At 34.1% G+C, this 72,089-nt stretch overlaps 1 protein-coding gene and 1 pseudogene across 3 annotated transcripts in view; one reads left to right on the top strand and one right to left on the bottom strand.

Moving 5' to 3' along the window:
• Window positions 1-11,943, top strand: part of Klrk1 (killer cell lectin like receptor K1) — a 20,289-nt gene extending 8,346 nt beyond the window's left edge. For all 3 annotated transcript variants that reach the window (XM_046446472.2, XM_046446471.2, XM_046446474.2), the window contains exon 8: window positions 6,181-11,943. In XM_046446472.2, the coding sequence (XP_046302428.1) occupies window positions 6,181-6,298 (118 nt within the window). In that variant the 3' untranslated portion in view covers window positions 6,299-11,943. The remainder of the gene's footprint in view (window positions 1-6,180) is intronic.
• Window positions 11,944-32,314: 20,371 nt separating this feature from the next.
• LOC124093950 (homeobox protein TGIF2-like) lies at window positions 32,315-45,462 on the bottom strand (annotated as a pseudogene).
• Window positions 45,463-72,089: the final 26,627 nt, after the last annotated feature.

The following is a 72,089-nucleotide window of genomic DNA, read 5'->3' as shown; positions in this document are numbered from 1 at the left end:
CAACAACTAGAATCTTATATAAATGCAGTCATACAATATGTACTAGTTTTATGTTGGACTTTTTTCACTTAGCATAATTATTTGAGATTTGGCATTTCATAACATTAATACTTTCTTTTTATTCCCAAGAGGTATTTCTTTTTGAATGTAGTGCAACTTGTTTACCCTATTGTCTCTCGATATATATGTAAGTAGTTCTCAGTTTTTAATTACAAATAAAGTCACTTGTGAAAATTTGTGTACAACTGTTTCCATGAAAATAAGCTTACCATACTGGGGTTGTAGCTTAGTGGTTGAGCACTTATCTACCATGTGTGAGGCACTGGGTTCAATCCTCAGCACCAGATGAAAGAAAGAAAGAAAGAAAGAAAGGAAGGAAGGAAGGAAGGAAGGAAGGAAATAAATAAATAAATAAATAAAACTAGCTTTCATTTCTCTTATACAAATATTTAAGAGTAAAACAGATGGATCATATAATAGTTTTATGCTTAAGTTTTTAAGAAAATACCAAACTATAATCAAAGTTGCTATGAAATTTTACTAATTTCACATTTCTTTTAGCAGCATGTGAGAGTTCCAGTTGCTCTACATTACAGCCAACATTTGTTATGATCAGTCTTTTACATTTTAGATATACTAATAAATATGAATTGGCATCTCAATGTGGTTTTAATTTGCATTTTCCTAGTCACTAACAATGCTAAGGATCAGTTTTTGTGTTTGTCATTCATTTCAAGTTTTTATTTCAATGATTTCTGGTCTGATATTTGTTATTTACTATATTCTTATTTTATGTTAAATTTGCTTTGCCTTTTCTGGTTTTTTCAGGGTTAAAGCCAAGGCACTGATTTTTCTTTTCTAATAAAAATATTTTTTTTTGCCATTAATATGTGAGATCATTTGGTAACCTCCTTGAACATTTTGATACATTGGTTTTGGTTCTATTCAATTCAAAAATCATTTCTAAATCTCCTTCCATGCTTGTCTTCAATTCATAGATTATTTTTTAATATTTGGAAAATTTCTAGAACTCTTTCTATTACTAATTTCTAATTAAGTACCATCTTGATCAATTTAATATGGATTGAAACCTCTTGAATTTGTTGAGATCAGTTTTATGGACTAGATTATAATCTCTTTTGAAATGCTCCATGTGTATTCGCACAGGTATATTGTGCCATTCTTGAGTTCTGTAAGTGACAATTAACTCAAGATAATTAAGAGTGTTGCTCAAGACTTCTATATCCTTTCTGATTTACTATCTACTTAGTTTTGACTGTTTATGATAGAGGTCGCAATTATTAAAAGGGAAGTATTAAAACATTGTACTGTAAATTTAGTTACCTATATTTCCTTGCAATTCAAATGCTTCTTTGCCTGACATATTTTGAAGCTCTGTTGTTAGATGCATAAAAGTTTAGCTTTTGTGTACTCTTCCCTGAATTTATGATTTTATCATGATATAATAAACTCTTGAGCTAATAATATTTTGTGCTTTGAAATTCTACTTAGTACCATATAAATTTAGTCATTACAGATTTTTGATTAGAATTAGTGTAGCATATATCTTTAATCTGTATGGGTCTTTACATTAAAAGGAAGTCTCCTTAGGACAGACTACAGTTGAATTTTACTTTTTAATCCAGTTTGACAAGTCATGCCTTTTTATTTGGGATGTTTTCTCCATTTACATTCAATAGTTAAGTAATCTTGCTATTTGCTGTTTATTGGTTTTGTTAGTTATTTATTCCTGTTTTCTTTTTCTGAGTTTTATTAAACATTTTAATTTTATTTAGTTTTATTAAACATATTTTTTTTGCTTTGGCTTATTGGGTATATCTTTGTTGTTATTTTAGTTTGCTCTAGAGTTTATTGCATATATATCTAATATATCAATAAATCTGATAATCTATCACTTCATGCATAGTATAAAATTCTTGCAATATTATCCTTCCATTTCTTTCTTCCAAACCATGAGCTATTTTAGTCATAAATTTCCCTGTATAAATGTCATAAGTCTCACACTGTTATTTTTATTAAAAACATCAAATATATTTTAAGTGCTTTAAGTAACAAGATAAAATTATACAAATTATGTTTATGCCTGTCACCATTTCTTTACTCATTTTTATAGAACATAACTTCCATCTACTGTAATATTCCTCCTATACTGAGGATTTTTGTAGCATTGCTTGAAGCTGTTTGTTTCCTAGTGATAAATTATTTCAGCTTCTATTCTGAATATGTCTTTATTTTATCTTAATTTTTGAGAGATATTTTGGATGATGATTTTTTCCCCCCTGGATTGAACCCAGGGCCTTCTGCATGCAAGGCAAGCACTCTTCCAACTGAGCTATATCCCCAGCCTGAGATGCTTTTATTCTTTACACATTTCTGGATTTAAATCCTTTGTTGTTGCTTGTTTTGGGTACTTTCAATAAGTTTCTCCTCACTTCTGTTGTCTAAGAAATCTGCTCTCATACTTGTTTTTGTTCAACAGTACATATGTCTTTTTTCTCCCTGTGGCTACCTAATCACTTTTCTTTGTCATTGGGTTTGAAAATGTGCCATAAGCCTTGTTTTTAGTTTTCTTCATATTTCTTGTGCATGTGGTTTCTTGAGACTCTTAGAAGGGTTTATAATTTTCACTAAAATTAGAAAATGAAGTGTAATTATTTCTTCAAATGTTTTCTCTCCCCCATTTCTTTGGTGTCTTCTTTAGGCCAATCAAATGTGGTCCATTAAGCCTGTTAAAATTGTAGTAAAGTTCACTGATGCTCTATTCATATTTTTACTCTTCTTTATGTTTTTGGATAGATTCCATGATCATGAAAGTTTACTAATCCTTTCTTCTGTAAAGTATAATGTTTCATTAATCCTATAAATGTATGTTTCATCTCAGACATTGAAGTTTTCTTTTCTAGAAGTGTGATTTGGTAGGTGTTTTTAATATTCTCCATGTATGGATTTGAATTTTGATTGATTGATTTGTCTTCTCATTAAGGTTAATTGTTCTTTTTCTTTACTTGCCAGGTACTTTTTTTTTGTGGAATTTTATACATTGGTCTTTTATTAAAAACATTAAATATGTTTTTAATTTTATGTTACATATTTTTATTGCTAAAAATATTCTAGGGGCAAAGATACTTCCTTTATCAAGTACCCTTACTTATAAACCACTTTATCTATTTTGATCTTTTAAAAAATATTACTAATCAGGACATCCAGTCTAGTTAATTATCCCCACTCTAAAGCAGTATTCTTCTAATACCTTGTATTTCAACTCTGTTTGAAATATAAGGTTTTACAAATCGCTAGATAGTTCTTTCTCCATCTTTGAATATTTTTCTTGCACACATGCATTGATTAATACTCTGCTGAATACTCAAGAAAGGACTTCTGTATGTCTTTGGGTTTCTTTATTTGCTCAGCTCTTTGATCTTCAGTCTGTGTCTATGAATTACAGTTGCTTTGATGTTTACAGACTAGAGTATTCTGATACTCTTTTTTTTTTTTTATAGCCTGCTCTTTTAACCACCTGATAGCATAGACGAACTCTTCACACTTGGGCTAAATGACAATACTTCAACATTTATTGAGCTTATAGAATATAGCTTTTATCCTTTGAATGAATGTTAAGATAATTCTCAGAAAAAGGCCATTTCTATCATTTGGAAGATCTGTCCTATCATATTTACTATTAATTAATTTACTTATAATGGCACAAAGATCAGGAATAAAACCCCAATATTTTGATACTACTAATTTCTCTCTCCTTTGGTATCATAAAATCAGCAGAAGTTTTCTAGACTGTAAATATTTAAAATTCTTTATTTATATTTTAGTTATTTGAATATTCAACTCTTCCATAAATAATAAAAATAATCACAATATCAATGTTAATGTTAGATTAATTAGGTGTTTATGTCTTTCAGACACAATTTTAAGCATTTTATATGTGTCTCCTCATTAAGAACTCTTAAAATTCCTAAATAGGGCTAGGGATATAGCTCAGTTAGTAAAATGCATGCACAGGGCCCTGGGTTCAATCCTCAGCAAAACACACACACATACATACACACACACACACGCCTATATAACAAGTATTATTTTACTCTAATTTTACAAGTAAAGAACAGAATCTTAGAGTGTGTAATAACTTACTTAAGCAGGGATTCAGATATATATGCATTTCTGACTCTATCACAAGAGTAATCATTGAATGGTTTTGAATTTGCTTTGCTACTTTAATGGGTAATTGGCAGTGGTCAGTCAACAACCATTTACTGTCATGTGTTCAAGTTTTCTGTTGTATACATTGTAACAGAAACTATCTACCTTCCTATCACATTTTATATTTCTGACATGAAGACCCCCAGTATTGATGTAGGATGGGCTAATTTCTACATGACCTGAGATTTTATTTATTTTTTTAATAAATTTTTTTTTGAGAGAAAGAGAGAGGTTTTTTTTAAAAAATATTTATCTTTTAGTTTTCGGCGGATACAACATCTTTTTGTATGTGGTGCTGAGGATCGAACCCGGGCCACACGCATGCCAAGCGAGCGCGCTACGGCTTGAGCCACATCCCCAGCCCTGAGATTTTATTTTTAACAAAATTTTCTTCTCCCAAAATACTAATAAGATTGTATATCATATTATTTCCAATCTACAAGTGTAATTTTTGTTCATGCACATGGTAAATATTTTTGAGTACCTGTAAATGTCCAGCAGAGATAACTGCAGGGATGATTAGGACATAACTCCTTCAAGAGCTTTATACTGCAGTCAAAAATGTAGTTAAAGGGACTGGAGGTGTAGCTGTGGTAGAGTACTTGTCCAGCACGTGAGAGGTCCTGGGCTCCATCCCCAGACTGGAAAACAAACAAGCAAACAAAAAAAGAAATGTAGTTATCAAAAAATAAGCATAATGTGATGTGAAGAGTGATAAGAATGATGTGGGAAAAGACACATAGAAATCAAAATAACATGTGAAGAAAGTGAAATTAGAGAGAACAAGGCACTATTTATTTCTCTGTGGTGAGAACATTCAAAAGTCACTCTTCTAGCTAATTCTTAAACATAAAATAGCTAATTGGTAACTGAGTCACCCTGTTGTGCTGTGGAATGCCAGAAATGACAAGTACATGAAGTGATAACTATGCTAACTACACTTATTGATTATATTAATCAATATACATTAGAACATTAAATTCTTCTCCAGAAATAAGCACAATTATAAAGTGTAAATCAAAATTTTAAAAATTAAGAATGAAAAAAAATTAGGCTTAGATTGAGACCCACTAAGGGTAGTCACTAAAAATTCCAATCTTGTTTCCGATGTAGCGTCTAGTTTTTCCATATGTACAGGGTTCATTTCCTTGTCCTTTAAATACATGTAACATCAGAGCACAGTCTGTCCCTTTGATTTGTCAGTTTCACATTGAAGTCACATGATCACTCTTTCTTGAATATTCTATTTCTGACCTATTCTTGGAAGAAAAAAATTCACTAATTATATAAATCATATGACTCCCAAACACTAAATATACCAGAATAAAATGCACATACAGATTTAGCCATCTCCACATAGAATGACAAACACACATGCATGCATGCTCATACACACATGCTTGCATATTTGTGGATATGTTTCAGGATTTTATGATCTATTTTAATTTCTTTACCAACTAAAATTGTATCTATAGTCGTCCTTCGGTACCCCTAGGGGAATATATCTGTGGTTTACTGTATCTGCAGATATAGAACCTGAAGATGTTACAGAGTATCAACTATATGAAGAAGATGTTTTTTTTTCTTGTACAAAAAATTGCAGCTATTGAATTCTAGGTTCAATTCTGAATTTATTTCTTATCTAAATATTAATTTTTAAGTAAACATTTTGAAGCTTTTATTTTACTCAGATACATATATGAAGAGATTTTAGACTTCTGAACTATCTAATTTCCAAAGTATAAAAAAAAACAGTGGCTCATATTTAAAATATGAAACTTTCATTTTCTGAGATGCCTACATTTTGTATATCTGTGAATTAGGAGGGTCAAGCATGGTACTAAATTCTCCTGCAATACCTTTTAAATTCTTATAAGTATTATTGCTTTTTTATTTCCTGCATTAACAAAGTTATGAATATGTCATGTGTAATTCTCTCCAATCCAGACTAACACTGGTGGAAATGCAGAATGGAACCTGCATTGTATATGGCTCAAGCTTTAAAGGCTACACAGAAAACTGTTCAGCCCTGAACACATACATCTGCATGCAAAGGATTGGGTAGACTCAATAAACCATCCCAACACAAAACAGGAACAGAGAAGGGATTGCACCGGCAGGAACAATGCTATGTGGCTGAAGGAAACAAACAATGGGACAAACACAGGAAGAACATACACCTCCTGGGCTCTCCAGAATAGGACCACAGAACTATTCTGCATCTAGTATTCTGTAAGACAAAGGAAGGCAATTCAGAAATCATCAAGTCCTCCTCTACCATGGCCCAGACTGCACAGGATGGAGTTGGGTTCAGCCTCGATTAAAAAGAATGGAACCAATCCAGGAAAGTGGTGAGGAAAAAGTAGCCCTATAAATCACTGGTGGTACATCTAGCAGAGAAAACTGCTCCATGGGTGGGCAGTGCTGTGCCCAGCTATGGGGGTAATGTTGCCATCCAAATCAGTTAAGAAGGCAGGACTGCTGCCCCAGTGGGCCTGGAGGCAGAGCAGAAAGCCAGAGAGGTTTATTCTTGGAACTTAAGATCTCGTGGAGTTTGCCTACCTAGGTTTTGGACTTGCTTGGAGCCCATCATCCTTTCTTTTTCTTCGACATTTCCTCCTTTTGGGGTGGCAGCTTATCCAGTGCCAATCCCAACCTTGCACTTTGAAAGCACATAATTTATTGTATTTCATGAGTTCACAGCTGGGGAAGAATGTTGCCTGTCCCACCCAACAATATTTTGGGTGGGACAGGCAACATTTGGATAAATATTAACTATTTAGGTAATACTTAGATGAGACTTCAGGCTTTAGATTTTAGAGTTGGTGCTAGAAGGAGTAAAGCCTTTTGGGGTTGTTGGGATGGAATGAGTGTATTCTGCATGTGAGGACATAAACCTTTCAGAGGCCAGGGGTAGACTAAATGTTTGTGTACCTCCAAACTTCATATTTGAAACTATAACGCCCTCCAAATTATAATAGAAGGCAGGCCTTTGGAAGGAAATTTGGGTCATAAGTGTTAAGCCCTGGTGAGTAGGATTAATGCTTTTAATAAAAGACCCCAGAAACCTCTCTAATCTTTCTTATCACAAGGGGATACAAGGAGAATTTGAGTCTACACCTGCAGGAGGATCTTCAGCAGAGCCCAACCATGACGGCATAAACTTTGTTTATAACTCACCTAGTCGATAAAACTAAGAACAGAGGGGAAGATAGCTGGGCATTCGTTATCACTGAAAATAACAGAAAATGATTCATAATGTTGTTGCATAATATATTGTTACTTGGGGAAAGTATTACTAAACCAGCAGACAGGTAAAATGTATTAAATATCAGAACTAAATAAAAATGGAAATCACAACCGAAAAGCAACCACAGAAACTGGCTTTTATTCTGAGAGCTTATAATAAACTTTGGGACTGTTAGTTTCTGTTTTGATGGTTGTCATGGAGCTTGGAAATACAAGACAAAGTTTAGTGGTCATTTAACCTGAGTGTGAAATGCAAGTTCTCTTTCTAAAACTGAGATCCCCCAAATGTTTCAAACTCCTACAAGAAATAAGAAATAAAACCTATACTTCAGAAAATAGAAAGAGAGATTCTTGCTAGTCTTGACCTTTGAAAAGATGGTGGAGAAAAATGAAAACCTCCCATGAAACATTTATTCCCACAGATAAGCCCTCATTTACATTTACAGCCCAAGTCTGGCTAACAGTGAAGTCAAATAATAAAAGTATGGCAGTCAAATAATTTATTTGAAGTAGTTCAAGGTTATTAATTGCATTACTACTAACAATGTCAATATTGTCTGAAGGGAAATAACCTCAACCAGTTCTCAAGAACTTTGGTAATCTTCCAAATTTCTCAGACACAAAGATAAAATTACAAAAGGTAGAAACTAAAGGATGGGAGGGTGGAAAGGGGAGTAATCTTGGTGAAGGGTCTTGAAAATCTGAAATCATGTCAAAATAAAGAGCTAAAATAACCAAACAAATTGAAGTCATCTTTGAAACCTGTCTTTCTCTTACACAATACACCAATATGTCAGCAAATCCAAGTCTCTCTTTCTCTTTCTCTCTCTCTCTGTCTCTGTCACACACATACACACACACACATTTACATATGCACACAACTACATATTCATATGTGCACATAGTATAGCAATATATGTTGGCCAATCACTTCCCAGTACTTCCCCTGACAATTGTTATTTTCAAAGAGAAATACTATTGAATTCTGACTTCTAGTGTTTGTACTGAGGAGTTATCTTCTTAGTCTATTATTGTTTGTCTCTTCATATGGCTACTGTTAAGATTATCTCTTCATCTTTGCTTTCAGTGTTTTGGCTGTTACAGCTTGGTAGGGTTTTGTTTCTGTTTATTCTGGTCCAAGTTTATGTATTTGTTTTTCTGTCCCATTCTGTATCTATGCTCACCCTAAAACTTCAATTCCACATACATTTTCCTATTGAGTATCACATTTCATTTATCCATTTACCTATTTGCATTTTTCCATTTTGTCTATTTCAGTTCATATATTTTTATGCTGATTTTTCTTTGAGCTCACCAGTATTATTTTTGCTTTCAATCTTCTATTTCATTTTCATTGAATTCTTAATTTTGGAAATTTCAGCTTTTAAGTTTTAGAATGCCCATTTGTTTGGATTTGGAGATTGAAATCTTCCAGTGACATTTTAAACTTTTACATCTTTTTTTGTCCTGTGTTTAAATAATTGTTAAATACATATAGATAGTTGTTTTAAAGTCCCACTCTGGTAACCCAGATAAGGGACATTGTATATCGGAATCTCTTATTGGTGCCACCATGCTTGACTTTTTTTTTTTCCCATGACCTTCTGCTAGCTAGTTTCTGATTCCTAAAAACTGGAGGACTTTGGGAGGTTTCAATTCCCGCCCCCCCCCCCACCCCAGAATCTATGGCCTGTCTCTGTTCTGTCTTCAATTTAGCAAATGACTAAAAAAAATGAGTGATATTACCATTCTAGTACACATAAACAGTAAGATTTTTCCAGTTTCTTTTTCCCTAAGGTCAGGATCGGGTCTATGAAAAACAGTAAGGAAACAACAGTTGCAGGTTGCTGAACTATTCATCCTACTTTGACATTAATGCAATTTAGTTATTATTCCTTATATTTGTATGAGTTAAAAACTGCATTTTTTTCTTTTTTGATTTATCATTACCATGCTTTATCTGGGATGCATAAATGTTATCCATTACTTTGTGTTACAAACATTTACTTTCATGAGGATTTTTTAGAATGTTTATTTAAAATTTTTGATGTATTATTGATTATATCATATGAAATTATTGATTACACCATGTAATTACCACATATTGATTTCATCTGACACTTTTTGCCTGTGGCCCCACATTATCTGGTAGTTTCAATGACCCCATTTGGGATTTGGGTAGTGAAGGGAATAATAGTAAGATGCCTTCATCCATCTTTTTCTCCTTTGTGGAAAAACTTCTTCTTTTTGTAATTGTGCATTTTTACTATTGTCATCACTTTATTAATGTTTTCATTCCCCTTAGTGTGTAAGATCATGAGAGTAGACATGACTCTATGATTTGTACAATTGTGAATCTCCAGCATTTAAGATTTCCTATTCAATGTTAAGGAAAACAAAACTTCTTGAATGAGTAAAATTGCAATTGAGAGTATCCTTTTCCATATTCTGCACATTAAGTGCCTAGTAAAGTTTAATATCTCCTGGATCTCTGTAATTTCTAAAACATTACTTTCTTATTTAAAATGCAATTTTTCTTTGAGGTTCATTTGATCAGTCAACTTTATCTTCTTATACTCTTTTTTTTTTTTTTTTAAATCAGGAATTGAACCCACTGAGCCATGTTCCCAGCCTTTTTAATTTTTTATTTAGACACAGGGTCTTGCTAATTTTGCTGAGGATCTTGTTAAATTGCTGAGGCTGGCTTTGAACTTGTGATCCTTCAGCCTTGGGCTCCTGAAATGCTGGGATTACAGGTGTGAGCCACTACACCTGGCAGGACCACTCATTCTTGTCATAGGTGATCATAATGAGTCAAAGAAAGACTAGTGTTTTATATAAACCTAGATATGAGAGTGAAACCAGAATGACAGGATTTATTTTGAAAGTACTGCAAGATCAGAAAGTCTTAAAACTGGATGCACAAAGGTTGGATATAGCATTTCTGCCCCAGTAATGTTACCATATTTTTTTTTGTTTTCTTTGTATTTTTTCTGGTACTACTGTTTATTGCATTTATATTTTTATAAATTAAGAATTAAAGAATAATATATGGACTTCAATGTTGAATAATATCTATTTCTAGCTAAGTAAATAATTCACATAGTTGATATCATTACACAGGAAAAATTCAAATGTTCACATTTTTATTACTTTCTGACATATTTTCTGTAATATGGATGTGTTGTTTTCTTACAGATAAAATAGTCATACTTTAGCAATCTTTGGTAATTACCTGGCCATATTTTATAAATATGCATTTATTATTAGCATTCTATGCTCAATTGAAGCTCAGAAGAAACAAGACATTCCATTAAATACCAAATTTACATTTTAAAAATTTATATATGACAGAAGAATGCATTACAATTCTTATTACATATAAAGCACAATTTTTCATATCTCTGGTTGTAAACATAGTATATTCACACCAATTCGTGTCTTCATACATGTACCTTGGATAGTAATGATCATCATATTCCACCATCATTAATAACCCCCATGCCCCCTCCCTTTCCCTCCAACTCCTCTGCCATATCTCGAGTTTGTCTATTCCTCCCATGTTTCACCTCCCTATCCACTATGAATCATCCTCCTTATATCAAAGAAAACATTTGGCATTTGGTTTTGGGGGATTGGCTAGTTTCACTTAGCATTATCTTCTCTAACTCATTCCATTTACCTGCAAATGCCATGATTTTATTCTCTTTTATTGCTGAGTAAGATGATGACAGAATTAAAAAATGTAAATCATAAATTTAGTGATTAGAAAAGTAAAAACCTAATATACAAAGTATAATTCTATTCTAACAGTTGTGGGAGTTTCTAAATGAATGATTTCTGAGAAAAAAAGCCGTGCAACATTATTCACAATTTGATCAAGTAAATAAATGTAAAAACACACTAAAAAATAAAAACTCTGGAAGTGTTATAGAATTGTATGTTTCAATTTTCTGACGATGGACAACAAATTCTAAAACTATATTAATTACTCTAAAACCATTGTCCAATAGAAACATGCCAATTATATCTCCAGTCTAATATACTTGTGTATCAGAATATGAAAAAGCACATACAATAAAAACTGGACTAATATAATTTGTGAATCAAAACATGTAAATTCTAATAGAATTAAGAAGTGTATTATTAGCTATTTTTATCAATTTAATCAGGTGTTTATCAAATGGTGTTTAGTAATAGATATTATTATTTTTATATATGTATATGTTTATGTGCATATTTAAAAGCAATATGTATCTATTATATAGTAACCTAGACATGAACGTTTATTAGAATGAAAAGCAAGTCATTCCAAATTCTTATCTTCTAATGCCTCTTGTGAATGAGATATGAAAGTAGCTACTGTCTAATATCTTCAACTTGTGTATGTTTTGCATATATTTTTAAAAAATTAAATAATGGCTTTAAATAAATATTTAATATAAATAAATACCAAATTTACTTGATATAAATTTTATTTTTTGAATACATTATATTTGGATATAATTATAAAAATCAGAAATGCCACTTCCTCAGTTCTCTAAGAAATATAAATAATAAATAATATATTAAGCTCCTTCAAAATTTAAATCTGGAATTAGAAATGTAAAAATGTATTTAATTATATCATCTCTGACCTAAGGCAATTTCAGAATATTTTCATTTTCCCTGCGATTTACTGCATTTCCTTTCATAGTACACTTTTGATAATCAGATTCTACAATATGTAAAGTACAATACAATTATTAATCATCTATCACAATTAACTTTTTTGTGGAAAAGTGTAATTTGACTCAGAACACACTATATACTGGTAAGCATAGATGATAATTTCAAAAGATCAAATATTCAAGTTTGACAATGAGAACCACAAACTTCAAGAAATGTTTCACAAAATATGTGCTATAATTCCTGACAGAGTGCATACATTTACTATATTAAGTACAGTAATTAAAAATAAATATTCAATTGCTTAGAATTCTAGGTGAATGTAAAGTCTGAGGTGAAGCTAAAGTGAGTCTAGGTCTAGTCATTTACAGCTGAGGAGTCACAAGAAATTGGTAGGAATAAGATTACAAATGGCCTTAGACACATTGGTGTGCTTTTATCTGAAGTGCTGAGGAAAGCCGCTTAAATGTTACTAAACTACACATTCAAAATTACAGATTGTAAAGATTTACATGACTGCAGTGTAGAAAATATTTTAGAATAACATTAAATTTGAGTGATGGTTACACTTCTTGAAATATTCTAGTATTTACAACCCACTGAAATTTATCATACAATTTCATCTTTGCATCTTTCTTCAATATTCAATCTCAGAAATCTTAGTTCTAAACAAATATAATATTGATGACCCTTTTTCCAAGAAAACATGTTTCTTGAAAAATAGAGGCCACATGGTCTATGCTGATGCCAATTTTATGAACAAACAGTACATTTCCCTACAGTGTAAAGAAAAGTAAAAAAAAAAAAAAAAGAGAGAGAGAGAGAGACTATAATTGAACGCTTCCCATCAGTGAAAGTTGGTATACAGTAGGTATATACAGCAAATCTATCTTGTATTAATAAATACAACATATGAGTTTTACGTTTACATTATGGACTGCATAATCTTATATTTTTATTATACATCTTTAAACCAATAATCCACTTCTATGAAAACAATTTGGTCTTCAAGATTCATAAGATGCTTATAGGAAAACAATTTTTTTTAAACAATTTCAGGCCTGAGAATATAGTATAGTGGTAGAGAGCTTGCCTTAAATATAGTAGGCTCTGGGTTCAATTCTTAGCACAAAAAACAATAACAGTAAAAAATCACAGAATTAAGCCAGGAGAGACGAGGCACACCTGTAGCCTCACTTACTTGAGAGGCTGAGATAGAAGCAATTGCTTGAGTTTAGGAGTTTGAGGCCAACCTGGGCAATATAGTAAGATGCTTCCTCAAACAAACAGTCAAACAAAAAACAACCCCAAAACAATACCTCCCCAACACACACAAACCATTGTCAATTGTCAATGCAATATCATGATTGAAATTTTAAAAGTATATGTGTATTTATGGTCAGGCATGGTGGCACATGCCTGTAATCCTTGCGGCTCAGGAGGATGAGGCAGGAGGATCGCAAGTTCAAAGCCAGCCTCAGCAAAAGTGAGTTGCTAAGCAACTCAGTGAAACCCTGTCTCTAAATAAAATACAAAATAGGGCTGGGGATGTGACTGAATACCCCTGAGTTCAATCCCTGGAACCTCCCACCAAAAGTATATGTGTATATTTAAGGAGAAACAAATCTATAAGGTTAAAAAATATCAGATAAAAATATATAAAATCATAAATGTATGCATTCATATAAACTAATATCCTAAGAAACTTTTATTCATCCTCAGGTTAACATTTGATAGATGGCATCATTTTGAGTATGTAAATAATGTATGTTTAAAACTACATGAGAAACAGTCTTTTTTATTAATTAATATAATTTAACCAGGTATATATGACAGCAGAATGCATTTTGATCCATTGCACACAATTGCAGCACAACTTTTCATTTCTCTGGCTATACACAATGTAGCTTTGCACCATATGTGCAGTCATACATGTACCTAGGATAATGATGTCCATCTCATTCCACCATCTTTCCTGCCCCCATACACCCTTTCTTATCCTGTCTCCCCTTTTTCCAATCAAAGTTCCTCTATTTTTCCTACACCCCCCCCCCTGCCCCTTATGGATCAGCATCCACTTATCAGAGAGAACATTCAACCTTTGGTTTTTTGGGGGATTTGCTTACTTTACTTAGCATGATATTCTCCAACTCTATCCTTTTACCTCCAAATGCCATAATTTTATTCTTTTTTAATGATGATTAATATTCCATTGTGTACATATACCACAGTTTCTTTATCCATTCATCTATTGAAGGGCATCTAGGTTGCTTCCACAGTTTAACTATTGTGAATTGAGCTGCTATGAAGATTGATGTGACTGAATTACTATAGTATGCTGATTTTTAAGTCCTTTGGGTATAGATCCAGGAGTGGGATAGCTGGGTCAAATGGTGATTCCATTCCAAGTTTTCTAAGGAATGTTTATACTGCTTTCTAGAGTTATTGCACCAATTTGCAGTTCCACCAGCAATGTATAATATGCTTTTTCCTCCACTACCATATCAATACTTATTCTTGATAACTGTCATTCTAATTGGCATGAGATGAAATCTTAGAGTAGTTTTGATTTGCATTTCTCTACTAGAAATTAGAAAAATAAAAATATTGAACATTTTTTCATATGTTTGTTGATTGAATGTATATCTTCTTCTGAGAAGGGTCTGTTTAGCTCCTTAACCCATTTACTGATTGGGTTGTTTGTTTTTTTGTGTGTGTTGTTTTATAGAAGACACAGTGACAAACCCACATAAGTACAGTTATCTCATATTAGACAAACGTGCAAAAGCATACATTGGAGAAAAGATAGCCTTTTCAACAAATGGTGCTGGGAGAATTGGAAATCCATATGCAGCAAAATGAAAATAATCCTCTATCTCTCACCATGCACAAAATTCAACTCAAAGTGGATCAAGGACCTAGAAATTAGACCGAAGACCCTGTGCCTAATAGAGGAAAAAGTAGGCCCAAATCTTCATCATGACAGATTAGGTTCTGACTTCCTTAACAGAACTCCTATAGTGTAAGAAATAAAATCAAGAATTAATAAATGGGATGGGCTCAAACTTAAAAGCTTCTTCTCAGCAAAAGAAACAGTCAATGAGGTTAGCAGAGAGCCTACATTTTGGAAGCAAATTTTTGCCACATGCATGTCAGATAGAGCACTAATCTCCAGGAGAAATAGTCTTTGACATACAAGTAGATTTTACTGATAATATGCTTACATCTATGTAGGTTTGTCAATCAGGTTAGACAGTTGAAACATCACTAATTCTTTCTTCTCCCTTGCAGATAAAGTCATGACTCAGAAAGTCTTCCAAAATTGTGTGCTTAATTTGCTTCCTTGATGGAAAACAGATTTTATGGATATTCTTCTGATTCATCAAAAAATTCAGGAAGATCAATTTTAAACTCACACAGAAAATACTTGGGTATCCTATGTTTAAGATACTGTAGTAAATTCAGAAATACAAAAATGATAAACAAAACATTACTTGCTTTAATGAACACAAATAGAAGGTCAGAAACAAAAAATTAGAATGCAAATATGACGAGTTTATGCAGCATTTTGTCACAGAAGAAGGACATATTGTGATGATAGTGAGCAAGTTATTCAGAGTCAAGAAAGATTTTTTTTTTTGGTACTGGGGATTGAACTCAGGGGTACTCAACCACTGAGCCACATTCCCAGCCCTATTTTGTATTTTATTTAGAGACACAGTCTCACTGAGTTCCTTAGTGCCTTGCTTTTGCTAAGGCTGGTTTTGAATTCATGATCCTCCTGTCTCAGCCTCCCAAGCCAAAGAAAGATTTAATAAAGAAAATGGGGGAAAGTCTGAAAATATTTAAGTAATGTTTGTGATATGCTTAGAAAGTGCTCAACAATTTCATAAGTTTGGTAATAATAATCCCCAGTTCTATGTAGAGAATATTATATTTGGTCAACAAATTGGATTGAATTAAAGATATAAACAGAAAATGTAAACATACTTTTGATTGTGTCTAGTGGGAAATAGACTTACACTGTGTGGCTAAGTTTTAAACAGATGAAAGCAACAGTCAAATACCAGAAATACTGTGGTGGATTTCCGTAAAGAAGAGAGAACAGGAAGATTTATAGAAAGAGATGAATGAAGACTGTCACATCAGCAGCTGAATATTTATTCAGAGTTCTTATCTATTGTAAGTGTAGTAAGCTGTATGACAGCATGACTCACAACTTAAGAGGACAGGGAGACAAATAATTATAAAATTGCAATCCTTTTTGAGTTAGCTGATTTAAAAAAGCAAGCAGGTGAACTGAATTCCAAAGAGGAGCTAAGCCCTGCTTCTGCCAGAAGAGAAAACACCTGCTGTACTCACCTTTGATAAAGCTTAGCAGGTATAGATAGCAGCCATAAATGCAAAGAGTTTTTAAAAATGTTAGGGCAAGTTGATGTGAGGCTTTAGAGTTCCAGTAGCCACAGGCCAATGGGAGGTCACACTCATATCCCAATTATTTTCTTTGGGCTTCTGCTAGTTGCTCAATGAAAGATGGGGAAAGAACAGGAGATCCTAGAGGAAGAGTCTCCCTTTTTTTCCCCCAAGTGTATAGTGCCTTCCAAGGTCCAAGGGTGCATCTGGAGCAGACCTGTACTCTGGGTCCTGCATGAGTAAAAGTTGGTGATGGGTTTCTCGTGGGAGACAGGTATAAGACCCACCTGGTCCTGATTCCAGGACACAAGTAAAGATAAGCAGTCACGGGGGAAATAGTAATACATGCTAAAGCTCTGCCACCACTTTGCTGCCCCCCACTCCACTGCTACCCCATTTATTTCAGGAAGAGGTCAGCTGTTAGTAGGGGAAGAAGTAGAAAACCAACCTGCCCACAACCCGGACTGACAATAAGTAAAGCCATCTGTTTTTAGAGGAGGGACAGGAAACCAACTTATGCCCAAGATCCTGCAATGGTACAAAGTGGATGATTGCAGCTGGCGGGGAGACAGGAAATTGCTTCACATGCAAGATACCACTGATACAAGACAAATGCTGCAGAGTGGGGGTGCAGGAACAGAAAACCCACTTGTCATACCAATAGATAGCACCCGGCGAGACACATCTTAAAAAGAGAAAGCCTTGAAAATCAGATACAGAGATGGCCCATATATAATTTCTAGACATGGAATTTGAACTAGTAATGTTTGATACTTTAAAGCCTCTAATAAGAAAGGGGGAAATCAGAATGAACATAATGTATACAATTTATAAGGTGAATAAAATGAAAATGCTATGCAGGAATAGCAAGATATCAGAGATGAATAACTCACTTCATGAACTTTTCAGGAAACTCAATACAGCAGATAAAAGACCATCACTATGATCATACTAATGTTTCCACCCTCTAGACCTTCCAAGCCTTTGCTATAAAACCGGGTACTACCTATATCCTTCTTTCTGAACTTCCCATGTTTGAATTTATAGAATTTGCATTCTCTGGTGTCTCAAGTAATATGAGGTAAATTCACTTGTCAGAATGAATTCGTTGACAAATTATCCATAGCCAATCTGTACTCATCTGACTGAATCCATGTCTTCATATCAACACTATTTTTGCAAAGCATTTAGACAATCATGATGGGGAGCACACATAAACATGTGACTCTTCCCTTTGCCCTCCACCCCAACACTGTAGAGGGCTATAGAATACATAACGCTTTGTGGATATAAATAGAGACATAAGAGTCTCAGCAATGAGATGTCACTCAAATTAGGGATATAGACGAAGTGTAACTTTTTACAAAAACATATGTTCTGTAAAAAAAGTGAACAATGGGAAAAATCAATTTTAAGAAAGATGACTATGATTTAGAAATGAAATCTTAGAAATTATATATATATATATGACATATATATATATATAATATATATATAAAATTTGGGTTTTCTTCCAATTTCTTCTTTTCATTTTGTTTTGCTACTTCTGGTTGTCTCTAAGCAGAATCATACTCGCCATTCCAGCAGGTGGTGGTCATACCAGAATTTTTAGTTAGTATTAGAGTGCTCTTCTACATGGACCTCCAGCTCAGATTCAAATTTTTAGCTCCTATTTGACTAGCCACATCATTTTACTAAGATGGCAGAACACTTGGAGTCATCGTAAAAATTAATGTGGATCATGTGTAACTAATTAGAACAAATATTTAAAAATTAATTTAAATTTAATTTAAAAACTTAAGGTGGAAAAAAGTCAGATTAGATTTATATGATTTGGAGTTTATAATATGTCAGTAAAGTCAGGCAAAAAGCAAGAAACTAACTTAAAGTAGGCATTTTAATCTTTAAGAGAAAATCTTGCCTCAGAGGTGGATGTTTTACGTGAAGAAAGAAATTTTAATGACATTATATGAATTTACTCAATTGAAACAAATTTATTATCTCCCTCATGAAATGGGTTACTAAATTTTTAAATTTATCCTCCCATTCTCCATAACCATTCCATTCCTTAAGGAAGGCAGTCCATGTATCTATGGAATAATAGGAAGAAAAGAATTTCGACTTAGAATAGGGTGTTGTCAAGGTGTTGAAAGTGGTAAAATTCTCACAATTTAAAGCAAGAACTAATAGATTTGTTGATGAAAATTCATAGAGAAAAATACTTATCAAGGATGAGTTTCTAACTTCTTTAGTACGGATAACTGAAAGCATGACGTCGCAAACAATGTAAATTGGGAAAACCAGGGCTTTTAAGATGATATTCCAGATAAGGTAGGGAGATATTGTTTAAGATCTCTATTGACATGTAAAAGGAAATTTGATTATTATATGGAGTAGTTAATCTAAATTCCAAGGGAGAAATCCAGCACAGATATAAATGTTGAGTCATTATCATGCTGATGATATTTAAAGCCCAGAGACTGGTGAATCACTAGAGAGCAAATATAAAAATGAAAGATGAGAGAGAAGAGTGAATTCAAAGAGAGCTCAATATTTAGAGATCAGGGAACACAAAGATAATAGCAAAGGACACTAAGAAGAAGGATCATAAAACAGGAGGAATATCTCAAGAGTGGAGTGTTCCAGAAGTAAGCACGGTCAAATGCTAGTGATAGATCAAGTAAGATAAAGACTAAAATTGACTGCAGTATTTGACTCAGAATTAGGAAGGTCATTGCTAAATGCTCAATTTTTTCCTAACCCTCAAATCAGTGTAATGAACTACTCAATATTCACATTGCCATTTTTAGAAAGGTGATGAATTGAGGAAGAGAAAAGTTAAATATCTAGCAAAATCACACAATTTGTAATGGGGGAAACTAACATTCAAGATAAGGTAGCTTGGTATAGAAAAATGCATATTTAACCACAATGCTGACTCTAGTGTAGACATACCATAAATGTGTTTGTTAATACAAGTTCCCTCCAGATATTAGTACTCTAGAAGACTTTCAAGTCTTTCTTTATATTTTCCTATAAAACTTAAATTTTTTAAATTTAAAGAATATCGTTTCCATTTATTTTAATAAAATATTTTTTTAAAGAGAGAGAGAGAGAGAATTTTAATTTTTTTTCTTTTTCTTTTTTTTTTAGTTTTCGGCGGACACAACATCTTTGTTTGTATGTGGTGCTGAGGATCGAACCCGGGCCGCACGCACGCTACCGCTTGAGCCACATCCCCAGCCACAAAATAAAATATTTTTAAAATAAAAGATAATTGTTTAGCCACTTGGGAGAAGAGTATCAATATAGAGCAGCACCTGAAACCACACAATAAAATATTTCTAAATGAATTCAAGTGGTAGCTTAAAAAACTAGAAAAAAATAGAAAGGTTTACCTATTGTGAAAACTTACAAGTAGCAATAAAAATATTCACCAACTAAACAGATAATAGGCATGAATGGAATTTTATAATTTATATGTGTGATAGAGATAAAAGATAAATGAAAACCTCAATCCACAAATAGATTTTTATCAAGGACATAAAATTGATGCAAACAGTCAAAGCTAAAAAAAAAAAAGGCTTTTAACAACATAAAAACCTTGACTAATATATGTCAGTAAAAAAAAAAACTGCATTCATGCTAATTTTAATATGTACTTAAGTACATTAATATCTATTCATGAATATATGAATATTTGTATTTTATATCACAAAAAGGACTATAGTATAAACTTCCATTTTGTTACAAAAAGAAATAAGAAATTTTATTTAATTAATATGTACTATATTGTCAAAATACATTCTAATATCATGTATAACTAATTAGAACAAATTCTTAAAGATAAAAAATATATATTGTTTTCTATGTAAGTGCTTATGTATTTATCTATGTAAAATGATTTTTTTAAAATATGGCTAAGTGTTATTTATGCTATTTCTGGTGACAAAAATATTTAGTATTATTTCCATATTTTCTATATTTTAGTAACTTAAAAATTTTACATATAAATTATATAAATTATAAGTTTTATAATGATAGTAAAATAAATATTTTTAACACATTTAATAAATTTTCTCTTTCATGATTTTTTTCTTTACATATATAAACACATCATCATATAGCTGCAATAAACTTTGACCTGTGCTTTGTACACAGTGAAACCTGGTGATCAAAAGTTTTCACTGATTGAAAATTTTAAAAAAGATGATAGATTTTAATTTCCACAAAAATCAAGTGAAGCACTCCTCATATATACTTTAGTTGTAGGTATCTGAGTTACCTACACATCGAGGAACATATTTTAAGAAAAATAAAATTAGAAATGACAGAAAGTTTAATTTAGCTTTTTGTTAGAAAAGTTTAGTTATTCAAGAATCATCCAGGGACTCTGAGGAGAAAAGAGGCTTTAATTTCCCAGGTAGACTGGATTCTGACAATGAGAGATTCTAATATCCTGAACATGGGATTTAATTATCATAACTCTTTGTTTATGTTTGTAGATTATCTAGGAAAAAAAAAACACACAAAATGACCTTGTGCAGTTCTTTTGTTATTGATTTACATATGAGAAAATACTTTATAAACTGTGAAGAAAACAAAAATATACTGTTTGATAAAAACAAATTTAAAAGACAGGATAATGACTGTAAGTCATTCTGTTTTGGCATATGGAAAAGCAGGAATAATTGTGAAGGAGGGCATTTTTACACATTCATATACTCACGCCCACCAATAATAATTTTGTTAATAACATTTTCCCATACAAATCTGAAGGGAGCTTTGTATAATGGTAAGATTAATTCTTCATCAGGAATGAAAAGACAAATTTTGAATACATTAGAGTCAATTGCAGCTAAAAGGTTTTCCTTTAATTGTTAATATATTAAGCAAATCTTAACTTATTTTCTCATTAATCACATGGTAAAGGTATATGTAATAAATATCACCATAATAATTATAATTTTTAAAATTGGAAAGGGAACAATGAAGATACTGGTTAACAATAATAATGCATTTTGCCAAAGTCATGACTATCCAGTTAATATAACTCAAAATAGAATCCGTAAGTTAATATGCAATGAACTTCTAATCATTTTATATATTAAGTTAAAACATTTGACAAATGTAAATTAGCACCAGTGAAAATATGAATTAATCAAAGTTCAAATGATAGGATGATGGCTAAATTTAATGGAATCATTTGTGTTCTATTAAAATGATAACATTGTAGTATTGTATCAAAACAAATATGTGATACTTGACAAAGATACAGTTTGAATACACTATGGTAGCAAATGTATTTAAGAAAACAAGAAAAATATAATCCCTCGAAAACCAGAAACTCTGTTAGAATAACAAAATGATCTCACTTTTCTATTTCTGAAATATTTTATTACATAGTACTGATATAAAATGACAGAAAATTGTGAATGACATAATTCACTTCCCAAATCTTTCACACACTCAAAAGGCACTGATTTTGTGTTTCTAATGTAGTTCAAATGACATTTCATAGGAAAAAAGTTTTATGTCCTCATAATTGTTTATTTTTCTTGTTTGATAAAAGATAAACATGAAAAATTAAAATTGGGGCTGGGGATGTGGCTCAAGCGGTAACGCGCTCGCCTGGCATGCGTGCGGCTCGGGGTTTGATCCTCAGCACCACATACAAAGGAAGATGTTGTGTCCTCAGAAAAACTGAAAAATAAATGTTAAAAAAAAATTCTCTCTCTCTCTCTCTCTTTAAAAAAAATTAAAATTGTGTGTGCATAACATACTTTTTACTTTTTATATTCAGTATATTTTTATATATTTTATACTACAAGTTACGTATTACATATTTTTTATATATGTGTATTTTTTATGTTCTTTAAGAAAGTACAGAAAACACACATATCTATATGTCTAAACCACAACCACAATGCTACATTTACTTCACTCATTATAGAAGATCAAAGATACAGTGAAAATGAACACAAAATGTATTTTCAATTAAAGAAAATGGTGTAATTATTAAATAAAATTGGTGTTGATTGAAACATTGTTGGGAATGAACTCAAGTAATTAGTGGTTAGGGTGTAAGGGTAAACACAAATTCAAATACATTTCAAGAATGAAAAAATATATGAAGATTTGTTTTGTTATTGAGTTGGTATGCTTTATTATTTTGGCTTCTTTAATATTGTCTATTCACAATTATAAACTTATAAATGTTATTCAGTTATAATTAAAAACGAAAATGAACAACAGATAATCAGATGGCTTTATTGAACTCTGAAGAATGAAATGAGGCTTCCATGTCCTCCACAATTTAACCTCCTCTTTCCTTCTTTACAGTTTTCTTTTCAACTTCCACCTGTCTCCATTTTCCCATACTCCAACAAACTTCAACATCCTTATTCTTTTCCTATATATCATAAGTACTCTCCACCTTCCTTCTTTGGTGTATTTTCCTTCTATAATTTCAATTTTTTCAATTGGTCAAAGTCCTTTTCCTTTAATAAAATTTCCAATTGCTTCAATAACAATCTCCTCTTTCACTTTATTTCATTATTCTTTGTCACCATTCTGTTAATGATCTCCTCTTATTTTGGTTTCATTAGTATCTTCTCACTTTTTTGGGATTCCCTTAATATTATTCATTTTTTTGCTACTGCTATTATTATTCATTACCATTATGCAGTATAAAAACAAATAAGTTTATCTCTAAACCTAATGTTTTATGTACTAAAAAATGCTTAGGAGTTAAATCACTTTTTCTCATTAAACATTTTAGAAAATTAAAAAAAAAATCAATGTGAGGATTTTGTTGTTGTTATTGTTATTGTTACCTTGCTAGTAAATAATGTACCAAGTTTTTTCACAAAAGACAAGGCACATTCTATGAGAATTTAATTGTGTTTTACTCTAGTTGAATTTTTATCTCTTTGTTTTCATTAAACTTTTATCTTATGTTTAACAATTTCTACATGGCACAAAATGCTGTATCAAAAATTTAACAGTGGGGCTGTGGTTGTGGCTCAGTGGTAGAGCACTTGCCTAGCATGTGTGCGGCACTGGGTTCGATTCTCAGTACCACATATAAACAAATAAATAAATAAAGGTCCATCAATAACTAATAAAATTTTTGAAAAAAAAATGAACAGTGATGATAATAAATTACTAAATCAAATAATTAGAATAACCTTATTAAGACTATCTGTGTTCACCTACTTTATCTCTTAGCATCTTTCATTCCTTCCACCCTTCCTATCTCCTTTCTTCTCTGTCCTCCTTCACTACTCGATTACCCACACTTTTATTTTTTATTTCCTTTTCTTCTAAGTTACATATGTGTGTGTTTTCTTGAAAATCTACTACATGCATATATGTGTGTATGTAATCTGTAAGACTATATATGTATACATATATGTACACATATACCTGCCTATATGTAGATATATCAGTTAATCTCTGAATGTAACACTTAAGTTCCCCTAAATCATTTCCCCCCAGAATTCTATAAATTCTGAGAAATAGAATGAATACCTGGGTATCAAATACCAGTTTTTAGAAGAAAATATCTGAACTTTGCAGAGAGCATACATATATCCCAGAAATAAGCAGATCTTAACTCTTTTTTTAGGGAGGTACCAGAGATTGAACTCTGGGGACACTTTACCACTGAGCCATATCCACAAACCTTTTTTTTTTTATATTTTATTTAGAGACAGGATCTCACTGAGTTGCTTAGGGCCTCGCTAAATTGCTGAGGATGATTATTTACCTTCAAATATTTAGCTTTCTGTTTAATTTTTGAATTTAATATTGCACACAAGCAGAGTAAAATAAAATGTGTAAACAAATATAAATAGTTGATATAAATGTAAAATATATCTTGAAAATCCAATTCTGACAAGAGTTGGTTCTTTGAAAGAATAAAAAAAATTGATAAACCCTTAGCCAAGCTAACCAAAAGAGGAATAAACTCAAGTTATTAAAATATGTGATGAAAAAGGAAATATCACAACAGACATTACTGAAATACAGAAAATTGTTGGAAGCTATTTTGAAAATTTATATTCTTTTTTTTTTTTTTAAAGTATAGGCTGCCACAGGTTTGGGGAGAAATCATATTGGAAAGGTGGAGTCTTTTTTTTTTTCTTTTTTAGAGAGAGAGAGAGAGAGAGAGGGAGAGAATTTTTTAATATTTATTTTTTAGTTCTTGGCGGACACAACATCTTTGTTTGTATGTGGTGCTGAGGATTGAACCCGGGCCGCAAGTATGCCAGGCGAGCGCGCTACCGCTTGAGCCACATCCCCAGCCCAAAAATTTATATTCTAATAAGCTAGAAAACCTTGAAGACATCACAAATTTCTAGGGACATATGATCTACCCTAACTGAACCAGGAGCATATATCTAGTAATAAAAATATCAAGTGGTGAAATTAAAGCAGCCTTCAATGCCTTACTAACAAAGAAAAGTCCAGGACAAGACAGATTCTCAGCTAAGACCTACTGGAGCCTTAAAGAACTAATACCAATCCTTCTCAAATTATTCCACAAAACATAAGAGAAAGGAATTCTTTCAACTCATTCTATCAATATAATATCACGTTGATACCAAAACCAGAGAAAAATACATCAAGAAAAGAATGTTTCAGACCAATATTCCTGATGAATATAGATGCAAAAATTCTTAATAAAATACTGACAAATCATTTACAAAAACACATTAAAAAGATAGTGCAAAATGATCAAGTGGGGTTCATCCCAGGGATGCAAGTTTGCCGTAGGACTAGACTTAAAAAGAATCACATGATTATCTTAATATATGCAGAAAAGCATTTGACAAGATATAGCACCCATTTAAGTTTAGAACACTAGAAAAATTAAACAGAAGAGACATATCTCAATATTATAAAAGCTATATACAACAAATCCAAGTTACCATAATTCTAAATGGAAACAAAGAAAGAAAGAAGACATTCCCTCTACAAACAGGAAAAATAGAGGGATGCCCACTTTCATGGTTTCTATTCAACATAGTCCTTGAACTATAACATAGTCCTTGCTCTGGACAGAGCAATTAGGCAAAAGAAAGAAATTTAAAGGATACAAATAGGAAAAGAAGAGCTAAAACTATCCCTATTTGTCAATGACTCGATACTATATTTAGAAGACCCCAAAAAACTTCACCAGAAATATTTTAGAATTAATAAATGAATTCAGCAAAGTAGCAGGATACAAAACTAACACTCATAAATCAATTGCATTCCTATATTCTAGTAATGAAATAGCTGAAAGACAAATTAGGAAAACTATCCCATTCACAATAGCCTATTCAAAAAAATTAAATAAAATAGTTGGGAATCAATCTAAGAAAAGAGAGAAAAGATCTCTACAATGAATACTACAAAACAGTAAAGAAAGAAACTGACAATCTTAGAAAATGGAAAGATCACCCATGTTCTTGGATAGAAAGAATTAATATTGTCAAAATGGCCATACTACCAAAAGTCCCATGCAGATTTAATGCAATTTCCATCAATATTCCAATGACATTCTTCATAGAAATAGAAAAAGTAGTCATAAAATTTATTTGGAAAAATAAGAGACTTAGGATAAACAAACAATTTCTTAGTGAGATAGCATTACAATACCAGACTTTAAATGATACTACAGAGGGACTGGGGTTGTGACTCAGTGGTAGAGTACTTGCCTCACATGTGTAAGGCCCTAGGTTCAATCCTCAGCACCACAAAACAAACAAACAAACAAACAACTAAAGGTATTGTGTCCATCTATAACTAAAAATATTTTTTAAATTATACTATAGAACCATAATAACAAAAATAGCATGGTATTGTCACAAAAACAGACATGAATACCAATGGAATAGAATAGAAGAAGAGAGACAAACTTACATAAATACAGTTATCTCATATTTAAAAAGGCACAGAAAACATACATTGGAGAAAATGTAGCCTTTTCAACAAATGGTGCTGGGAAAAGTGGAAACCCTTATAGTAGAATATTATATAGAGTAGAATATTATTTAATCTCTATATCTCATCCTGCAAAAAACTCAAAGTGGATCAAAGACCTAAGCATTAGACCGGAAACCCCGCAACTACTATCAGAAAATGTAGGCCCAACACACCAACATGTTGGCTGAGAAATTTTAACAAGACTGCTTATGTTACTTGTGCAAAAAGTAAAATAAAAAATCAATAAATGGGATGGCATCAAATTAAAACACTTTGTTACAGAAAAGAAAACAATCAAGAACATCAAGAAGGAGCCTCAGAATGGGAGAAAACCTTTGCCAACTGTACCACATTAGGGCACTAATTTCCAGGATATACAAAGAACTCAAACAACACCAAAAAACAAATAACCCAATCAATAAATGGTCAAAGGAACTAAACAGACACTTTTTAAAAGAATGCTCATCAAATACATGAAAAAATGTTCAACACCTCTAGCAATTGGATAAATACAAATTAAAATTACACTGATATTTCATCTCACCCCAGTCAGAATGTCTCAATACAATAATAATAAATGTCGGCAAAGATGTGGAAAAATGGGTACACTCATTCATGTATTTTTGGTGGGAGTGCAAATTGGTGCAATAACTCTGGAAAGCAGTATGTAGATTCCTCAGAAAACTAGGAGTAACACCACCATTTGACCAGTTATCCACTTCTCAGTATATATCCAAAGGATTTTAAATCAGCATACTACAGTGATACAACCATATCAATACATCACAATTCATAATAGTTAAGCTATGGAGCCAAATTTGGTGCCCTTTAACAGATGAATGAATAAGTAAAATGTGGTATATATACACAATGGGATATTACTCAGCCATAAAGAAGGATGACTTTATGACATTTGCTGGTAAATGGATGGACCTGGAGACTGTCAAATCAAGTGAAATAAACCAGTCCCCCTAAAACCGACGTTTGAATGTTTTCTCTGGTATGTGGATGATAGCCAAAATAAGGAATGAGGAGAAGAATAGAAATTCAGTAGAGTAGACCAAAGAGAATGAAGGGAAGGGAGGAAGTGGGAAAAGAAAGACAATGTAATGAATCTGGCATAATTTTCTATATACATATATGAATACATCATAGTGAATCATACCATTGTGTACATCCACAAGAATGGGGTCCTAATTAGAATAACATAAATGCCAGTTTATATAATTATATCAAAATGGATTCTACAGTCATATGTAACTAAAAAGAACCAATAAAAATTTTTAAAAAAGAAAATCCAATTCTGTAATATGTAGGAAATTTAGACTATTAATTATTTAATAATAATTTTGATAATAAGTCACTAATCAGTCAATTGAGAATAAAAAGAAAGAGGAAAATTTATCTGAATGTTTAAGATACCAGTATTTCATTAATCTCAATTGCAATATTTTTAAAATAGAAGTAAGTTATGCTGTTCAATTACTGAATACTTGTAGATCAACCTTTGAAAATTGTATTTAATTTTTACTGTCTTTTATTTATAATTCTACTCTTGAAAGCCAACCACTGGAAATAAGCTTAAGAGGAGAAAAATTAGTTTGTATTTAATATTTTTCACTGAATAAGAAATTATAAATGAAAGGGGAAATAAAATATTTGCATGAAAAGATTTAAAAGTAATCAATTTAATATATAATAAAAATATGAAAAAATTGATCAAGGTGTGATAATGTAAAGATATTTATGAAAACATTTATAAATATTTGTTCATTTAAATAAGAGTGATATAAAAAATGCAATGATAAATTAATTGCCCTCACCCCAAAGCCTTTACAGTCTTAGAGTAGGTAACTGCTGTTCATTATACATTTTCAGTGCTCCTACACAAACAGATACACTTGTGTGTCTCCATGCACACACACGCACACACACACACACACATGCTATTATTTCTAGTTTAATTTTATTACTGTAAGAGAAATTTTGTATGATTTGAATTCTTTTAAATTTATTGAGATCTCTTTTATGTACCAGAGTATGTTCTATCTCAATAAAAGTTTGTGTGCGTGGGAAAATTATGCATTCTTTTGTTGTTGGGTGAGTGTTATATAAATGTCAATGAGGACAAATTGTTTGATGGGGTTCTTTAATATTTTTGTTGCTAATTTGCTGCTCATATTATCAATGACAGAGAGAATTTCCCTCAATATATCTTTTCCTTCATTTTACTTCTGTCAAATTTCATTTCATAGACTTTGAACTTCTACTAATACATTCATAACATTTGGAATTATCATATCCTTTTGATGACTTTTTACCTAAAAGGGTGATTTTATTTTAAAAAGTTAAAATGGAAATAAACTTTATATTCATTAACATGTATATCAGTTCTATTATTATTTCTTTTTTCTCTGGTTTGGGGTCAAGTTCTACAATAGAATTTAGAAGAAATTCTTTTTATAAAAGAGATCTGCTGTTGATGAATTCTTTCAACTTTTGTTTTCAAGAAATGTCTCTATTTTTTCTTTATTTTCACAAGTTCTAACTTGGCAACCCCTACCCACCACATCCCCAGTTATGACAATTCCAAGATTATGTTTGGTTTGCATAGTTCCTGAATGAAAGTCTGGTGAATTTCTGATGTGAAGTCTCCAGATATCCTTTCCTTTATTCTTCTCTGTGCAATATCTTTTCTCTTCAGCTTCACTGAATACTGATTTTTCAGAAACTTGTGTTATGATTTTTTCATGCTTTCTTTCTTCATTTTATACTGTTCAAAGTTTATTCAACATCTGTAACTGTGGATTTGATAATATTCATCAAATTTGAAAATTGTGGCCATATTCTCTCTTCAAATATTTTCCTACCCAAATATACCTTCTTTTTCTTGGAGTCTCCAAATGCACATCTTTAACAGTGTCTTATAGCTATGTTAATTTTTAGTCAGCATTTTTTTTTCTGTGTTCCATTTTGAGCAGTTCCTATTGTTGTGAAGTTCCCTGGTTTCTCTTTCTTTTCTTTTGACCATGTCTATGTTAATCAGCTTCTTGCTGCTATGACCAATGACTAGACAAGAACATTTCAGAAAAAGAAAAGTTTATTTTAGCTCAATTTCAGAAGTTCAGTTTATGGTCAGCTGATTCCGTAGCTCTGGGCCTGAGGTGAAGCAGGACAAGATGGTGGGAGGGTATGGCAGGGGAAAGCTGCTCAATTCATGACATCCAGGAAGCAGAGAGAGGGAAAGCAAGGTGTAAGAGAAATATAATTCCCAAAGTCATGCCTCACAATGACCTTCTTCCTCCAGGGACAACTGTAGGCAGGTAGGATTAATCCATTCAAGTGGATTAATTTGCCAATTATGTTACAGCTCTCCTAATCTAGTCATTTCACCTCTGAACATTTTTGCATTGTCTCACACATGAGCTTTTGGGGGCACCACATATCCAACTCATAGCAATGTCTAATTTATTGTTAATCCCACTCAGGGATAACAATGTACTTCTCATTTGGAGGAATTTCATTTGGATATTTTCTAAATCTTCCATTTCTCACTTTATTAGGCTCATCTTTTTCTTTAAATGTTTGAGTATATTCATACTTGCTATTTCAAAGTTTTTTTTTCCTATCAATTCTATTATCTCTGTCATTTGGGACTTATTTTTATTTACCCTCCCCTCATTATCGATTACACTTTTCTATTTTCAAATAGAAAAGTTTAAAAGTTTCAACCCAATATCGGTGACACTGGCTATTACTGTGGTAATGTCTGAATTTGTTTTCTTGAAATACTGTTGGGCTTAGCATAATCCGCCCCCCCCCCCCAAGTGAAGCTAGCCAATCCCTAAAAAACAAATGCCAAATGTCTTCTTTGATATAAGGAGAGTAACTAAGAACAGAGTAGGGTCGAAGAGCATGAGAAGAAGATTAACATTAAACAGGGATGAGAGGTGGGAGGGAAAGGGAGAGAGAAGGGAAATTGCATGGAAATGGAAGGAGACCCTCAGAGTTATACAAAAGTACATACAAGAGGAAGTGAGGGGAAAGGGAAAAATAATACAAGGGGGACAAATGAATGTCAGTAGAGGGGGCAGAGAGAGAAGAGGGGAGTGGAGGGGAGGGGAGGGGAGGGGGATAGTAGAGGATAGGAAAGGCAGCAGAACACAACAGACACTAGTATGGCAATATGTAAATCAATGGATGTGTAACTGATGTGATTCTGCAATCTGATGGGGTAAAAATGGGAGCTCATAACTCACTTGAATCAAAGTGTGAAATATGATATATCAAGAACTATGTAATGTTTTGAACAACCAACAATAAAAAATTAAAAAAAAAAAAGAAATACTGTTGGGCTTTGTTCTGGCAGAAAATTAGAGATCACCTATGGACAAGTTTGATTCTTTCAAGGGTTGCTTTTTAGTTTGTTGGATTGTGATTTTACTCTACCTGTGATACCTAGTAAGTCTGGAGTATTTATTGAATGTTTCAGTAACTAATAAGGAGTCTCCACCTATGTCTATTGTTCAATTTACAGCCCATTGTCATTCTTTGGCCAGCCTCATATTTTCAACATATGTAAATGTGATTTAAATATTTAGCAAAATTTCCAAGAGATCCTATGCACATATCTTGAGCTGTTAATTTTTGTTTTTCTGTGTAACTTCTTTTATTCTGAAACACTGTTCTTGTTTGGCCTACATTCTGATGTTTGTATTCTCAAATCAATGACCTCCATATGTCTGTCTCTGATGCCTCTGTAGGACTGGTGATCAGATTGTGGCTCCAGGCAGAAAGTTAAGACCTTTGTGAAACTTACTGTGTATTTCTTTTCATGTAGTTGCAAATGTAGTTCTGCATTTTACCTGTCACCCATTTTTTTTCTATTTGCTTCAGCAGGAGAATTGTGAGAACTTTTTCCTTCTTCAAAGCCAGGTTGCTATTTAATTTGAATACAATATATGGTCCAGCATATGTTCTACATTTCAAATTGCTTTATAATCACTTGAAATAATAAATATTCCTTTTCTTTTTTTTTTTTTCTTGGAGAGGAGAATGGGTACTGGAGATTGAACTCAAGGGAACTCAACCACTCAACCACATCCCCTGCCCTAGCTTGTATTTTATTTAGAGACAGGGTCTTACTGAGTTGCTTAGTGCCTGCCTCACTTTTGCTGAGGCTAACTTTGATCCTCCTTCCTCAGCCACCCAGGTCACTGGAATTACAGGCATGTGCCACCACGCACTGCTGAATATTCCTTTTCTTAATGTAATAATATTATGTAAACTTAAACTATTTTTCTTTGATTGATATCATCTTCTAATTTTAAATAACTTTATTTTTCTGCTCATTTTATCATTAGTATTAATAGCTTCATCTGTGATCATGTCTCTACTTTTGTTTTATTATGTTAAATTTTGCTTCAAATGTTTTGAAGTTGGATGTGGTCATCTAGGAACATTGTGTCTTCTTGATGAATTCTTCATAATATCATTATGATATCTTCTTCATCTCTGATAATAGTCCTCATTTTTTTAAGTTCAGTCTGTGTCTTCTTTTTAAAAGTAAGTTGGGCATAAACATTATATAAATATACATTTGAATTTTGTTTTCTATCATGAAATCAATAAATCAGATAGCCTCCACTCAGCAATGCAAGACCAAAGACCTAAAGTCAGACCAGGGGTGCTCAAGGAGATTCAAGCCATCTGTTCTGGGTTCAGGGTTCACTTCCCTTCTAGAGAGTTTTCTATGGATCATTGCCAAGCAAGGGGTTCATCTCCTCTGTCCAAAGATCTTCAGCAGGAAAATGCAAGCTGGCATCACTGCATTGTGACAGGGATCTCTCTGCTGACTCTGTCTCCAGGCCACGTCAGTGATGAGACTAAGAGACCAAAGATAGGCATAGTGCTGCTGTTGCTTCTCCAGAGAATCCCTGGGATCTGTTGTTCCAGGCTGCTTTCCTAGGCTGGGCCCAGGAAACTTGGGGTTCTCAGAAACTAAAAGACATAGGAGTGTGCAGGATCTTGGTGCTAGGTCCTGGTGCTTCTGAAGCTCCATCTCAGCACCTCTCTGCATGGCCACCTTCCACCATGTGACCAGCGCACTGGTTTCATTAAAGAGGTTCTTGGCATAAAAGTTAGCTAGTGAGATCGAAATAAACACACAGACTCAGTTACCTTTTTTTATGACCAGGTCCGAGATGGCTCTCCCTCTGACTTACACCTTGAACTACCCGGTAGGGCAGCAGGGATTACTCAGGGCTAGCAGGAGAGAGAGAGAGAGCACACCAGGGAGTAGCCTTTTATTGGGGAACAAGAAATTTAGGGGAGAATTCCATCCAATGAAGGTTGAGGGGGGCAGCACTCCAAGGTCAGGGTCAGTGATTGGCCCCAGGGTCAGTGGTCAAGTCATACCCCCACACGGACAGGCTCTCGCACCAGGAGAGGGTTGGGAAAGCTCCGACACAGTTTAGCCAGAGCACCTCAGACCCAAACCAGGAGTTGCCCAGTCACGTGTGAGAATGGCTCCCCACATATTCCTCCTTTCTTTTCTTAAAAATGAGGCAGTGTTTCACTCTTTGGAGTTTCTGTATTCTTGTTCCGAAGACTCGCCATCCTATAATTACAACACAAAAGAGAATTAACAGCAAAGAGAATAATCCAATAATGTACCAGGCTGAGTGTTTAAGAATATTTCCAGGGTTGAATCCATTCAACTCCTTCAATATTTGGTTAGCCAAAAAAGAAGGATCCGAAAAATCAGTTTTATTACTTTGAATGTCTTGGATATGGTGATGAAGTTCCAGAATATCCAAGCTATTATTACTATTTTGCCAAATACCTAACAAATGGTTTTTAACCTTCTCCCAATCCCAGAGAGGAGCGTTGTACTTGGCAGCTGTAAACACACATATTTATAATTTGCGTGGCATTTAAGCCTTTCTTTAAATCTTAAGGCTGAAAGTTCATTACCTATGTCTATAACAGTCGCCTCTAAGGCATTTAATTTAGTCTCAATCCTTTCATCAATATTTACTCGATTATGCAGAGCCTTGGAAGTATTTTGAGTTAAACTATTAAGAAACTTTGCATGCTGAATATTTTGAGACAATGTCAGAGATTCAGAGACAGTGGAGGCAATAAAAGAGACTAGCACCAAAACACCAACAATTATAACTCCAATAGCACGTTTAGGTCTTGCTAGCTGGGCATGAATTTGCTGCAAGACTTGTAAACCAGTATCAGCATACCATGGCTCTGAAATATTAGCAGGTAATAAAACAAAAGAGGGCTGATGAAGTATCAGCACTCCTTTTCCTCCATTATACCTAGTAATACAATTGGTTAGGTTACATTTGTTACAAGTAACAATATATCTGTCATCTATCCATTTAACTTTTACATTTCCAATAATTAAAACATAAGGAGACTGGACACAGGCTCATAAGCCATAGCAAGATCCCTCCTTACAGTTCTTGCCAACAAATTTTGGTAAAGGCTTGTCTGTAAAATGTAAGAATTCTGAGGCAGCAATTAAGCACCAAACATCCTTTTGAATACCACCTTCACTATAAGTCAAAATATTACTAACAAATCCTGCAGGTGTCATAGCAGAATTTCTTCATAATTGTCTCTTATCAATTTTTGGAGACCAGTCTAAAATATACCCACTATCTTTAGACACCTTATGTTGTACAGGAAAAGTATTTACACAATCCATCCATCTAGGAAAGGTGCCAATCTCAATTGTAGAACTATTTGGACAGTGGGGTATCTGTGGAGGTTTTGCAGAAATGACTGGCTTGTTATGGGAAAGTCCCATCTTAATTACTGATCTAGTATAAGGTTTTAAGTCTCCATAAATAGAATTATTTGTCAGTCTAGGTCTACCAATCGCTGTCTTTTCCTCGAATGATACTTTCAGACAGCCAGCATGTTTATCGTGGAACCAACACAAAGATAATTGGGCACTGTAGCCAGAATAATTATATCTAGTCACATGATTGGGAGTAATATGAGTATCTGTAAATCCTCCCATCATGAATGAGTCATTAGTAAATACTGGAATAGATTCTCCAGTCCACACAGCTGGGTGTACCAGGGGTGGATCTGGGAAATATGTCCAGTAAGTGTCTATCTGATTCCCCTTTACCTGACAGCCCAGCAGGGCAATTACTGTTGCTACCATCATCACTGGGGTCCTCTTCTTTCCTAGGAGTCAAAGTATTCAGGAAGCCTGTGTTGTTAGCTTCTTCACGTCTTCCCATGAAATCAGCTTTTCGGCTGGGTCAGTCTGGTCTTTCTTCATTTTTCCGATGTCTCTTCCTTTTGGATAGGGGCTCCTCTGGGTCGATCTTGAGTCGCTTGAATTGGGTTCTATCTCTTCCATGTCTGATTGCACGTTCAGGCATCCAAATAGGATGAAAAGCACCTTCTGGAAAGATACAAGCATGACCTCTGCCCCACATAAGCACTGGGTCTGGGCCTTTCCATTGACCGGTCTGTAAATCTTTCCACAAAACTCTGCCTAAAGGGCCTGTTACTGAGGGAGACATTTGCCTCTCAGCAGCAGTGTGACCTTCAGCGTCACAGTTTAAAAAATTTAAAACGAACAAAGCATGATTGAGGCTATTTTGAGGAGTCATAATCCTATTCCCCCCCTTTAATTTTTGTAATTGAAGCTTAATAGATAAATGAGCTTGTTCCACAATGGCTTGACCTTGGGGGTTATAAGGAATTCCTGTTTTATGATTAATTTGAAACTCTTGGCAAAATTTTTGAAAAGAAGAACTTACGTAAGCTGGAGCATTATATGTTTTAATCTGCATAGGGCACCCTAACACAGAAAAAGCTGCTAGGCAATGAGAAATTACATGTTGAGTATTTTCCTTAGTACGTGCTGTGGCAAAAATAAATCTGGAATAAGTGTCCACTATGACATGCACATAACATTGTTTACCAAATTGAGGAATATGAGTTACATCCATTTGTCATATTTGATTTGTTTTTAATCCATGGGGATTTACCCCTGATGGTGGAGATGGAGTGCGAATAACACACTTAGGGCATTGGCTTACAATTTGATGAGCTTGTTCTCTGGTAATATTAAATTTTTTACGTAAGCTAGAAGCATTTTGATGATGCAAGGAATGGCAAGCTAGTGCACAGTCATATGAAGACATCTGTTGACAAAAAGTTACTAATTTATCAATTTTGTCATTACCTGAAACTAAAGGTCCTGGAAGATTAGTATGAGCTCGTATGTGTCCTATGAAACATGGGTATTTTCGCATTAGCACTGCCTTCTGTAAATTATGAAATAATTCAAATAACTCTTGTGATGAAGTATACCCAATAACTGAAGTTTCAATATTTTTGGTAACTCTGACTGCATATAAGCTGTCAGAATAAATATTAATAGGCTCATTTGAAAAGTAATTTAAGGCACAAATCTGAGCTTGAAGCTCTGCTCTTTGGGCAGAAGTATAAGAAGTTTGCATTACCTCTGTGTGAACATGACTATAAAAACCTGCTTTACCTGAGCTTGAACCATCAGTGAACACCGATAAAACTTCATCTATAGGATGTGCACGTACAATCTTTGGAAAAATAAGTGACGTTAATGATGCAAATTGGATAATCTTATCACGAGGGTAATGGCTATCTATCTGGCCAGGAAAATCAGCAAAAGCTATCTGCCATGAGTTAGAAGTTTGAAAAAGCCAATTAGTCTGTTGAACAGAAAATGGAATAATTATGACATCAGGCTCAGATCCAATTAATTGTAAAATCCTAGTTCTGCCCTTAATTACTAATTGAGCTAGGGAATCATGAAAAAGAATTAATGTTTTTCGAGGGGAGTGGGATAAATAAATCCACTCAATAACTTCTAATCTTTGCCATATGGCTCCTGTTGGAGTATGCTCAGTTGGAAATATTAATAAATACACTATTTCTTTAGGATCAATTCTAGTAAGTTGTGCATTTTTAATTGCACACTCAACTCTTTTTAAAGCTGTTTTAGCTTCTAAGGTTAGCTGACGTGGAGAGGTTGGAGAAGGATTTCCTTGTAATATCTGAAATAAAGGACTTAACTCAGAAGTAGTTAGTTTTAAGGATGGCCTCAGCCAATTAATATCTCCTAATAGCTTTTGAAAATTATTAGAGGTTTGTACGGAAACTGTTTGTTCTGCTCTGGTAAAATTAAAGATGGCGGCCCCCATGGTTGATGTGATGACGTCACATTGCGCAACCATCACCTACTTCCTCATTTTCAGCTGGGGGAGGGCCGGCTGGAAGTTTGTGTTCTGGCCAGGCGGAAATGATGACAAGAAGGCGGGCTCATTCACGCCATCTTGATTCACCATGTGGGATTGAGTCCTGCAATATCTATTATCACCAGTAGATGGAGCCCTGAACTTAAAATTGCGTATGCGACATCCGCGCGCACAAAATGGTTATTTTTCCCGCAAATATAGCATCTCCCGTGGGGCTTTCATACTAATTCTTGCGGCTTTAACGTTTCTTTCAGTGCCGCAGCTAGGGCTACTGTCTGCAAATGGGTAGAGTCTATCTCAGAACATAAGCGGATAAATTCAGAAACTGTCCCTTTTTTACGGTGCGGCCTAAGAACGTCCTGACAATATTTATTTGCATTTTCAAATGCCAGTTGCTTAACAATAAACTCACATGCCCCCGGGTCCCCGATCGACCTGTTTGCAGTCTGGTACAATCGGGCTACGAAATCTGAGTACGGCTCATTCGCACCCTGCCTGATTTTGGTAAGAACTAAATTGGATTGGTCTTTTGAGACTATCTGCTTCCAGGCACTTTTTGCACAATCAGTTATTTGATCATATATTACAAATTCATAATTTAACTGTCTTTCTAAATCAGAAAATTCACCTGTTCCTAAAAACATTTCTACTGGAGTCTGTAAATTCTGTCTTCTATTTCTTTCTGCCTGTTCAGTACAAAAATCAGTCCAATAAGAATGCCAAAGTAAGAAATCTCCTCCACTCAAACAAGATCTAGCTAACGAAATCCAATCACTAGATGGGAGGGGCTGTGAGCAAATATTATCTATCAGGCTCTGTACAAAAGGCGTATTCGGACCATACGTCTCACATGCACTTTTTAGTTCCTTAATGGTTTTAAATGGGATTACAGCATGAACCCTAACTCTCTGATCTTGCTCATTAACTTGTTCAAAAACTGGAAAAAGTTGAAAACCGCTAATATCTTCCCTGGCTTCCTGTGCTTTCTTAATACCTCGCTGGAACGGGGTAAGAAAAGTCATTGTTAATTCAGAGTACCTGTTAAATTTTGTCCTTTTAGCAGGTAATGGCTGAATTCAAATAGCCTGGGCAGGCAGTGTTAAACACAGCCTGTTAAAATTTCTCTGTAAGTCCTGAATTTCAACGTCTGATTCTTCTCCCTCGGACTGCAAGTCGTGGGAAGAATCTGCGCTGTCGCCATTTTGAAATTGGGTTTCTAAGCCACATGGTGGAGAAGGACTCTGTGCCTCTCTAAGAATCTCTTCCGGATTTTCTTCTCCAGGAAGATCGTCTACCTCTTCTGGAGGACTTTCTAGGACTGTGGAGGTTTCTTCTCTATGACCTTCCTCTCTATAATCTCCCTGCAGGCTAGCATGATCATGCAAGTTTAAAGTCACTTTCCTAACTTTCGCTTTAGCCCCTAGAGCCTTTGTTTTTAAACTGCTCAAGGGAAAGGGTATTAACTTAGCCTCAGGCGGATTTTCCATTTGAATAGACCTAATAGCTCTCTGAATGCCTTTTAATAGATCTTCAGGGGGCCATGAACTCTGGCCCATATATTCAAAAAGACAAACTTCCAGAGCCATCCAAGTTTTCTGAATATTTTCTATGCCTCCAGGTAATTCATTAGAAAGACAAACTTTTTGTAACTTCCTTCCTAGTGTTACCGCTGTTGACTGGTGACGAGTTCTTGCTTCCCCAATGTTGAAGAATAACACCAAAGAAGCACGCCGAGGCAAGGTCAGAGTAGAAATTAGAAGTTTATTAAAGGACAGCAGAAAAGACTTCTCCCGGAGGAAGAAGGGGACCCAAGAGGTGGAATCCGTGGAAGTGGGGTTGTTTCCCCTTTTTATAGTTTTGGTGATGGAATGTAGGTTGGAAGGCCTGAGGGGTGGGACACAGGTGGGCCAAAGAAGTAATCTGGTCAGGAAGGACTTCTGAGTCAGCACCTTTTTGCTGGGGGCTGTTCATTAACATTTCTTTGAGGTGGACTTTGGCCTAGGGCCTTTTAGGACTTCATTAACATTCCTTGAGTTGTCCTGCGTTTCCCGGAATCATTGCCAGCATGGCCTCCATTTTAGATTTCACTCGGCATTAGACCCGATCTACCTAACTACACTGACTACCTAACTTTAAATCTGGCTTCACTAGTTTCTCCCAAGTAAGTATATTTGGGGACTCTTGTTCACAAAACCAAGGGCAAAATTCGCCTACAATCTTTAAGAATTGTAATAACTGAGCCTTCTTTATCTGTTTTCCTTTCTGATTAATTATAGTGTCTAAAATAGTCAGATACATTTCCTTATCCGTAGAAGTTGAATTTCTCATTTTAATTAATTTAACGTCTCTTTCCTTCAATATCTCCAGGTACTTTTGTGACTCTAAATTGTCACCAATTCCTTTATCTTTATCTTTATAGCGCGTTCCCAATCTAGCTAATCTAGAATGCCCCCCCTCATGGGTGCCAAATTCCACCATGCGACCAGCGCACTGGTTTCATTAAAGAGGTTCTTGGCATAAAAGTTAGCTAGTGAGATCGAAATAAACACATAGACTCAGTTACCTTTTTTTATGACCAGGTCTGAGACAACTCTCCCTCTGACTCACACCTCGAACTACCCGGTAGGGCAGAATGGATTACTCAGGGCTAGCAGGAAGAGAGAGAGAGAGAGCATGCCAGGGAGTAGCCTTTTATTGGGGAACAAGAAATTTAGGGGAGAATTCCATCCAATGAAGGTTGAGGGGGGCAGCACTCCAAGGTCAGGGTCAGTGATTGGCCCCAGGGTCAGTGGTCAAGTCACACCCCCACACGGACAGGCTCTCGCACCAGGAGAGGGTTGGGAAAGCTCCGACACAGTTTAGCCAGAGTGCCTCAGACCCAAACCAGGAGTTGCCCAGTCACGTGTGAGAATGGCTCCCCACAGCCACCTCTTCCAACAGATGGGAACTGCTGAAGTCCTTCTTGTCCTGCTCTGGGAGTGTGGGCGGTAGTGTGTTGATGAATCCACCTGCAGAACTCCCAGCATCTGTCCTGGTCAGCAGGGCAAGTGTACTACCAGGGATCACTAGGGACTTGGGGGACCTCAGTTCCCCCTGTGGGAAGGGGGTGCTGGCTTTTCACCCTAGCCTATGTGGAATGTCATGAAACACACAAAGAGAGCACTTTGGTTGGGGTACAGATATGGCCAATACCAAGGGGCTGTTTTCACCAGACAGGGCCACTTCTGAGGCCTTACCACTAAGGCAGAAAATGATGAACTGATTAGGATCCTTACAGTCCTTCCAAAGCACATCTGGAAGAAGCTGCCAATGGACCTAGATGAACTAGTTGCATATCTGCAGCACCAAGAGGATGGTCTGCCCAGAAAGGCTCAGCTTATGCGCTGAGGGACAGGCCTTGCAGGGGTGCAAGTACAGATAATTCTGGAGGATCTTCAGGGATTCCTTGGGAGAGTTTCATCTGTGTCTCCTCTGGCCTGCTAGCTAGAGGAAGCCTTTGTCCTCAACCAGATCACTCCCAGTGCCTAGGAGCTAGGTTGGACCTTGGATGAGCCTCAGAAATGCCACATCTCGGGAGGGATGGGGGGGCTTCAGCTCCCTCAGCCCAATTGGGGACCTGCTCCTCTTTTCCTATGTGACTTGAAATTATTTTTGTTTGTATATCCTCTGATTACTTCCTATGTTATCTTTCTTATACTATTGAGTCCAACCAATGAGTTTTATTGTTGTAACTGTATTTATTTTTATAATTTCCATTTAGTTCCTTTTTATATAAATTTATAACGTCTATTAATATTTTTCTATGTTATTAACATTATAATATCAAAGAAAAATATATATCAGGCTAAAACTGAATGCATCTCAGAATGCATTTTACGCAATTTTTCTGTGAGGGATAATATTTTCAAATAAGTTGAAAAGTTTTAAAAATTCTACAGTTTTAAAAAATTACCTTTGGAGCTGAACATTAATAGAAAACGATTTTTGCTTATAATAAATTAAAGAAAATAGGGGCTGCAGTAGTGGCTCAGTGATAGAGCACTTGCGTAGCATACATGAGTCACTGGGTTCAATTCTCAGCACTGTATATAAATAAATAAATAAATATGCATTGATAACTAAATTTTTTTTTTAAATTAAAGAAAATAGCTTTGAAAGATTTTGAAAAAAAAAACTGTAGCAAAAGAGACAGATATGCTTTCTGAATGTAAGGTTAAAAATACTAGAAATATATAACATACCTAATGAGAATATTAACTCAGGAAAAGTGCCTGGCAAGTAGAAATTAAGGAGACTGGAAATACTTATTAATTCTTTTTTATATTTCTTTTGTGATGTTTACAAATTCAAAACAAATTTTAACTCACAGAAGTATTTTTAAATAATGTTGCATAAAATCTTTGTCAGATGAAAATTCTCACTGTAATTATCTCACATTGTTGTCTTTTCTCATTCATGTTGTGGTTTCCAGGTTGCTGTCATAATGAGTGATTTTCTATTGCTTTGTAGACATTTTGGATATTTAATTGTAAGACTCTATGAACTAACCCCTTTTCCCCTAATGCAGTTTTCCTGCTATGTTGTAGCAGAGAGACAGGAGTCTTGGCTGCCCCTTCCCACAGTGTCCCTCTGACAGCATCTTCAGAAAATCAGGGCATTGACTTACACCATCTCACTGCAGATGGATGGTGGGGTAGAAGTCTATTTCTCCTGTTGGCTATTCTGATATTGTCTTACTTCTCCTGTGGAAGTGGGACACAGACCTCACCATTTGGTTGCTTCCGAATTGGAGTGTGAAATCAGCTTCTCCCTGTCCCCTTGACACAATACTAATAAAAATAGGGCACTGACTCATGGTGCTCATTGCTCTCTGGGGAGTTGCAAGTTTACATCCCAGTGTTGTGTTGCCTTCTTGCTTCTGAATATGACTGTGGCTCAGGATCAGCTTCCCAAGCAACCTCATTAACATTACTATGGAGGGGGAATTAGAGCTCCAATTGCTGGTGAGCAAAGAGGGCTGAGGTGGAGACTAAAAACAATTCTGCATTTAGTTTTGCAGAAATGGTAGCATGGGGGTAGGGGGTGTTGGAAGGTGATATTTGTCCTGATGAAGCCAGAATTAGACAGGCAGTCAGTATAGATAGGTAAATCGAGTCAGGTCAGATCAAGTGAAGCCAACTTTGAATGAAGGGAAGTTGGAGACTGCCCCCTGAAGGATTGAAATGTTAATTACTTAAGAGCCCTTCCTCCACCCTTATCAAGAACTTGCCCCTGCTCCAGCCAGTTGACAGGGTAACAGGAATTGCCCCTCTCTTCAGGGATCCATAAGGTTGTTAATTAATGTGTCCTGGGCTGTACCACCCTGCTCTTCCCTCTTCAGCCCACCTATTTCCCACCTTTTGGTCCTCCCACTGAGCATTCCTGGGCCTGTTCAAGTATGCAGGAAGGAAAAAGATAAGGGCAAGAGGGCAGGAGAACAAAGGAAGAGTAGACCATATAAAAAGTTCAGAATACCTTGGTTCTGGAGATACCAGGATACCAGCTATGGTCCTCTTCTCCCTTCCTAAAGAAGTCTATATTACCCCTTTTTAAATAAACCCTACTTTATATACTTGCCTTGACATGCTTCTCTAATGTTCAAACTTCATCATGTGAGTAGGAAGGACTCATCAGTGAAAACACTGATAATATCTATCTAAAGTAGGGCAGAAATCACCAAAGATTTCTGTAGTTTGATCTGTTGCCAGTACTGTATTTTGGAGAACTTTTTTTTTTCATACCAGGAATTGAACCAGGGGTTATTTATCACTGAGCAACATCCCCAGCCCTTTTTATTTCTTATTTTGAGACAGGAGTCTAAGTTGCTTAGGGCCTTGGTAGGTTGCTAGGGAGACTTTGAACTTGTGATCCTCTTGCCTCAGCACCTTAACCCCACCATGCCCAGCTTCTTTGGAGATTTTTGTTTGTTTGTTTTGCTCTTTTTTGACCCTTCTATGTTGGAGACTTCTGACCATTTCAGAAGTCTGAGCCATATGGGAAGTAATAAGGGTGCCTAGAGAACACACCACTGTGTTATTTATTAAATCCAGAAACCCCTGTGAAGTCTGCTTTGTTCTTTTCACTCTTGGTGGGGGGTCTTCCTATGCTTGCTCAAGGTGTGCATACCTTTTAGTTGCTGAGAAACTTTTTGGAGTGATGCTACTTGATGGAACCAGAAGACCTCACTTAATTTTTAACTATATATTAAAATGACATACTTGATATAAAATTATAAATTGGCAGAATTATTTTGATTTGTTTTTGTCTCTTTCATCAAGTTAAATTTGTTGTTCCTTTGTTTCTGAAGTCAATCACCATAATTTTTTTTCTCTAACATGGAATATATTACTCCCTGGCAGCTTTTAAATTTTTTGTTTTCACTTTTTATTCACATTTTTCTTTGATTAATTTAGTAGTGTGTTTTGTGTGTGTGTGTGTGTGTGTGAGAGAGAGAGAGAGAGAGAGAGAGAGAGAGAGAGAGAGAGAGAGAGAGAGATCACTTTATCCTGAACTAGCTGAACATTTTGGTTGTAAGATTTTGTTCCTTATAAAATGGGAAAAATTTTTAACAGTATTTCTTAAATTATTACTATTATTCTCTCTCCTTTCTGGGGTTTAAATTACATAGAGTTTAGTCTGATTGATATAATTTCACAGGTTACATATGGCCTATTTATTTAAATTCTTTTTCTATTCATTCTTAAGTATCTGTAAGTTTATGTTTTGATCAACTTTTAATTGTCATCATCATCATCATCTTCTTCTTCTTCTTCATCGGCATTTTTGTTGTTGCAGTACTGGGAGTTAAAATCAGGGCCTCACACGTTAGGCAAGTGCTTAACTACTAAACTCCTTCCCCTCACCTTCTCTGCCTTTTTTATTTTGATGAAAGATCTCATTAAGTTACCCAGGCTGCTCTCAAACTTTTGATCACCCTGCCTCATTTTCCTGAGTAACTGGGATTATAAACTCGAAGCAACACATCTGGCTGTTTTTATATTTATTCATCCTTGCATTTGCATTTTGCCATCTGTAGTTAAAACCACAATGTAATGGGTAACTAACCCAACCCTGGATGCAAAACAAACTCAGGACAGGGTCCTGAGAATTAGTGCCTGGAAAGGAAGAGTTCCCCTCCTGTTTCTAGGCAGCTCATCTTCTGGGAATTTGATTAGCACCCTCCACTCCTACCTTTAGGATTGTAAATGACTTCCTCTGAGATTTTCCTTTGAAGTGCAAGGTCCCTCTGGAGCCAGCCCCTCCCCCACCATCACTTTCTATGCTTCCCACTTGAAACCCCCTGCACAACTGGCTTAGACCAGAAAATTTATGACATTGGACAGCCTATAAATGTTGTGAAAAACTGGTGATGGGTGCTCAGAATTTGGAATCTGATTTCCTTTGGGCCCACTGGCATAAAATAAATTTGGAGTTCTCTCCTATTGAAAACAGTATGGAGATTTCTTGGAAAATTGGGAATGGAACCACCATTTGACCCAGCTATCCTTTTCCTGGGTTTATACCCAAAGGAGTTAAAAATAGCATACTACAGGAACACAGCCACATCCATGTTTATAGCAGCACAATTCACAATAGCTAAACTGTGGAACCAACCTCAATGTCCTTCAATAGATGAACGGATAAAAAAAATGTGGCATATATACATAATGGAATATTATTCAGCAATAAAAGAGAATAAAATCATGGCATTTGCAGGTAAATGGAGTTAGAGAAGATAATGCTAAGGGAAGTTAGCCAATTCCAAATAACCAAATGCCAAATGTTTTCTTTAATATAAGGAGGCTGATTCATAGTGGGATAGGGAAAGGGAGCATGGGAGAAATAGATGAACTCTAAATAAGGCAGAGGGGTTGGAGGGGGAGGGAGGGAGCAGGGGGTTATAAATAATGGTGGAATGTGTTGGACATAATTATCCAACGTACATGTATGAAGACACAAATTGGTGTAAATATACTGTGTATACAACCAGAGATATGAAAAAAATGTGCTCTATATGTGTAATAAGAATTTTAATGCATTCCACTATCATATATAAATAAAAATGTTAGATTGTAAAAAAATAGTATTCTTTAATTACTTAATATTTGTTCTTTGTATGTTAATAGAAAAGATTGCTAATTTTCTCATTCAAATCTTATTTCTTGAACTTTTTTCCTCTTTCTTAATAGTTTAAAGAGATATTTTAAAATCTTTTATTAAATTGATTTTTTCTATTTATCCTAGTACTTCTCTCAAATATTTTTGTATATATATTTTGAAGCTATTTATAAGTTGTATGCTTATAATGAATGCTATATCTTTGTTTAGTTAAAATGCTTTTTCATGCTGTAGTTATTCTCCTATCCCTAGAAGAATTACATAAGTCAATTCTTTTCTCTGTGAAATAGTATCACCAGTTTAACATATAGTCGAGTTCATTTGTTTCAGGTTATTTTAAAATTTGCTATTTTTTGTTGGTTATTTATTGTTTATTGGTTATTTATTAGAGTACTTCATTCTTAAGATTATAAATGCAAATATAATTTCAAAAGTCAAAATATACCTTAGGATATTTTCTTAAAAGTTGCTTGTTTTCACTTTCCATGCCTACTTTTGAACCAAGAAAAGTTTTAAAATTTCTTGGTTCTTTACAAATATTTCCAATCATTTACTTTTTATACTGGTGGAAAAACTCACTCTTTGAAGGTCACATCTATTCTCATCCCCCAATTAGTCGTAGGTCATTATGATGAAACAGAGGAAAGATGATGAAGATATGTAAAGTGGCTTAACTTTTATTTTGAACAGTTTTTGAAAATTTGAAGAACTTAAACCTTCAATCATCAGAGCTTTGTGAGGCCTTTTTTTTTTCTGCACTTTAAAATTTCTTTATTTCATCCTTACTCTTTTTGACTTCATGTTCTTTAATACTAAGGTATTTGAATCTTTTTAGTTAACAAGTATAAACTTAATTGGTATTATATTTATTTCAAATTATATTGAAAGGTGTTCAATATCTTAAAGATGCTTATTTTCAGGAAATTAAAGATTTTTCTTAAATGAAATGAAAATCATCTTGGAAAAGTTTTGTCTTTTTTTTTTTCTTATAATTTTAAAAACTTAATCTCCATGTGCTGTCTTCTTACATATGCAATAACCACGTTCTTTGCAATCTCCATCAAGTAACTGGCCGTCTTTTATATATTTGCATTGATTGTAAACATTATCAGGTCTCTTTAACTGAAACCTGTAAGAAAAAGAAGTTTCAATTCTAAATTTAAATTTACTTCAAATATCAATTCTATTAAATAAAAATAAAGACATTTATTTGTATAGAAACAAATTTCTTTGGTATATTTATTAATACATAAATTACAAAGAATGTTAATTCCATTCAAAAGTTAAAGAAGGAGGTGGCAAAGTAGGGAATTCTAAAATGCTGTTGTCTTATTTAGGCAATGATAAGGCTAGCAAAAAGTCTCAGGTTCCATTTTTAAAATTCTAGGATCTAATAAAAATTGTACAACAACTTGGAGAGAAAAAAAAAAGGCTGCTATGTTTTGGTTAGAGAACATTTGTTTCTTTCAAATTAATGGAAACGGGATTATAGAAAATGTCTTTAGTTCTGATCATCCTCTATGTGTACTTAGACAAATGTGAAACATTTATATTAATGGTATGCTACAACAAATTGAGTACATTCTGTATGTTAGTATTTTGATAGGAAAATCAATAATATATCTATTATAAGAAAAGTTCCCAAAATGTTGTTCTCAGGACTCCTTTAAACTCTTGAAATTGAGTGACACTTTCAAAAGTTTATTTAGTATAATGTATACATTTTTGCAATATCAAAAATTAAAACTGACAAATTTTAAGAGATTCACTTATTTATACATAAAAATAATAACTACATTTATTTTGTGTTAATATAAGAATAATTTTATCTTCTAAAACAAAAAATAGTGAGAACACTGACATTATATGTTTGCAAATCTTTTGTCTAGAATCATAAGAACCAACTAAATTCTTCTTAAATGTGTTTCAGCATTTAGTTTGCTATGACTTAATATATCATAAGCTTCAGGAGTATTCCAACTTGTTCTCATGAAAGAATGAATTTGAAAAGACAAAGTGATGTTTCAATAGTATGATGAAAATTGTTTTGGCCTCAGAGTCCTCCCCAAAGTGCCTTAGTACACATATAATCATTATGACTTAGAGAAATAAGAACTATCTATACTTGGAAAATCAACTGGTTTACACAAGGATATCAGTCCTCATTGGCCTATACATTAAACACTATTGGTGTTCATTTGTGTAGTCAAATTTGGCTTTGTGTAAGTTGAAAGAGTCAGAATAAGGTTTCATACAAAGTGGGAAGAATTACTTAAAAATCAAGGTACATTAAGAAGAATTTCCTGAAAAGAATATGATTTTTATTATGTATAGATAAGTAGCTGGTTCAATATTTTTACACCTATCCCCTGTCCATATACTGATGAAGTTGATAATGATAGAGGGGATTTAGGAAACAAATATTGGAAACTGAACTAAGTGCTAGAGTGTTTCTTAACTATAAATGCTGCTGGTAAAAGAAAATTATCATTCAGTTAAAAGTTTAAGATAGATATTGCATAAAGATCTGAAAATTCTCTTTTTTAAGAGCTTGAGATCTCATTAGATATAGTCTTTTAATTTATAAGGATCTTTATAACTTTGTTGATTTTCTAAACTATTGATATTAGATCTACCTCTATGTTTTACTTATCTCTGATACATATTAGTTTTATAATCTTGTACAAATTAAACAACCTAATCAGTATTTTATTTATATAAAATATGAAAGCCATAAGACCAAGTGAGGTTATTTGAATAAACTTGTTAAGCACACTGCTAATTTTATGTTTCTATGTTTCTACAATAGCCTCTCTTTTTTTCTTTTTGTTAATTATGGAATCATGATCAATGGAATTTAATCTTATCATATGCACCCTAGGTAATTAATTAATATTGTTCCTTTGCAACTAATGCATGAAGATACTCACTGGTTCAAGGTAAAAGCTGAGCCATCCAGCCAAGTCCATTTCAATTGGCTGCTATTATAGTGTAAACTGATCCAGAACTTTTGTTGGTGCATGTAACATTGCATCTTTGACAATTTTTTAACAAAATCCTGGATAGAATGAGAGCAAAAAAATTAAGTATGATAATTTGGTTGGCTACATGTATGGAGATTAATTTATTTTTTTATATTACTAAGCATTTCATTTTATCTGAAATTATATTACTATAATAAATAGTAATATATTTGGGACTTTTGTTTACCCACTGATAACAAGTAACCCCCTTTATTTATTAATTAGATGACCATTATGGAGACATTTTAATAATCTGGCACTGTGCTGAGTATTTGGCATGATAAATTAGGAAATAAACTTGTTACCAAAGCTTTATAAAAGAGAAAAGTAATTAAGTAAGTAATTGCTACCAATACAGAATAAAATGGCAGTGCTATTGAGAACTGCTATAGAATTAAGAGAAACAAAAAAGATTTTCAAGGCACAGTGATTCTATAGTAAACTAGAAAAATAAACAGGCGTTTATTAGAGAATGTTATGCAGGGTTAAGCAGAGAAGAGCAAAACTATTTGGAGCACACTGAATTGTACTTTAAGGAATTTATTGGGAAACATGGAAGAAGTGAGTGAGGAAGTAGGAGTGCTGGAAGCTAAGTAAGTGGTAACCTGGGAGGCAAGAGAGACAGACAACCATGAATAAAGACTGTGCAAATGCTTTGGACTAGTGACTTTACACTAGGATTTGAGGAAAGATTTAAGAAATAGTGAAACCTGATGTAGGCATTACCGTTCCCACACATATGCCGTTATCTCAGGAGAGAGTTTATACACTAAGAAGTTTCTCGGGATGAATTTAAAATTTAAAAAGCATAATTGTCTTTACCATTTCTTCATCAGCATTTACTTTAAGAAAACTTGAAAGTGAAGTTGAACAGTGAAGTTGACAATCTCTCCAAGGAATCAAATTTTTAGAAAAAGAATAGCAGCTGTTCCCACGCTGGTGCCAGTTGTCATCACAAGGGCGACATTTCCAAACTAAAGAAAAAAAATTAGATTCTCTAAATGTCTTCCATCAATGCACTTGTAACTTTAAAAAGGAGCCTTAACATGGAATAAAATAAGTAATATATAAATTAGGTGGAAAAATATATTCACTCAATTTAAATTGCTCTCTTCCTAATTTCAATAATGTCAAGGTATAGATTATGACACTATAATCCTGATAGCACAGTTGTTACTATGTCAGCATTTTCAGTAACTTTCATAAGTAAGTAGATTATTAGTGGACATGTTCCCAAATGTCTAACACCATGTCATATGTGTATATTCATTCATTCATTTACATATGCATTAATTATTTTACATGCAAACATGTATACACACTGAGTTATTTTTTTAATTCTTGGAAAACTCATGATTTTATTGCTAAATTACCTTGAGCATTTGTTGATGACTGTTTACTCCACAGATTTCCTGAAATCAACCCCTTCGGATCTGTTTCTATTTCTTGGCTGGAGGTGAGATTTCCTGAATATCTCTCTGCTACTGAAGAACAAATTTAAGTATCAATTTGGTTTCTCTCCTTTAAATTAAAATAAATTTGCTCTTGCACAAAACATTTCATTTGTTATGGGAATACTAATATTAATACATTATTGATGATCATTTAATGGCACACTCAAATTGGAGAGGCATACACAAATTTAAAAATAGTACAAATTTCATAAGAAGATTAACATGCTAAGTAACAGCACAGATTTGTGTGTGTGTGTGTGTGTGTGTGTGTGTATGAATGCGTGCATGTGTTTTGACAGTACTGGTCATTGAATTCAGAGCCTCATGCATGCTAGGTAAGTGCTCTACCACTGAGCTACACCCCAGCCCTTTTTAACTTTTATTTTGAGACAGTCTTGTTAAAATGCCTAGATTAGTCAAAAATTTTTTTGATCTTTCTCCCCAATTCTCCCACGTAGCTGGAATTTCAGGCTTGTACCACCATGCCCAGGGAGTACGGATTATTGAAAATTGTTTTTGCTTGTGGGTATGCTGCCGAGGATCCAACCAAGGACCTCATGCATGATGGGAAAGCAATATACTGCAGAACTACATACCCAATGCTAAATAACTGATTCTGGTTAAGAAAACCCTGAACAAGATTTCTCAGAAGTAATCCTGGTGTGCAGTTAAATGTAAGACAAAGAGTAACAGCTGGGGAAAGAAAGAAACTATAATCAGATAGATGAGACAGTATGAATAAATCTAAGGATAAAGGCATGGTTCAAGATAAGGGCATGGTAATAATTGGATATGGCTCTTAAAATAATCTATAATACAGAAAACATAGCTGGAATACAATTAGTGCTCAGGAAATAAAATCAAAATACAAATAGATTATTTTAAAGAGACTCCTTCCATGAATAGTGAGCAAGCCAGCATTTTCCCTATTATGCAGACTTACGCTTTGTGGCTAAGATTCCAACAGATGCAAGGAGGCCCAAGGAGATGAACCATGGAACCACTACAATTAATTTCCATGAAGACAACAGGGAAGAAAAACCTATTAGAGAGAGATGAGGAAGTTGCTCAATACTAGCTTCTATATGTTTAGTCAGTTTTTTACTGTTTCACAGTCGAATTCCAAGAGATTTTTGAGTCTTTTGTGATAGCATGATTTTCACATCTGTGAATTTATTATGTGAAACTGTTCTGGGCTTCCTCATTTTAATATTATTTTTAATATCAGATACAAAAATGAAAAGATTTTTCTTTTAAAATAAAATACTGTAAAGGTATGTGGAATAATTTTTGACATTTGAAAATTTGAGATATGATGAAAAACAAATAAATCCAGTTACTAATGAATCCAACTTAGAAACCATGCCACTAGCATTTTATTTTATTACCTTTGCTGTGTCTGTTTTACATATTTGAAATATATTTCAATGTTTTCAAAAATTATTAAATTTTGAAAAAGGATTTGTAAGTTGATTACATAATATTAATTACTCATAATATACAACAATTTATTTGACAATTCTTTTTGAATATTCAGATAACTGTTTTTTCCTATGATGTTACAATCAAGTTTGAAGTTATTGTATTTACAGTTTTAGTTTACCTTTTCTTCAGCAATTAAATTTGAACCCTTTTCTTAGTGACTGTGTATTTCTTTTTTTCTATAAATTATCTGCTGGCATACTTTCCACATTGGGGCTTTTTATGTTATAAATATTTGTTATTTTGGTGAGACTTTAAAGTATTCAATGTATCTGTCCCTTGGCAGATCTACTTGTATATTTTTTCCTTCTGCTTGTTTTTTTAAAAATTTTGTTACATAAACTTTGATACATTCAAATATACCAGTATTTTCTATTACATAATAGAATACTTTGCTATATTCTGAAAATCTTTTTCCATTTACCAGGACATGGCTAGTCCTCCAATTTAAGGTAACTCCTTCTCATGACTTAAAAATTATTCAAATTAAAACAATAAAATAAGCAACCAACTTCCCTTTCTCCCTACATTCTTTAGCTATCAGACTCTTTCCCAAATACCCGTCTTTAGAAATTGTTGAAATAATAGTTTTAATTCACTGACTCCTATTTCTCCATCCCTTTGTTTCCTTCATCATCTCCATTTTTGGATTCTATTCCTTCCACTATGAGAACTGCTCTCCAGCATGTCACTAAGAATAATACTTAATGATCTATCTATCACAATCTTGATGATTTTATGAATAGCACTTGATATCATTGATCTTTGAAATCTGGTCTTTTTTATGCTTCTTTCTTTTTTGGATTCTTGGAGTGGAAGCAATGGAAAATCATAGCCAGGTGGTATTTTTACTCTTTATACTTGGTTTAATCTACCCATTCAGTACATACAAGTATTTAAGTAATTTTGTTGGAGACTACAATTATTAATATGAGTATTTCCTCCTTTCTCATCCCCACCATAAGATCTCTATTTTAAGATAATTTATTTGTCAGTCTGATTTGCAGACATAGAGTTGTAAAACAGATGAAGAAAAAAATAAGCTAAGGTTTTAAAATTTTAAACACCAATCAAACTTTAATAATCAGAAGGAAAATACATTTAAAAACATATTTTCTATGGTTTGTACTATTAACTCTATTGTAGATCAAATGCGGAACACCAACTGTATGATCTGTACCAGCAGAATGTTCATTTTCATTCACAGTCATTGAGGCCGTTAGAGGTTTTCAGTTGCCTCATCTTGAGGAAAATTGTTCATACATTTACATGTTTACATATTTAGATATTATTGAGAATCTAGCCTAAAGAATTAATTTAATATTCACATATTAAAAAGTTAGTTGCACAAAGTGTACATTATCCCTGTGCTATTTATGCCAGTTAAAATATGAAAGCGAACACTCCCTTTTAATTTTTATTGGTAAAGCAAATACTTCTAATGATGCTATTTTTCAAATGCAAAAAAACATGCGACTATTAAGAGATGAAATTGAAACTGTAGTAGTAAAAGGAAACATAATAATGGCAAAATGTTGAGTGAAAAATGTGCTTTATATACTTGATAATGCTAGGCACAATTCCAAAACTAAAAGAAATTATCATGAATTCACAGGATATATGATAGATTTAATTTTCACTTCTTAAATTATTAATTATTTTGACCATTACCTTGAAAAGAATGTTATATAAAATATTTTTAATCTTTTTATAAAATATATTTGCCTACTTAAACTGTCTTTATTCAATAACTATAGCTAAGGTCATAGTAGACATTGTATAATTTTTTTAAATCAAAATCCCTATTCAGAGAATAGTTTAAGGCTAGAAAGATGATAGTTATGTTTGCTTGCAAAAGTTTGTTTATTTGCAGTGCTGGATTAAAGACATATCACAGACATTGTTTTAAATGCAAAGTAAAATAATTTAAAATGTATGAGAAATCCATAAACCTGAATGTTCCCAACAGGCATTTTCTGGGGTTTCAGATATTTCAGGTGTCCTCTGCAGCTGGGAGAGAGACTGAATTTGCAACTCAGTGTAAATCACCCTTTCCGCTCTCATCTCTGAAAAACAAAAATGTATTGAAGGAAACAAAAAAAATCTTTATTATAAATTCATGGACCACAGAAACACCATCAGTCACTAAAGGACACAGTGTATAGTTTCTTTCAAATTGGAGAAAATCACCAGGCATGCATGTCTGTAATCCCAGGGGCTTGGGAGGCTGAGGTAGGAGAATTGCAAGTTCAAAGGCAGCCTCAGCAAAAGCGAGATGCTAAGCAACTCAGTGAGACCCTGTTTCTAAATAAAACACAAAAATAGGACTGGGGATGTGACTTGGTGGTTGAGTGCCCCGAGTTTAATCCCCGCTTACCACCCCCACTCCACCCCCCTCAAAAAAAAAAAAAAAACATTGGAGAAAATCTTTTAGAACAGATGATCTTTTAAGTGTACAAAGATTTAGAAAATGAGTTGTTAATGGTGTATCATTTTGGGACTGCAATTCAAATTAAACATTTTAAAACTCAAAATTTACAAATTGATAATACATGTGGAATTATTTAGTAGTTACTTCATAGTGAATAAAAGAAAAGTTTCCTTTAAAATGTCTAATATGAGAAAGCTCTTTGCAGAAATTCTGTCCCATAGCATCTTGTTCTGTCTTCCAAAATGTGCTTCATTACTCTTCCATTATGATCTATTGTTAGAGACCTTAATGCTTCCAGGAAAGATCATTGTGTGTGTGTGTGTGTGTGTGTGTGTGTGTTATCTATGTTGTTCCATCATCAGATAATTAAGATATGACTTAAATTATACCTCTATTTTTGTTGTTGTTGTTGATTTAACCCAGAAGTGCTTTACACTGAGCTACATCCCCACCCCTTTTTGTTTTTATTTTGGGACAGCATCTCAACTAAGCTGCTAACTCTTTTATAAAAAATTCATAAATATTTCAGTAAGAAGCCATCTTTTCTTCCCATCGCCTCTCCTTGCTTTGTTCCACTTTCTTCCACCCAGTCCTCATCACCTTCTGTTTTGCTGATGTTGCTGTTTCTTCACGATTATTAAACTCTCAGTACAGGAGCCATGTTTTAATAACATTACTATGGCCACAATAACTTCTCAGGTTCTCCTACACACTTTTAGATCCCCAAAACTTGACTTTTACACCAAACTGAATAATTTATATATTAAATATACCTCAGAAAGAAATCTAAAGGTGTTTCTAAAGGAGCTTCAAGAATGTTTAAACACAAAACTTGTCCAGGGCCACTTGGTGTATTCAAGAGTGTTTCTAATAGTGTGTTTTCTGAAGTTTCCCAGTAGAATTTTAGGGTTTGTTTAATTTCTTCAACTATGTGTCCATATAGGTATTGTGTTTATTTCCATTTTTTTTTCTGATAGCCTTATTCCTAATGTTTTTGTTATAAGAAAGTACAAGATAATTAAGTCTATTCTTGTTTGTCATCTTTCTGGTGATACTTCATTTACCTAAATCCATACTCTTATACATAAATGTTTTTGTCTAATTGATTCAATTCATTTTAACCCAACTTTACAGAAAAATTAAAAAATCCTAGACCTTGAATAAAATAGATTTATATCTTAAAAATGATAAATACCTGATTTTTAGAGGAAGACGCCAGGATCTTTGCAGAGTGTGTTCCAGGAAAGAAGGCGAGTCTACCTGTTGGAACAAAGGTGTGAATTTAGGAATTCTTCCTGACCTTGGTATAAAGTTCAAAGCTAACTTTAAAGGGAAAGCAACACATGCACAAACTAATGTTTTTATCAGTCTGTCCTATATTAGATATTAATTGGTGAGCTCGGAATGTGAGAATGAGAGCTATCTGGATGCAACCACAGAGGAAGTTCTTACATCTGAAAATGTCTCTAGGGTCTGACCTTTACTTATTTAGAAACACCGACTGCATCTTCAGTAATAACCAATATGCTTCATTCAAGTCTTAGGTTTTCAGACTTAATGAAATACAGATGTTGTTCACTAAGACAGTAGTTTTCTTCTACCACTGCCATTTCTTGGTTGTCTGCAATATATTTTTAAATAAACATCCTACTTTCAATTATTGTTATAAGAGTCAGAATCTTAAAAATAATGTTTGTGATGTCATTTTTTGATCTCTTTCAGTTCAAGGATAGTTAATGTTTTTCATCTCGATGGGTAATATGCCTGGCTTTCCTTAGTATTACCTCAGCTTTATGATTATTTTGTAACATGCAAGCTTTCCCAAAAGTAAGTTTCCATGAAATGAAGATATTGAAAGATAATTTACCCAATAAATAAGTCATTAGTCATATATAATACATATTCATATATAATACACATTTCTCAGAAACAGTTACCTGTATGTTATGAGCTTTTGCCACTGTATGGATTTATCCCATTGTTCACAACTTTAGTATTGTTTTGTAATTTTTCTTTTGGCCACTTGAATAATTGAAAAGTTTTGAAAAAAATCATTTATACTAAGTGATATTTTTTCCCTAAATTTTAGAATATTGAATAGAATTTAAGCTCCTACACACAAAGTTAGTCTTATAGAGATGATGGGGAAATACCATCTTGTAATTAGGAAATACCATATAAAAACTATGAAGTGTCTATTCAAATTGCTTCCCCCCTTTTTTTCTATTAGAAGAATTTGTTTTCTTTTCACCAACTGTTTTGTTAGAACAAGATGTAAATATAATACAGGTGCATATATTATCACAGGCTATTATAGTTCTTTTGATATATATCTTTTGTCATTTAATATCTTCATGGAATTTAATATCACTCCTTCCAGGATAATTCTGGGTACCAATCCACAGAAATTATACTCTGATCCTTTATTTTCAATGCATCTTAAGATTATCAGAATACCCCTGTAAATTTATTTTATAAAGTTTTATGGATATATAGTTCAATTTTAAATTATATGAAATTTCTTTTACTTACATTTTGTATTATTGATATTTTATTTTCTTTCAGTTGTGTAAATAATTATTCTAGCACTATATTTTATTATAACATCTTTTTGATATGAAATGTAAATATCACACTTGCCATTTGTTATTTCTTTATCTATATGCTTAATCTTCTCTGGATTCTCTGCTTAAACACTTATCTGTTTATCTATAGATTGCCCTTTCCAGAGTGAGTTCTTTTTTATTTTTTACTTTGAATCCATACAAAGCATTAGTATCTAGTAAAATATTCTCCTTTCAGTCTCGTATCTTTTATATAACTTTCTAATATACTATTTTTTAAAAAAATATTTATTTAGTTGTAGATGAACATACAGTGTCTTTATTTATTTTTATGTGGTGCTGAGGATTGAACCCAGTGCCTCGTACATGTGAGGCAAGCACTTTACCACTGAGCTACAGCCTCAGCTTCTAGTGTATTCTTTTTTTTTAAAATTTATATATGACAGCAGAATGCATTACAATTCTTATTACACACATGGAGTACAGTTTTTCATATCTCTGGTTGTATACATAGTATATTCACATCAATTCCTGCCTTCATACCTGTTCTTTGGATAATCTAGTGTATTCTTAAGGAAGAAATAAACAGCTAGAAAATGGGAACCAATTTAAATTAATTTTGGAAGGGGTGACTCTTCAATGATAATGTATTTCCTCACCCTAAATCATAATATACTCATGTTTCCACTTAAATTTTGTTTTATAGTCATTAAGTATAATTTTTGGTCTTCGTGAGTTTTTTCCATTTAATAGATTTGATATCTTTTTAAAAAAAGTCATTGCTGCTTATTGTGTGACTATTGTCACCATTCTACCAGAAGTGACTATAATAATAATACAGAAATCATAATGATATGTAGATTCTTCTATTGGAGACATCAATTTTTCTTGTTTATTCTAAAGATTTGTTACAAGACCTGATTTCTTAAAGCTGTAATTATATATGTTAGCATGGAATTTATTTTATTGGTCCTATTTTAATTATAGATGATATAACATTTTCTGTTCTCACTTGATTAGATAGAAATTCCAAAATTATATTGAGTGGTATTGGTGATATTTAAGCATCTTAACTTTCAAGATTTTTAACAAAATTGCCCTTAAATTTCTCTCTAGTCTTCTACAGATTTGATTTTAGTTTGTGCAAGTAGAATTTGTTAAAATTTTTTCTATTCATCTTTAGAATTCACATGAAAATGTTCACCAAATTTTGTCAAATAATTTTAATGACAAATGATAGGATCCTATGTTTCTTTGTTGATGTGTCATTCAGTCAAGTAGGTTTCTAAATTACTAATCTGGGAAACATTCAGTTTCTATAAAATTCTTTTTTTTCATTCTGATGCATTATTATTTTGACATATGTGAAATTTATTAGCAGATATTTGTGTGTTTGATTCTTTATTCATAAGTGAATCAGTTATTAATTTGGGGTGTCCTAATTATCAAGTATGGGTAGTGAAGATTTGTAAGTTGGATGAAACTAACTTGGAAGCATCATATCTTTTTTAGTGGCTGCATAATAGTTCATGGAGACAATAGTAAATTTTTCTTTAAGGTTTAAATAAAACCCATCTGGAAAACTTTCTGAGCCACATTTATTGTTTAGCGTTAAAGCTGTGATTTCTTTTCTAATTTCCTCAATGATTATTAGTATGCTCAGATTTTCTACTTCTACTTGGAGAAACTAGATACTACATATTTTAGAAAAATCCCTACTACCTTTCCACTGTGCCAGTTTACCACCATGGTACAGAATTTGATATTTTTGGCTTTTAGTTTCTACAATACAACTAACATTTTTGTTTTAATAAATTTTTAAGTCTATGCTACTAAATTTTTACTCTTTTATCAAATGTCTCTGTAGTTTATTTTATTTGACATTTGTGAGATCCATCTTTTGATTATTCATGAATTTTGTTTTTATTTATACACATAGTTATTTCTGGAGCCTAGAAATTTTATAACTGAAATACAAGTGATATATGAAAAATCACCGAAGCTCAATAGAAGGATGGAAATATTAGAGAAACGAGTAAGTTACTTGAGGATAGGACAATAGAAATTAACTAATCTGGAGATAATGTATGATATATATATATATATGTATATATATATATATATATATATATGTGTATATATATATATATATATATATATATATATATATATATATATATTGTAGATGGACACAATACCTTTATTTTATTTTTCTGTGGTGCTGAGTATCGAACCCTGTGACTCACAAGTGGTAGGCAAGTGGTCTACCCCTGAGCTACAGCCCCAGCCCCTAGAAATATATTTTTAAAAAGTGAATAGACTCAGAGAACTGTGGGGTAATATCAGTAGGCCTAAGATTTGTGTCACTGGATTCGCAGTATGAAAAATAAGAGATTGGACCTCCCAAACTCTAAGCAAAACCTATCTTCCTACAGCTATAAAGAACAGAGTAAATCTTAGAACAGAGAAAACTGTAGAAGAATATATTTTAATTTTGTGTGTAAAATAGGCATAATTCCTGGTTAATTCATGACCTGCATAAAACGTGAAATTAAGCTAAGAGAGCATAGCAGACTTAGGGAATTGAATTGTGATCTATAGTACTCACAGTAACAGCTATCTGGCTCATGAGCAAGGCAGAGCCCAAGAAGTACAAGCAAGGTTTTAATACTGAACTGTCATGGAACCAGCATTCATAAAAGACAAAGGACACAAGAAAATTTTGGGGCAGGAAGTATGTGTTCATTATTTTGAAGGTAATTTAATGGTACGTGTATATGTCAAAACACATCAAATTGCACCCACTATACTTGTCCTTCAGTGTATATCAGTTATACCTCAACAAGCTGAAAACAATAAATACTTTTCAATTTCTAGTGACAAAATTTAGGAAATGAAGATATAAAGAAGTACATCAAAAACTATCAAATGCCTAGGGAAAAAATCTAACAAAAGTTTTGCAAGACATTTCTTCTGAAATAAAGATTTTCTGTGAGAAAGTAATGACAACATAAGTAATTGCACTGATACTCCAAGTTCATGGGTTGGAAGAGTCAGTATTGTTATGGTTTTAGTTCCCTTTTAATGGGCATATTTATTCTATGCAATTTCAATTAAAAATAGTCTGGATGTATGTGTGTGTAGAAATCATTTTGTCACAGTATACACAAATACACACACACACACACACATAATGGGCCTAAAATATGTAAAATAGTTAGGCAATTAAAAAAGAATTTATGCATTCTTTTCAATTTCATTAAGAAAAAGGATAAAGTAAGGTATCATGATTTACTCTAATTCTACACTATTTAAGGAAGTATAATAGTGTGCAAGGATATACCATTGGATAATAATTAAAAAAACAGAATTTTACTGCCCCATATATTGCCAAATTTGTGATAAAGACATTATTGCAATTCAGTGAGTAAAATGAAGAACTTTTCAATAAATAGTGCTTGATAGAGCTAAAGTGATTTTTGATATTTATTCCTTATACTATAAATAAACAAAAATTAACTTGTAAAGAATCTCTTCCAAAAGAAAACATAAAATATTCAAATGATCTATCTTGTGACAAGAAAACTCTAATCAAGACCAAAAGAAGAAAGAAAACAGTAATAATGAAAAGATTGATTAGTTAGATTTTTATTAAGATTATTTTCTATTTATAGAAAGACAACATTTTGTTCACAAGGGATATTGAAAACTAAAGTTACTGAATAAGAGAAAATGTTTGGAATCTGTTTAATCAATTATTTCTAATATTTGTATAAACACACACACACACACACACACACATACATATTTAAAAAGTTAATAATTGCCAAAGATCTAACAGGCATTACATACCCAAATGCCCCAAAACATGTCATCACTATTAATCATAAGGGAGATATAGATTTAATGTACAAGTATATTTTAATATATAATATTAAATATGAAAAATTCAGGATATAAAAAATTTATAAAGATTGAAAAATTGTGTCTTGGCAATCCAATAGACCAGCAAAAATTCAATAAAACCACTGGTAATTTATGCATTCTTCTTAACTAAAAATAAATGTTACAGGCCCTGAGGTGCCTCTGTTGCAGTCTCTTCTCTGGGCATGGCCTTGGTTACCTCCAACACTACTTCCCATGCTACCTCCATGGTCACTGCTGCTGAACTGGAAGTCTCCTGTCAATCAACTGCCCCCTGCACTGATATCACCATTGCTCTGCCTCTGATTCCCCTGCTGCCAGCCTAAGGTTGCCTGGTGGTCTTCTTTCTGGGTGCTGCTGCCACAGAAGACACTGTTTACCCAGATGCAACTGAAGCCGATACTGCTGCTGAACCCCGGAGATGGCCTGGTGGCATTGCCTGGACAGCTGCAGTTTCAACTGCTGCTGCAGCAACCACCGCTAATGACCTGCTGCCTGCTGCCAATGACTACCGCTGTTACCAATGCCTAGAGGAGTGCTTTGGGGGAGGCTCCAGGTTTGGTTGCATGTGACTGCATACATTTTGGAACACCAGCCAGGGCCTGGGGCCCAGGTGCCAGCAGATTTGCCACCACAAGAGCCTCTGTCTGGGGACCCCAGCGGGACCTGCAGGCTTGGAGGAGCCTGGTGTCTTCCTGCTGAGAGTGCTGGTGGCCCTTGTCTTGCTGTTGCATCTCAGGGTTGCTCTTTTGCATGAGTGTATCCCTAGTGTTCTCTCTGCAAGTAGGAGCAGCATTGAGATCTTGGGAGTACAGTATGGCTGAGCCTGAGGTTTGAAGCCCAGATTGGTGGATAAAGACTGGGTTTGCGAGGGTTGATCTGGGTTTGGTGATCCTGAGAGACATCAGTCATAAGGCTGAGAAACTGTTGAATACTGACAAAGACAGTTCGACTTTCCAGGAAGATTTATTTTATTTTTCAATTTACTAATATCTCTACCATATTTGGTAGTATATTATCACATACTACACTACCTCTGTTCTCTCATCCACCATTTGAAATTATAAACCATTTTAACAAATTTTCTGCTTTTACCATAGATAGTTATTAAACTCATCCTTTTGGTTTAATGGAGAAAGCAGTAGAAGCCTTAGTGGGAGCTATTAGATTTAAGGCTATATTATGTACACTAGGTGTTGTTGATATTGGTCTCACCATTAAAGGCAAAGCATTGGAAACCATCAGGGACACTATAGGTCTACAGGTAGAATTTATTCTGCCTTAGATTAATACTTCTAAATAGGAAAACATAATAGCAATATGAAAAAAAAAAAAAAACAAGGAAATAAAGCACCTCAAATAAACCAAGATGCTATAACAACAGAGGCCACTGATAACACAGTGGAAGAAATATCCAAGAAGAAGTTCAGATTGTACATAGTTAAATTTATATGTGAAGTAAAGGATAGTATAAGGAGTGAAGTCAAAGAAAAAAATATAGGAAGTGAAAAACCACTTCAATAAAGAGTTAGAGATCATGGGGGGGGGGAAGCAAAAATCCTCAAAATGAAGGAATCAGTAAACCAAAGTATAAATTCAATAGAAATCATCACCAACAGACAAGACCACTTGGAAGACAGAACCTTAGATAATGAAGTCAAAATATATACTCTTGAAAGTAGAGTTGCTTATGCAGAGAAGTTAAGAAACCATGAACAGAACATCCAAGAATTATGGAATAACATGAAAATACCAAATTTAAGAGTTATCAGAATAGATGAAGGAGCAGAGATACAAACCAAAGAAATGCACAATTTTTTTTTCAATGATATAATAGCAGAAAATTTCCCAAACCTAAAGAATGGAATGGAAAATCAAATACAAGAGGCTTACAGGATCCCAAGTGTACAAAATTATAGCAGACCCACACCAAGACACATTATAATGAGAATGACTAACACATGGAATAAAGGTAAAATCTTAAAGGCTGTGAGAGAAAAAAAATTAAATTATGTATAGGAGAAAACCAATTCAGATCTCAACTGATTTCTCAACCCAGACTCTCAAAGTTAGGAGGTCCTGGAAAAATATATTTCAAGCTCTGAAAGAGAATGGATGCCAACCAAGAATTTTATATCCAGCAAAATTATAAGTTTCAGATTTGAAGATGAAATTAAAACCTTCCATGATAAACAAAAATTAAAAGAATTAACACATAGTAAGCCTACACTACAGAGCATTTTCAACAGAATATTCCATGAGGATGAAGTGAAAAAATAAAGTGAAAACCAGCAAAGGAAGGATCTACACTAAAGGAACATTCAACCAAATGAGAAACTAAGACAAATAAAAAACAAGAAATAAATCAAAGTGACCAGGGAATACAAATCATATCTCAATAATAATCTTGAATGTTAATGGCCTAAACTCATCAAAGGACATAGAATGGCAGATTGGATCAAAAAGCAAGACTCAGCAATATGCTGTCTTCAAGAGACTTATATCATGGGCAAAGACATCCACAGACTGAAAGTGAAAGGATGGGAAAAAACTTATCACTCATATGGATTGGGTAAACAAGAGAAGTTCCATTCTCATCTCAGATAAAGACTTCAAACCAAAGTTAATCAGAAGAGACAATGAAGGACATTTCATACTTCTTAAGGGAAGTATATTTAAGCAGGACATAACAATTTTAAATATTTATTCTCCAAGCAATAGAGCATCTATGTATGTCAAACAAACCTGCTTCAATTTCAAGAGTCAAATAGACCACAACACAATAATATTGGGTGAGTTTAACATACCTCTTTCACTACTGGATAGATCTTCCAAACAAAAACTAAATAAGAAAACTATAGAACTAAATAAGACAATCAATAATTTAACTAATAATAATAATAATAATAATAATAATAATTTAACAGTTAAATTATTAATTTAATTAAATTATGTATAGGGGAAAACATATATATAATATTTCATCCATCAATGAGCAAATGTATTTTCTTCTTGGCAGCACATGGTTCCTTTTCCAAAACAGACCATATCTTATGCCACAAAGCAACTCTTAGTAAATCCAAAAAAAAAAAAAAGATAATATCCCATATTCTATCACACCACAATGGAATAAAATAAGAAATCAATAATAAAATAAAAAATATAAGCTACTGTAACAAATGAAAACTAAATAATACATATTGAATGATGAATTGATACTAGAAAAATCAAGGATGAAATAAAAAATTCTTAGAGGTAAATGAGAACACAAATAAAACATATTAAAATCTCTGGGGCACTAAAGGCAGTACTAACGGAAAGTTTATTGCATTGAGTGCATTCATTCAAAGAATAAAAAGTCAACAAATAAATTACCTAACACTACATCTCAAATTCCTAGAAAAGAACAACAAATCAGCACTAAAAGCAGAAGACAGGAAATAATTAAAATCAGAAATGAAATCAAAACAAAATAAACAATTTAAAAAAATTGACAAAACAAAAATTTGGTTCTTTGAAAAAGTAAATAAAATAGACAAACCCCTGGCCATGCTAACAAAGAGAAAAAGAGAGAAAATGCAAATTACTAAAATACGAGATGAAGAAGGATATATCACAAAAGACACATCTGAAATAAAGCAGATAATTAGAAACTATTATGAAAATTTGTATTCCAACAAAATAGAAAATATCAAAGACATCAACAAATTTCTAGAGACATGACCTACTCAAACTTAATGAAGTGGTCATACAAAATTTAAACAGATCAATTTCCAGTAATGGAATAGAAAATGCCATCAGAAGTCTACCAACTAAGAAAAGCCCAAGATTAGATGAATTCTTTGCAAAGTTCTACAAGACTTTTAAAGAAGAATTAATACCAATACTCCTCAAAGTGTACCATGAAATAGAAAAGGAGGGAACCCTTCCAAACTTATTCTATAAAGCTAGTTTCACCTTAATACCAAAATAAGACAAATACACATCAAGAAAAGAAAACTTCAGACCAATATCCCTGATGAACATAGATGCAAAAATTCTCAATAAAATTCTGGCAAATTGCATACAAAATATATTAAAGTGCACCATGATCAAGTGGGGTTCATCCCAGTTATTCAGGGTTGGTTCAACATATGGAAATTAATAAATGTAATTCATCATATTAATAGACTTACAAACAAGAATCATATGATCATCTCAATAGATGCAGAAAAAAAATTTGACAAAATACAGCACACCTTGATGTTCAAAACACTAGAAAAATTAGGGAAAGTAGAAATATACTTCAACATTGTAAAAATTATATATGCTAAACCCAAGGCCAAAATCATTCTAAATGGAGAAAAAATTGAAAGCATTTCCTCTAAAAACTGGAAGAAGACAAGGATGTCCTCTTTCACCACTTCTATTCAACATCACCCTTGAAACTATAGCCAGAGAAATTAGATAAAAGAAAGAAATGAAAGGTGTACAAATAGGTAAAGAAGAACTCAAACTGTCACTATTTGCTAATGACATGATTCTACATCTAGAAGATCCAAAAAATTTCACCAGAAAACTTCTAGGACTAATAAATGAATTCAGCCAAGTAGCAGGATATAAAATCAACACCCATAAATCAAACACATTACTATACATCAGTGATGAATCCACTGAAAGAGAAATTAGGAAAACTACTCCATTTACAATAGCCTAAAAACAAAAAAAAAAACAACAAACCTGGGAATCAATCAAGCAAAAGAAGTAAAAGACGTCTAGAATGAAAAAAACTATAGAACACTAAAAAAAAAGAAATTGAAGAAAACCTCAGAAGACGGAAAGATCTTCTATACTCCTGGATAGGCAGAAGTAATATTGTCAAAATGGCTATACTGCCAAAAGTGCTATACAAATTTAATGCGATTCCTATTAAAATTTAATGTCATTCCTATTAAAATCCTGTTTCTTTATAGAAACAGAAAAAGCAATCATAAAATTTATTTGGAAAAATGAGAGACTCAGAATAGCTAAAGCAATTCTTAGCAAGAAAAGTGAAGCAGGAGGCATCACAATACCAGAACTTAAACTATACTACAGAGCCATAGTAACAAAAATGGCATAGTATTGGCACCAAAATACACTTGTGGACCAATGGTACAGAATAGAGAACGCAGAGACAAACCCACATAAATACGGTTATGTCATACTAGACAAAGGTGCCAAAAACATTCACTGGAGAAAATATAGCCTATTCAACAAATGGTTTTGGCAAAACTGGAAATCCATAGGTAGCAAAATGAAATTAAACCTCTATCTCTCACCCTGCATAAAAGCCAACTCAATGTGGACCAAAGACTTAGGTGCTAGAACAGAGACCCTCCACCCAATAAAAGAAAAAATAGGCCCAAATCTTCACCATGTCAGCTAGGATCTGACTTCCTTAACAGACTCCTAAAATGCAAGAAGTAAAATCAAGAATAAATACATGAGAGGGATTCAAATTAAAAAGCTTCTTCTCAACAAAGGAAACAATCAATAACATGAGGAAAGGGCCAACAGATTGGGAGAAAATCTTTACCAATTGCACCTCCAATAAAGCATTAATCTCTAGGATATATAAAGAACTACAAAAAAAGAAAACTTAACACCAAAAAAAAAAAAAATGGGCTAAGGAATTGAACAGACACTTCACAGAAGAAGAAATACAATTAATAAACAAACGTAAAAAAGTGTTTAATATCTCTAGCAATTAGAGAAATGCAAATCAAAACTACTCTAAGATTTCATCTCACTCCAGTCAGAATGGCAATCATCAAGAATACAGGAAACAATAAATGTTGGTGAGGATGTAGGGAAAAAGTACATTCATACTTTGCTGGTGGGACTGCAAATTCGTGCAACCACTATGGAAAGTAGTATGGAGATTCCTCAGAAAACTGCGAATAGAACCACCATTTGACCAAGTTATCCCACTCCTCATCTTATACCCAAAGGACTTAAAATCAGCATAATACAGTAATATAGTCATGTCAATGTTTATAGCAGCTCAATTCATAATAGCTAAACCATGGAAACAAACTAGGTGTCCTCCAATAGATGAATGGATAAAGAAAATGTGGTATATATTCTCAATGGAATATCAGCTTTACAGAAGAGTGAAATTTTGTAATTTGCCAGTAAATGGATGGAGTTGTAAAATATCATGGTAAGTGAAATAAGCCAATCCCCAAATACTAAAGACCGAAAGTTTTCTCTAATATGTGAATGCTAATTCATAATAAGGTGGGGGGCACTAGAGAAGAATAGATTACGTAGAGGGCAGTGAAGTGAATGGAGGGGAGGGGATGTGAGGATAGGAAAGATAGTAGAATAAAACAGACATTATTACTTTATGTATATATGTGATTACACGACCAATATGAGCCTGCAACATGTGCACTCAGAAAAATAAGAAGTTATATCCCATCTATGTATGATATATTAAAGTGCATAAATGCATTTTACTGTCATGTATAACTAATTAAAAGAAATTTAAAAATTAATAAAAATGAAGTAAATATCACAAACATGATAGAAAACATTATGGAGGTTCCTTAAAAATTAAAAGTATAACTACTTATATAATCCAACCGTCCCACTACTGGGTAAATAATTCCAGAGGAAAGGAAATCTGTATGTCATGTGTCGCGACCCCTCGCCGGCAAGGGAAAACACGACACAGGATTCTTCTTTCAGCAGTTTATTCAGGCCTTGATTCAAGTATCATCTTCTAGCGACCCGCCGCCGCACACACTCAAGCACAGCCTAATAAAGCCCCCCGCATCCCAATCCCAAGCCGCCACATGGACCTTTCTCATAGGGTGGTAAGGGACTGCACGCCAACTCTCCATATAAGGAGTTGTTTATCACAGGCTACAGTGGAGGCCGGCGCCATCTTCTAATGGCGGCCACGGTCTATTGGAACGGCTCACCACAGTTCCCCCTTCCTTATTATAAAACAATGCAGTCGAAAGTAGAGGTCCTATCCCACTGTGCAGTAGTGGCTGCAGTGTATGGTTCAGTCCTAAGGAGGCGCCTTCCCTAGATCTGACACCATATCAGCCGACGCCTTTTTTCGTAGGGCGGGGCGTGGACGTCAAACCCGCATGCAATAGGACATGCTTTCCTTGAGGTCCGTTGAGGGATCACTCAAGTGCAGTGCCTTGCCTCGCATCCTGCATCGTGACGACGGCGAGAAGTAGGATAACACAGGTAGCCTGGTAGTAATGACAAAAATTAAGTTGGCAACACAATCCCTAAGCCCCAGAGGAAGGTAAAGAGTCTGTAGCCAAGAAAGACCAGTCCTGAAACCCATCTGCGTGCAATGGTAACAAGACCTGCAGAGTGCAAAGGCTATTCAGCACTGGGAGAGCATAAAGAAGAGGGCATGTCAATCCCAGTGCAATGTGAAAATAACTTGGGGTGCAATGACCATGCCCAGAAATCACTGTTTAAGATGTGCAAGCCAGATTTGTGGAGAAATGCCATTTTCTAAGGCCGCAAGAGCCTGTACGATCATAGCCTTCTCTTGCGCATGGCGAGTTTTAAGGCGACAGAGAAGCCACAAACAAAGCACAACACCGAAGCAACACATAGCACCAAAAATGCCCACTCCCACCCATTCCTTAAAAAAGGAAAAGGCAAAGGATAGCCAACTGGTGAATTGACCCAAAGTCACTGGTTCGACACGGGTGCTATTCAAAACAGCAATCTGAGTTAGTGGAGACTGGATCAAGTTTTCTGCTTCCATGGACCAGGTTCCGGATAGATATTCCCCGATGATGCGGGAGGCATTCCTGGAATCATTAAATCTGACAGAGGTTATACATAAATGTGCACGTTGATCAATACAACCCAAATGTACTAGGTCAGACAATTCCTCAACTTGAGCTTGAAGCAGATCTATCCTTTGATTAGCAGCCAAAATCCCAGATAGAATGTGTTGATTAATTCTACTTTGAGATTCAAGTATGGTGGATGTTTGTTGAATAACCTGATTAATAGTGGCAGCAGTTTGAACCTGGCTGGCCATGGCTACTCCAGCTGTAACTGCTGCAGCAGCAGACACTGCCACAGCTGTCACTATAGCTGCTTTACATTCTTTAGTGCATTGTTCAAAAACAAGTTGTTTAATCAAGGGCATTGCTCTATCGGGGTCACCAAAGATTGTTCCTGCGGCGTCCACCATCCTAGCAACAAAGTCTGAGAAAGGTTCTGTGGGGCCTTGTATAATTTTAGTCAGATTGCCAGACACTTCTCTATTTGGGAGTGATTTCCATGCACGGATACAAATGTTATTAATCTGTTCATATACTTCAGGGGGGTATCCTGTTTGTTGATTAGCAAACCTGCCTTGTCCCAAAAGCATATCCTTATCCCAGGCAGGGCGTCCCGCTGCATGATTTTGGGCAGCTTGCTCTACTGCACCCTCTAACATAAATGCTCTCCAATCCAAGTATTTCCCTGGGGAAACACAAGCGTGGACTAGACTAGCCCAATCTGAGGGAGTCATTCAAAATCTAGTAAGTCCCTCCACCTGAGTAAGGGTGAAAGCGGCATCTATGCCATAAGTGCGGACGGATTCTGCCAAGGTTTTAATTATCTTAAAGTCTAAAGGCTCATGATACCTTCCCCTGTTATTGTCCTGAAACACCGGGTACGCAAGTCCCATATCTGTATTAACTGTCCTCCAAACTTGCGGATGAAAAGATCTCCCGGAACTTTGGCCCTCCCCCACATACGGGGGTGGGGCAACAGGCCTCATATCTTCTTCTAAATTTTCAACCTCCTCCTCCTCAGAATTCTGTTGACCAATATTAGATCCCTCCCCCTTCTTACAGTAGGCTTGCGTGCCTTGTGTCTCCTTTTTCTTCTTTTTCATTTTTATCTTACGTAGTTGTTGTAACAATATATCAAAGTCCTCAGAACCCTCTGAGCCGCTTGTGTCCTCAGGTGTTTTTAATGCGGTCAAGTTTGGATAGAGCCTTCTCCTATTTTTATTTTCAGGCTCTTTTGTCTTTTCACTACCCTTACTCTTAATACTCTCTGCCACTTCGCTATGTGACCCTTCAGATCTTTCCTCATGTAGTTGTTCAAGAACGGCCTGACCCTCACTCACAGCTTCTTGGCATTTACTATCTGTTATACATCCTCTAACTAACTTCCAAAGTGGTATAACGCCACCCTGCAAGGTACCTTGCTCATGAGCGAAATCCAGATCCTTTCCTAATTTGTCCCAGCTGGGAACCGTAAGACTCCCTGAAAAGGCAAACCAAGGAGCCGCTGTATCAGCTTCCCTCAAAAACCTTTGCAAAGTGCTCTGCTTTACCTTAAGTCCTTTTGAACGTAGCAACCCATCCAGGGCCAACAAAATTGGGCTTGAAGAAGCAACGCCCATAATGTTTTTAAAGCTATAAAGAAAGTGAAAGTACAAAAACCCCGCTCTCTCTTTGGCTACAGAGGAGCGTCTTGTTTTATTATTTTTCCCCGCTCTCTCTGTATTTACAGAGGAGCGTCCCGCTATTTGCTTGTGGATTCCCAGTTACCTGGGAACTTACCGGTGCACCACCCTGACTGCTGAAAGTTCTGGATCCTGGGTTCGAGGAATATTCGGTTCCCCGAGCGGGCCACCAATTGTCGCGACCCCTCGCCGGCAAGGGAAAACACGACACAGGATTCTTCTTTCAGCAGTTTATTCAGGCCTTGATTCAAGTATCATCTTCTAGCGACCCCCCGCCGAGTGCCGAAGCATAGCCTAATAAAGCCTCCCGCATACCAATCTTAAGCCGCCACGTGGATCTTTCTCATAGGGTGGTCAGGGATTGCGCGCCAATTCTCCATAAAAGGAGTTGTTTATCACAGGCCACAGTGGAAGCCGGCGCCATCTTCTAATGGCGACCACGGTCTATTGGAACGGCTCACCACAGTCATGGAGGCTTCTGCATTTCCATGTTCATTGCAGCAGTATTCACAGTAACTAAGAAATGGAAACAATCTAACTGGTCACCAACTGATGAATGGGTGGAGAAAATATGGCACATGAAATACTATTCAGGCAGAGAAAGAATGAAATCCTTTCATTTGTGACAACGTGGATGAAACTGGAGATCATTATGTTAAGTGAAATAAGCCAGGACAAATATTACATAATCTTACTCACATGTGGAATGTACAACAGTTGATCTCTTAGAAGTTGAGAGTGGAATGGTGGTGATCAGAGGGCTGGGAAAATGGAAGGAGGGTGAGGCTGGGAAAAGGACAATCAGTTGGTACTAAGTTACAGCTAAACAGGAGTAAGAAGTTCTTGTGTAGTATTGTACAGTGGAGTAAATATAGATAACAACACTGTTCTTATTCAACAAAAATATGGAAAAAAAGAATTTTGAAATTTCATACACACACACACACACACACACACAAAAGAAACATGTCCCCAGACAAGGATGTGTTTGAACTAATTTGAACATGATATGTTGCATGTATGAGCCAAAACATTCCATCATATCATATTAAAATAAAATAAAAATTTAAAAAGTTTGATAATATTTGAGTTATTTGTACATTTAGTTTTACATTACTTTTTGAGAATCCTGAATTAATTGGTTAGAGAAAGTTCTTATTTCCTTATATTATTCCCTTAACAATTAAATTTCATGGTGGCATCAAGATCTTGTTTTGGTTGTTCTTGTTCATGGTCTTAGAGTGTTATGTGCTCTGTTTCTGTTTTTAAGATATATTGGCTCATCTAGAATGGCTGAAAAACTAGAAACTAAATTTTAGGATAGTGAAAACTTGAAAACTCATTTATTTTATTTGTTGTTTTTAAATATGCATGACAGTAGTGTGTTTGTTGACATATTAAACATACATGGAGTGCAACCCATTCCAATTTTGATCCCTTTCTTGTGGTTGTTCATGATGTGGCGTTACACTGGTCATGTATTCATATATAAGCATAAGAAAGTTATGTCTGATTCATTCTACTGTATTTCCTATTCGCATTCTCCCTCCCCTCCCTTTACTACCCTATGACTAATCCAATAAACTTCTATACTTCCCATTCCTAACCTCCCTTGTTATGGGTTAGCATCCACATATCAGAGAGAACATTTGACCTTTGGTTTTGGGGATTCGCTTATTTCACTTAGCATGATATTCTGCAGTTTCATCCATTTACTGGAAAATGACAGAATTTCATACTTCATTGTGGCTGAGTAATATTCCATTATGTATATGTGCCATATTTTCTTTATCCATTTATCTGTTGAAGGGCACCTATGTTGATTTCATAGTTCTGCTTTTGTGAATTGAACTGCTATGAACATTGATGTGGCTGCATCAGACTGTTTTAATTTAAAGTGGTATGTTATTTTTTAAGTCCTTTGGTATAAGCTGAGGAGTGGGATAACTGAGTCAAATGGTGGTTTCATTTCAAGTTTTCTAAGGAATCTCCATACTGCTTTCCAGAGTGGTTGCACCAATTTGCAGTCACACCAGCAATGTATGAGTGTACCTTTTCCCCCACATCCTTTCCAACATTTATTGCTTCCTGTATTCTTAATGATTGCCATTTTGACAGGGGTGAGGTGAAATCTTAGAGTAGTTTTATTTGAATTTCTCTAATTGCTAGAGATATTGAACATTTTTTAATATATTTATCATTAGATTGTACTTATTTTTCTGTGAAGTACCTGTTCAGCTCTTTTGCCTATTTATTAGTTATTTGTTGTTTTTATTTTCGATGTTAAGTATTCTGAGTTCCACATGTATCCTGGAGATTAATGCTCTGAGATGCAGGTGGTAAAGATTTTCTCCTATTCTGTAGGTTCTCTGTTTATATTTTTGATTGTTTTCTTTGTTGCTAAAAACCTTTTCAGTTTGATTCCATCCCATCTATTGATTCTTGATTTTTTTTAAATTGTGCTTTAGGAGTCTTGTTGAAGAAGTCTATTCCTGAACCAAAATGATGAAGATTTGGGCCTACCTTTTCTTCTAGTAGTTTCAAGGTCTTTGATCTAATGCCAAGGTCCTTGATCCAATTTGAGTTGAGTTTTGTACAGGGAGAGATATAGGGGTTCATTTTAATCTACTATATATGAATTTCTAGTTTTCTCAGCACCGTTTGTTGAAGAAGGTATACTTTCTACAATGTATGTTTATGGTGCCTCTTTCCAATAAGAGATAACTGTATTTATGTGGGTATGCCTCTGTCTCTTCTA

The sequence above is a fragment of the Marmota monax genome, unplaced genomic scaffold (assembly GCF_021218885.2).
Source record: "Marmota monax isolate L192 unplaced genomic scaffold, Marmota_monax_Labrador192_F-V1.1 WCK01_AAM20220418_F8-fsc00314, whole genome shotgun sequence".
In the NCBI taxonomy this organism is placed as follows: Eukaryota; Metazoa; Chordata; class Mammalia; order Rodentia; family Sciuridae; genus Marmota; species Marmota monax.
This window is presented reverse-complemented; position numbering and strand designations above follow the sequence as displayed.